The sequence below is a fragment of the Ambystoma mexicanum genome, chromosome 1p (genome assembly GCF_040938575.1).
Source record: "Ambystoma mexicanum isolate Mex_15411 chromosome 1p, UKY_AmexF1_1, whole genome shotgun sequence".
NCBI classification, from domain to species: Eukaryota; Metazoa; Chordata; class Amphibia; order Caudata; family Ambystomatidae; genus Ambystoma; species Ambystoma mexicanum.
Window position 1 is genome coordinate 1,399,269,064 of NC_090921.1, and position 72,089 is coordinate 1,399,341,152.

The window sequence follows — 72,089 nt, forward strand, 5'->3', positions numbered from 1 at the left end:
CACACCGAGGTAAGTGGGGCCCAGAGAGCCAGGAAAGACAGGAAGGGAAGGAAGGGGGAATAATAACTAAGGTGCCCGAAAAGCACAGAGAGAGCAAAGCAGAAACAGAAGAACAGTAGCTAGAGATGAGTGCTAGTGGGCACAAGCCAGAATAGGAGGGCTTACCTAAACCAGGCGAAAATCAAACAGAGCGCCACAACTAAAGTGGAAAAAAGCACAGTTGCAACGCAGCTGCCGCCGGGCTGAAAGGAACTAAGTGCATCCGGCGGCGGCCATGATGAAAATAGACTAGATCACAGGCAGACGTTTGTTGGAATAACGTGATGGAACATTAGCATGGCAGCCGCTTCTCCATTGATCCCATAAGCGAAAAAAGAAGGGATGCATGACAGTATGCACCCTCCAATGCGGAAGAACCTAGGCTTGCCTGGGTGAGCACGATAGAACTTTCTCACAAGTCTAGGGGTTCGGACATGAGTACTAGGCTCCCATGAATCTTCAGAAGACGGATATCCTTTCCAGGAAATCAAAAACTCAAGCCTACCTTTATGATAACGTGAATCCCTAGTTCCAGACATCTCATACTCCTCATCCTCTTGGATCCTTTTCCCTTTTTGTCGTTGTATGGGTGCTGTGGGCTTCTAAAGCTGGGCACAATAGGGACGAGTGAAATACTGGATGAACGCATCCCAAGCTTTTAGGTAACTGAAGGCGGAAGGCTACTGGATTAATCCGAGACACCACAAGACCCACAAACCGAGCAGACAATTTGGAAAGATGGAGCCATCTGGGCAGATATTTAGTGGACAACCAAACACGGGAACCCAACTTAATAGAAGGTAGGTCTGTGCGTTTTAAATCAGCCAGTCTTTTGTAACGGCGTCCGGCTTCCATAAGGGCCAGTTTGGCAGTTTTATGTGCCTCAGATATCTGTTGTAATCTGTCATCAATAGATGGGCACACTGTGTTGGAAGCCATTACGGGCACAATATCCCTCGGATGTTGACCAAAGGTACTAAAGAAGGGACTGAGCCCAGTAGCAGAATGCTTGGAGTTGTTATATGCAAATTCTGCAGTGGACAGCAACGCATACCAATTATCTTGTGCACTGTTAACATAGCATTGTAGGTATTGCTCTAAGTTGAGCCTCTGGGTCTGTCCATTGGTTTGTGGGTGGAATCCTGAGGATAGTGCCCTTTCGATCTCCAATTTTCGACATAATGCCTTCCAAACTTTTGAGGTGAATTGACTCCCTCTATCCGAAATGATTTTTGAAGGTAAACCATGAAGACGGAATATGTCCCGAATAAACACTTCCGCCATTTCTGAAGCCGATGGTAATCCTGGGAACGGGGAAAAATGGGCGAGTTTGGTAAGAGAGTCCACTGTAACCATGATACAAGTATGTCCTTGCGAAGCTGGGAGTTCCACTATGAAATCCATTGAGATTTGATCCCAAGGACCCTCAGGTAAGGGAATCTGTTCCAGAAGACCGATGGGTTTTTGGAAACAATGTTTGCTCCTGGCACATTGAGTACAGTTTTGGACATACTTTTTTATGTCTGTGGACATGTCCGGCCAAAAAAAAGACCTTCTGATGAGTTTTTCAGTGTTCTTCCTTCCTCGATGCCCTGCAGTGCAATGATCGTGGTGCCAAGACATTACCTTCAGGCATAAGTCTGGCTGAGGTAGGTACAGTCTTTTGTTAACAAAACAAAGACCTTCCTTTTCTTCTATTTTGGCACGTGGAGAAGAGAAATCTGGAAGTGGAGAATGAGTGGTGGCAGCCTTGACTTGACTAAGAAACAAAGCAATTGTAGCAATGAAAACTCTATCTGGGAAGAGCTTTTCCATGAGGCCCGCCGAAGGATGTTCTGATGCACATCAGCGAGAGAGCGCGTCAGCCACTACGATCTGGCTTCAAGGAAAGTAAGTAATCTCGAAATCATACTGGGCAAAGAAGTGTGCCCATCTTGCTTGCCGGGAATTGACACACTCCATATTCTTTAGTGTTTTGAGATTCTTGTGATCTGTCCTGATAGTAAAGGGAAGTAGACCACCTTGTAAGAGGTGCCTCCACTCTTCACAAGCTAGTTTAATAGCAAGCAGTTCTCTTTCGATAACAGAATAGTTCCTCTGACTGGTAGTGAGTGTTTTAGAGAGCTAGGCAACAGGATGTTCAATTCCCTCATGTTCTTGAAGAAGGACAGTTCCCACCGCATTAGCAGATGCATCTGCTTCCACAATAAACTTCTTAGATTGATCTGGCTGACGCAGAATGGGGGCTGAGCTGAATCTTTTCTTTAGGTCTTGAAACGCAGCTTCGGCCTCAAGTGACCAAATTAATGGTTTATTACCTTTCTTGAGTAGGGTCGTGATGGGAAATACTGTGGACGAAAAGTTATTGATGAACTTACGGTAAAAGTTAGCAAATCCTAAAAACCTTTGAACATCCTTTGCTGAGGAAGGGGATGGCCATTCCAATATTGCAGAGACTTTCTTCAAATCCATCTTAATACCTTTTTGGGAGAGAATAATCCCAGATAGGGGACTGTGGATACCTGAAATAAACATTTGATGGATTTTACCAATACGTGATTATCTTGAAGTCGGTTAAGAACCTCATGCAAGTGTGTTGAATGTTCTTGTATTGTCTTAGAATAGACCAAAGTGTCGTACAGGTAAATGATTACAATGCAGAACAAGAGATCTGAAAAGGTATGATCCATAAATCGGTGAAACACCGCAGGGGCATTAACCAAACCAAAGGGCATCACCCTGTATTCATAATGTCCATATGGTGTCCTAAAGGTGGTCTTGCACTCATCACCAGAACGAATACGCAGGAGGTGGTAAGCATCCTGAAGATCCAGCTTGGTAAATATCACAGCTCCTTGTACCGCTGAAAGTGGCCCCTAAGGGTCCCTAACGTCTACGGAAACAAGGCGAGTCACCACACACGATAGATACGCCAGACACGAGGTTGTATTCCCAAAGCTAGGGTTTATTGCAAAGCAAAAGTCTCAGTTGGCCAACTCGGTCTCATGCCCCGCGACCTGTATCTCTAGACCTCGAGGGACGCAAGAGAGTGAATTACGTACATCAGTTACATATATACAAAATGCATAACAAACAATCAGCTATGACATGTTTAACACCCCCCCCTTTATTGGGTTTCTTTGAACTTGGTGTGGTGATGGACATTTTTGACAACTATGACACCTTCAAACATCTATTCTAGTAACGATTTGCAATTTGTGAGTGCGGAGGCATCTTTCAGTTGTTGAATAGAACACAGCGCTTCTGATCTTGGAAGCGAGCTACATACGGGGGGGAGAGTTGCATTCCAGACTTTGCTATCTATTAGGTGCTATTCGTGTCCTGGGAGCCGACACACTCTAATTGGGCTCAGCAAAGGGGGGCCGTAAGAAAAGCATAATTCAAGCCTTTAACTCCATTATTCTAACATATTCTACCATATAACGAAACTGGCTGGCAGCTGCGAAATGATTAAATGCCTTGCAGCTCTGCTTCAAGGCTACATTCGGGAGGGAGCCGGGCATTCTTCCTGGCGCTGCCTACCTTATGTTTCAACGAACTCTTGTTATCCTCGCGGCCCTGCGGGCTTGTCCTTTTATGTGCAGACAACAATGTTTTACAGTCGAGCAGTGTAAGCAGAAAATGTACTGCGAAGCAATAAGAACAGAAAGCAATGTGCAATAGTTAGAAAACAAAATGGCGATTCTTGTTACATCAAAATGGCCGTTCATTGGCAAACTCGAATACCTATATTCTGTCATATCGTGCATGAGACGGTTGGCCCACGGCCACCAAAATAAGTTTGTGGTCACAAAGTAGAGGTATCCATTTTTCTAGACTGACAAACCCTCCTTTGGCCGTATTCCAAACATCTCATCTATTTATTGAAACCTCCTCTAGTGATGATGAGTCTGAAGTACTTATGTCTGAATTTTGCATGCTATCGTAAACATCATCGTCTTCATCAATATCTATTTCCATCAACTCTTTTACTGTTTTCATCTCATTTGTGTCTTGGTCAGCTTGAACATGAGGTTGTTTTTTCTTTGTCATCATATGCATACATCCCTCCGTACATCCCTCAGTTACCTAAGCGCAAACTATTGGTAGGCAATGTATGCAACAACAGCACGTTAGGAATATTCCAAACACCACTACTAATATTGAAATCAACTTCCATCCCCAAGAACGCAGTATTCCCCAAAACCAAGACCCTATTCCCCAGCCTCCCTCTTCAGTAGGGAGTTCAGAGCTTAGGACATGCAATTTTCTTTATCGCTTCAAAGATCGTAGGGGAATAGTCATCGACATAAACACAACACGCTGATCCCACTATTTTGCAAATTCCCACAAGATCAACCAGGATTACATCAAGAGCCATTCTATTTTGCAGCGTCATTAACCTGATTCCTCTTTCTTCCAATGTCATGTTAAATAGTATATCTGTCGTTGTATTTATGGTATTTTTTAGTATTCTGGACAGCTGCCTTATATTATAGGAGTTCACTATCTGCCCTAAGCCTGGAATCAATGATTTTGCTACATCAGTTGCTATCAAAACACCCTCGTCAGTCCTTTTGACTCTAGTTCTGGATAGTCTGGCCATGTCTGCTGTTTCTAAGAGGAATACTCCTGGGAACAGTAGACCTAGGTAACATGTACCTCCCCAGTTTCTGGGCAACCAAGGATATGCTTTCTCTCCACATATAAAATAAACTGGATCTCCCACATATACTGGTTCTATTTCCCATTTCAATACCACTGTATTCATGCACCCAGTATATTTTCCGACTGAAAAAGAGCCTTTCTTTTTTAGACAAAAAGGACAGTTCTTGGGCTATAATTCACTGTGTAAGATGGGGGAATTGCATCTTTGTCCCCTTCTGTTCTTACACAAAACGTCATTACAGATGTCTTTTCTGGTGGGGACAATCTATCTCGTCCTTTTTTTTCGTGTTATCTTTCGTGTACTTTTCCTTGTGGGCTCTGGGGCCATTACTTGTGCTTTATGGAAAATGGAACAACCCACAGGCTTCATTATTACTTCCTCAAACTCATTCATGTTGGTTCGGTCTAATTGACCCGTACTACTCTCATTCCATTTCCCACAGAACATTGCACCTAAAGATGCACTACATGCAGAACTTAATGGTAATAGCTGTACATACCACCCTATTCCTTTCCCAGCATGCTGTGGTAAATGGGCACATACCCAGAAATTTGTTTTCTTCAGGATTGCATGTGTCATGTTCATAATTAATAGCAACGTGTTATTCCCGAAACCTTCCCTGTGTCTTTCTTCCATTGGGGACAGGGTATAAGTAATCACCTGAACCGGGCTTTCAGTAGTGGATATATTAACTATTGGTAAAAACATTTCTAATGGGTGTATCGATTCCACATACCATAATATTAGGGCTGTCGTTATTGGTGCTACCACGCTCATAAAGCACATTATTATTGTCAGTGCCAGCATAAATTTGTTTTACCATGTGTTTTTCTTAAGCTTACAGTCTTTATAATTGACTCATTCTCAGCAGTGGTGGTGCAGGAAGAGGCTGGAGCCGGTCCCGACCTGTTTCTCATCGTCCTTCTTCTTCCTTATTACAGTTCGTCGTGGATATCTCTCTTCGTCGCGCTTGCTCTGATGTCAATAAGTTCAATGGAATTGTCACAGTTCAGTTCTGCCAGTCCTTTATAGCCTGGATTTGTTTATTCGTTTTTTGGCAAGATCACTTGTCCTTTCTCATACTGCTCAGAGGACCTTTGATCAGTTATCTTATTGCCTTAGTACCATGTGCGCCCAGCTTGTCCGCTCTGGTTCCTGACACATGTACTTTTTATGATCGCACTGAGGAGCCGCGAGTCTTGAATTGTCCGACTTGCACAATTCTCACGCCTCTCTCCTCTACACCTCTAGTTCCTTCTCCGTCCATGAGCAGAACCAGAGGTTGACATAAACACCAAAAAGAACTGCGGATCACTTTGTCTTTCGAGGCCGCAAGTTGTATCGCCTCACTCCTGGTATTGTGTGATCCGTGAACAGCGTCGGTGCACTTCCAGATTCAGGCTCAAAGTCAGCCTGTGGCGCTACTGCAGGTGCTGGTGTGCGCCGCGGCAATTATGCAGATTCGGTCTTTGCCGTGCTGGCAAGTGCTGGTGGGCACCAAAAGGGGTACACGGTTTGTTTCTGCTGGTATTTGCAAGGCAGATTTCGTGTCGGCCAACAGTGATGTCGATTCTGCTGGGCAACGTTGGGGCACTCTTTGCCCTTCCCCCTCTTTGGCAATCGTCCCAGGCTTTGTTTCGAGTTTCACGTCTCGTTTTGGCAGATTTGGTGGCTGCTTATTGGCAACAGTTTCTTCCGTTTCTGGGACCGCTGTCTCTTTACAGTCATCTGGGTCGGGCAAGTCCTTCAGTGAAGTTGGAATCTTTTTGGCATGGGTGGCATGGATCCACGACTTCCTCCCATCCACCCGTATTGCCGTCTGCGTTGCCAAGAGTACTTGATAGGGCCCGCGCCACCTGGGTGCTAACAATGACTTTCTTTCAAAATTCTTTAGCAGCACCCAGTCTCCTGGCTCCAGCGTGTGCCCCGGACCGGTGTATCTCACTGGTAATGCCTCCTGCACCTGCTGATGAATCAAACGCAATTTCTGCATTAAAAGGCCACAATAAGTACTAAGCACAGGATGTTCTACCTCACTAAGTCGTTTTGGCTGTGGTGCGCACCATACATTTGCCGGCCTCCCCATTACGATTTCGTATGGGGAGAGCCCAGTTTTAGCCTGTACAGATGTAAGCATGCATAATAGTGCTATTGGCAATGCATCCATCCAACTCAACTTGCTTCCCGCACATATTTTACTAATTTTTGATTTGAGAATCCCATTGTGCCTCTCCACAAGACCGGCTGAACTCAGATGCCTTGAACTATGGAATCTCTTATCAATCTGAAGACCCGCACATATCTGTAACACCACTGCACCCACAAAATATGGTTCATTATCGGACCATAGGGCACGGGGCAAGCCAAATCTGCAAAAGTATTCCTTAAGCATTACTTTTGCTGTGCTCATTGCTGTGCAGTCCTTCAAGGGATATGCCTCCACCCACTTACTGAATGCACAGATCACCACTAAGACGTATTTTAAGTTTTGGCATCTCTCCATCTCTATGAAATCAAAATGGATCACCTCAAATGGCATAGAGGGCGGGCCAAAACTGCCTATTGGAGTCACTGTTCCCTTTCCTACATTGTGTTGCAAACACGTGATACAGTTCTGTACCAACCTCTCTGCATTCTTTTTTATGTTTACATTCTGCCATACTGTAGATAGGTGCTGTATTATCTTTTTCGCACAGATGTGGGTAGGGCTGTGGGCCATTGTGACCATTGCAGTCACATAGGAATTTGGCAACATCTAGTTTCTAGTTCACTTGTCCACCCAACAACCCTCCAGATCTAACTCAGCAGAGCCCTCTGCCCACCCTTGTATTTCATCGGCCGTAGCTTCGGCCTGCATTTCTTTGACAGTGGCAACTCCATTTTCTATCATACAGGGTACTTCCTCAGTCTGAACCGTCATCATTTTGGTATTTAAATCAGTGGCAGTTTGTTTCGCAATTCTGTCTGAAAACGCGTTTCCCTCTCCTACTTTGCATGTTACCTTTTTGTGTGCCTCGCATTTCACTATTGCCAGGCGTTTTGGAAGTGTGAGTGCAGACAGCAATCGTACAATCAAAGGGCCATGTTGAATTCTGGCACCATGTCATGTGAAAAAACCTCTCTCAGCCCAGAGTCGACCAAAGTTAGGAACCACCCAATAGCATACTGGCTATCAGTATATATATTCACATTCAAATTTTCTGAAATCTTGCAGGTTCTGGTTAATCCTATTATCTCTGCGGCTTGTGCCGAATTGCAGGGGATTCTTTTGCTTTCTACAACGCCCTCTAGGGTAGTGATAGCCTAGGCAGCAGTTGTCATGCCATCTGGTAATTTAAAACATGAGCCGTCACAAAATAACTCTCCATCTGGCTCTTTCTGTGGGGTATCACTTAAATCAACTCTCCCCTTGGTTTCTTCCTCAGTGACCATTAAGTAATCATGGGGGGGTGATTCATCCTCCCCAATTTCTTTTATGGGTAGTGGCATTAATTCTGCAGGATTCAAAGAGCTACACAACGCCATTCCTATTTAACTCGCCTGCCAAACCAGCACGCATGAACACTCTACATACGCTTCAGATGAAATGCATTTCGTACAAAAGAATGCATATGTATCTGGCCAAAATACGCATATCTTAACCCCATGTGCCGCTTTTGTAACCTCACCAGAGAAACGTTGAAACATCTGATTATGTCATGCCCGAATCTTGAGCAGCAAAGAGGACTTATCTTTGCTCCAGTTATTAACGGTTATTGTCCAAGGAGCACTGAAGAGTGGTGGAAAGCTCTCTTTGAAGGATCAAGTAGAGCAGTCCTATTTGCTCTGATAAACTTCCTTCATGTTCTAAAAACTCGGCTGGAAGAACAGGAACCAATTTAAGTGATTAGAGACAAATAATAAAATCTCAAAGTACAAAGGGCTTGTTTAATTAATCTGGAGATGTCATAACGGCCTGGTTAAAGACATGAGGAGGGATGGAGGGAAGGAAATGACAAGGCTAACTTTGCTTATTGTTATCTTGTTGTTGTTTCTTTTATTTTCTTTTTTTTAAAGTTTGAACAAACCAATAAAAATATATATTTTTTAAAAAGGGCTACACCTCAAAATTTGGATATGGGGCGCAAACGAGATAATCTCATATCTTGTCAATCTAGCAGAGGTGGGGTGTTGCGTCTGTGTCCTATTTAATAGAACGTCTATGGCATGTGGCACCATCAGAATTAAAGTGTGCCCCAATACCATCCCTTCCGTTTGTTTCACTGACGCAGCAGCCGCCTCGACAGATCGCAAATATTGTGGTAGTGCGCGCGCTACAGGGTCCAGCGCAGAAGAAAAATAGCCGCATGGCCTATTTCTTCCATCTTGTTCCTATGTCAAAACCGCCAATGCACATCCTTCACTTTCACACACAGTCTAAAAACCTTCTCATAATTCGGCGTGCCCAAAACTGGAGCCCAGCACAATGCAGTTTTCAATTGATCAAATGCTTTCTGACATTCCTCATCCCACTGTAACGGCATAACCGCATCTTTTTTAGTCAAATTCACCATCGGTTTCACAATTAACACAAAATTACCAATCCATTGTCGGCAATATGAAGCCATGCCTATTATGGCTCTGACTCCTTTTTGTGTCTTTGGAATAGGCATACAAGACATACTTTCTAAGCGTTCTGGCGTTAGCCTTCTCCCTTCTTTCGAAAGTAGGTAGCCTAAATAGGCCACCTCCTTTCGATTATATTGAAATTTCTTCAAACTAGCTTTATGGCCATGTGCCGCTAGGTGTGACAGTAGTAATACAGTGCCTTCTTTACAAATCTCCTCTGTGTCTGCAGCTAACAATAAATCGTCTATGTATTGCAAGAGTACACAACCCACTGGTAATTCTAGCATATCTAGCTGCTCTTTTAATGCTCTACTGTAAATACTTGGACTTTCCGTGTAACCTTGCGGAATCCGCGTGAATGTAAATGATCGTCCTCCTAATGTGAACGCGAACAAATATCTGCTGTCCTTGTCCACTGGAATGCTGAAGAACGCTTTTTTCAAATCCACTACACTAAAATATTCTGCTGAAACAGGTATCATTGTCAATATTGTAGCGACATCTGGCTCTAAAGGAAATTGTGGATCTACTACCTTGTTTAATGCGCGCAAATCAATTATAAAACGGTATGGTACTTCATTGCCTCCTTTTTTATAAACTGGAAGAATCGGGCTGTTACATGTACTGCCTGTAATTTCCTCAATTACCCCTAATTTCACCAAATCTGTAACAATACTCTTCAATCCTTTCTCACCTTCAGCCGAAATTCTGTTTTGGGGAATTCGCAGTAGGGTAACACCTTCTTTCAAAATGATCTTTACTGGCTCTATTTTCAAGCATCCTACATCATTGTCATGCATTGCCCATGTACAGGTTGGCACTTTACTTAGTTCTCCTGGTAAAGTTTCGGACATGAATTCTGACACAGGGACATTTTTTCAACAAATTTAATCCCAACAGATTTTTCCCACAACTTTCTGTTAAAAGGAAAGGACAATGTTCAGTAAAAGGTCCTATAGTAACTGGGACTGATTTGGACACTGGGTTTATGACTGGTGTACCTGCGAACCCTACGGAAACATTCTTTTGCCCTGACAGTGGTATAGGTCTATTGAACACTTCTGCGCTCCTGTATCTACAAGAAAGCGGTGCTCCTCATTCCCGACTCTCATTTCAATGTAGGGTCCTCTCTGATTAACGGGAATAGACACTGGTTCCGACCTCTGTCCTGGGCTGTCCTATTGGAAAAATAACACATCATCCGATGTGTAATCATTGCTGTTACTGTAATACGTGTTTGGCTGTGTATCGAAAGCGTTCCCACTCTTTCCTCTATTTCCCCCACTCTGGTTTCCATACTGTTGGTTTTGCTGTCCCTGGCTCTGGTTAGGGGCATTTTGGTTTTGGCCTTGGTTTTGATTACCCCCGTTATTGTGGTGCTGCTGCATACTATTCATATTTGGTCCATTTGCTCCTTGATGTCCTCTGTGCTGTCTCCTCTGACCAGACCCATTTCTATCCTGCAGATGCGGACATTGCGCTCGCCAATGTCCTTCCTCCTTACAATACGCACACTGATTTGGTCCCACTGTTCCCACATGCATATTCAAATTACTCCTTCCTTGTGCATTCCCTCTCCCTCTATTGTGTCCTACTACTTGCTGCAGTAGTACCCGTGTTTTCAAATTTACCCTATCATTCTCCTCTTTCTCTTTCGCCGCAGTCACTCTGTGCTCATAATATTGGGCCATGTGCAATACTTCGCCCAGTGTTTTTGCTTGCCATGCACTCTCTGATGTCATTATTAGTTCCTGGATTGGAAGTTTTAACCCCCTCACATATTTGTCCACAAATAATCTTTTTCCCGCTTCCGAGCCCACATCTTGCCCACTGAAATCTGTGAATACTTCTTCAAATCTGTGAAAATAATCTGTAGCTAACTTATCCTTGCCTTGTACACATGCAGTCAATTTGTCCCATTGAATTTTTTTCTCGGGGACAATTTCTTTTAATTTCTGCATTTCTGCACTATACGTGCTGGTAATGCTACCATTTTAGGTCCTGGTGTTCCTCCAACCGCTTTATTCCTGTCTCCTATTATCAAGTCCGCCCATGTGGGCCAAAGGCCGTTGCGTCATCCACCTTTCTTATTTGTTTCCATATGTCTGCTGGTAGGATCACTGGGAATATTAGGTCTATGTCACCCATGGTAAGCACAGATGATTGCAGGCAGGACTCTACTTCCTTGTAAAACCCTGCAGGATTATTTCTTATATCAGGAATCGTCTGCTTTATGTTGTTCACCTCCTGTCTGGAAAAGGGGACATGCACACATTGGGCGGTATAATGGGCTGGTGTTACATGCGCCGCTATATTGCCAGCCACGGGAATCTCTACTTTGGGCACAAAGGTAGGTGGGACCTCTCTCATTGGAAATGCCCCACTTACTGTCCCTCCCCCTTCTCTCAGGTGTAACAATATTCCTAGATCTAGCGATAGGGCTGTTTCTCCTGTCCCTCGCTCTAGTGCTCTTCTATATACTGCCATTATTTCCGGTGGGCTGGCCTTATCGTTTTTTATATCTTTGTCTAATAAATGTTCAGCCATCGACTGCAGTGCTTTTCTTTTCATGGGCATGGAATATTCATCAAATATCTCATGTATCTCCATCGTGGGGATACTGGGATCCGACATCCATCTAAATGCTTCTCGTATACATACTTTTAACTTGTCGCCCCTCTGTACCGACGACATTGAATGTCGTCGTTGTATGTACGGCTCTACAGTTTCCTTCCTATGTCTCCCAATATCCCTACTCCTGTACCCAGGTGTAGTAAACATTTCGGCATAATCATTATCTAATTCATTTTTAAGTTCAAAAAGTACATATGCATGTTCTCTCACTTCTTCATCCCTCTCCCTACAGCGTGCTAATGCATTCAAATCTAACAATCGCTGCGGTGGTAATTTCCTAATTAAGTGTTTCCATTTCTCCACCAAATATTCACCCATGCATTCCAACACTACCTGTCTTTCGTTACTTCTTCGGAAGTCATACATCGAGGCCAATGCTGCCGTCCCATCATTCCCGTCTATATAGATCTCTGCCTGTTGCTGCAATTCCACCTTCCTTTCTTTGCTGATCGCGCTGCGAGTTACCCTAGTGCCTCCCCGTTGGTCAGTCCCGCCTCTTGCCCCCGTGGTTTCAAATTCAACCCAGGGAGGAACGGACGGTACCGAGTCTGTATCTGAGGCAGGAGGTGCGGATGGGACAATGGGAACAGGGAGTGTCTGTAATGGGCCTGGTTGGCTAATAGGAAGTGTTACGTGCGCGGTCTGTGGCTGTGGGAGGGCTTGAGCTACCGGAGGGAGAGCTTGGGCTGCGGGTGGGTTTTGGGCAATAGCTACTGACGTGTCTGGCCTCACTTCTGATCTTCGCCTTGTTTTGTATGGGTCAATATGTTTTCTATCAATTCATCTGTTATGTGTAATTCTCGTTGTGGATATATTTTTTCTATATTCAACTGGTCACGCCTACCTGCCCTTCTTAGACTCTCAGTCTACTCCTCCTCTTCTTTCTCTTCCGCTACTTCACCTTTCTATTTATGCCGGCGCGCATACTTCGCTCTACTTCTAAATCGGAGCATTGCTTCCCTTCTCCAGTCTTTAATAGTCTTAAATGCTGCAGGACGCGCTTTCTTTCTTATCATCACCCTTTCCAAGTTATCTATTCTCGCTATCTCAAAACTACCATTAATCGGCCACTGATGGTCTTGTTGCTTTCTGGTTTGCCTATGCCAAGTCTCACAGAATATTATCGCACCCACTCCATACTTCACATACATCTCATACGCCAGCGTTCCCCCAGGTGGTACAATTTGGCCATCTTCCAAAGATTGTCTACCACAGCGGAAAAACTCCGCTAGGGTGGACAATACCCCAGGCATGTTTCAAGCTTCCCCCTTGTTAATCAACCTTACCTAGGGTGTTTGATTTTGCAAAGTCAACTCTCAATCAATATCAGGATTACTTTGAATCAGGGAATGACTCACCTGATAGATCAAGTCGTCTGTATACTGACGCACCAAATGACGTTGTGTCTGCGTTTCTTGGTTTCCACCTCATTTCGGGACCCTCGCCTCCTTGTTCTCTAGCCAGGCACGTCGATCAGGGATCAGATGTGTGCAGATCTGCAAAGGAGTCTCTCATCACTTTTACAGGGCGCCCCGAACACCTCTTGATCCCGGCTCGATCGTCCCGTCCTCGCCGTTCTCCGCCTTACTCAATTACAATGTTATGCGATGCAACAAGTGGGGGAGGGTCCCTGTTCGGGCACCATCTTGAAAGGGGCCCCTATGGGTCCATAACGTCTATGGAAACAAGGCGAGTCACCACACCCGATAGATACGCCAGACACAAGGTTGTATTCCCAAAGCTAGGGTTTATTGCAAAGCAAAAGTCTCAGTTGGCCAACTCGGTCTCACGCCCCGTGACATGTATCTCTAGACCTCGAGGGACGCAAGAGAGTAAATTACGTACATCAGTTACATATATTCAAAATGCATATCAAACAATCAGCTATGACATGTTTAACACCCCCCTTTATTGGGTTTCTTTGAACTTGGTGTGGTGATGGACAACTATGACACCTTCAAACATCTATTCTAGTAACAATTTGCAATTTGTGAGTGCGGAGGCATCTTTCAGTTGTTGAACAGAACACAGCGCTTCTGTTCTTGGAAGCGAGCTACATATGGGGGGGGAGAGTTGCATTCCAGACCTTGCTATCTCTGAGGTGCTATTCGTGTCCTGGGAGCCAACACGCTCTAACGGGGCTCAGCAAAGGGGGGCTGTAAGAAAAGCATAATTCAAGCCTTTAGCTGCATTATTCTAACATATTCTACCATATAACGAGACTTGCTGGCAGCTGCGAAATGATTAAATGCCCTGCAGCTCTGCTTCAAGGCTACATTCGGGAGGGAGCCGGGCATTCTTCCTGGCGCTGCCTACGTTGTGTTTTAACAAACTCTTGTTATCCTCGCCGCCCTGCGGCCTTGTCCTTTTACGTGCACACAACAATGTTTTACAGTCAAGCAGTGTAAGCGGAAAGTGTACTGCGAAGCAATAAGAACAGAAAGCAATGAGCAATGGTTAGAAAACAAAATGGCGATTCTTGTTACATCAAAATGGCCGTTCATTGACAAACTCGAATAACTATATTCTGTCATATCGTGCATGAGACGGTTGGCCCATGGCCACCAAAATACGTTTGTGGTCACAAAGTAGAGGTATCCATTTTTCTAGACTGACACCGCCTCTACAATGTCCGAAATGAGAGGCATCCGATACCGGTCCCGAATGGTCACTTGGTTAAGCCCACGATAATCGATGCAGGGTCGGAGTTCTGTAGAATCCCTTTTTGTGATGAAGAACAGAGAAGCCCCCGCTGGTGATTTTGAGGGTCGAATCAAGCCGTTCTTGAGATTGGCATCCAGATACTCGCGGAGTGCCTCTTTCTCCCTAGAGACAATGAGAACATTCTGCCAAACGGCACCAGTGCTCCAGGAACTAGATTGATGGCGCAGTCCTCAGGTCGATGAGGAGGTAAGTCATGGACTTCTTTTTCCAAGAATACCCTTTCGTACTCCTGGAATTCGGGAGGTATAGAATGAATCGTGCAAGGCTGATTCTCCACTGCCTGCAAGGTAGCCGGCTGGTACTACTGAGAGGACAAACAGGACTGATTGCAGTAAGAAAAAAGAAAACTGAGTGTGTTTCTGGACCAGTCTATAGTTGGATTATGTCGGCGAAGCCAAGCGATTCCCAAAATGATTGGGAAATGGGCAGCCCGGATGATATCAAAGGAGAGCTCCTCCTCATGGTGTTGTATGTTAACTAGAATACTCTCTGTGGAATGAGTAATGGGCCGGGAGCATAAAGGAGTGCCATCAACTCCTTCTATGATAAGATCTTCTTTGTTATGTACCCAGCGAACTCCCATCTTGTTGGCCCAAAGGGTGTCCATAAAGTTACCTGCCACCCCACAGTCTATAAGGGCTAAAGTATCCACTGACTGGTCCCTCCAGGACAAATGCAAGGATACCACATGAGGCGTGAATCTTCAGTATGGCGGGCTGGGGCTATGGAAAGCGTGACATAGGAACTTCCATTAACCCCTCTTACCGTGGTCCCTCCTAGGTTCGAGGCAGTCCTTTTCCTGAACGCCTAGGTGGAACCTCTGGGCAATTGCGTAACAAATGAGAAGCGGATCCACAGTACATGCAGAGACCTGTATCTCTGCGTCGTTTTCTTTCCTCGGGAGTGAGTGGGGTTCTCATTGTTCCGATCTGCATGGGCTCTTCCTTATTAGAGACACCAGATGTAGGTGGGTGAGCCTGCGTGGGAATAGAAAACCTGAATGCTCCTCTTCCTTTCTTCTTCCATGTCTGCGTTCATTTATGCGATGCTCGATCTGCAGCGTCACAGACAGAAGCTCTGAAAATGAAGAAGGACGGGGGACTCTGGCTAATTCGTCTTTTAATTCCTCCTTCAGTCCATGGTGGAATATGGTGAATTGAGCTTGCTCTGGCCATCCCGACTCAGTGGTCAGCCGTTTGAACTTCGTGATATAGGACAAGAGGTCCATCTGACCTTGGTGGACCTCCAGTAGCTCTTCACAAGCCAAAAACGTGATTTCTGGTCTTTCAAAGGTCTGTTTTAACCTAGTGAAGAAGGCCCCCCAATCCCGTAAAACGGGGTCATCAGTCGTTAATAAGGGGTTGGCCCAGGCCAATGCATTGCCTGTTATATTGGAGATCACAAAGCCGACCATGCTTAAGTCAGAAGAAAAGGTTGTAGGACGAAAGGCAAAATGCACATTGCACGCCTCAATGAACTCTTTGAGAAGCTTTGAGGTGCCATCAAATTTTCCAGAGGACAGAGCCATGGGAGGGAGGTCGGTGCTCGTGGGCCCACTGTTAGCCAGCAACTGTTGCAGTACCGTATTTTCAACCTTGAGATTTTGTACTTCTTGGTTGAGATTCTGTACTTCTTGGTTGAGAGACTGGACTGCTGCAACTAGTTCTTGGACTTGCTCGGCGGTTGCCATCTCGGGAGGGGTTTGGCGTTGTAATCTGTCAATATCACCTCCCAAATCAGGCCCCTCACACCACTCCTCACCTGAGGAGAAGTCTTCAGTTGTCTTCTTCTTCCTTCCCTTGTATAAGGATTTCTTTTTATGTAGATAGAGTCTGTTCCGAAACGATGCCACAATGGTTGTCGGGAAAACCCAGAAACCAGTGGCCCCGGATCTTCAGCAGCCAGTGGGGAAAAAGCCTAATAGGCAAAAAAAAACAGGTGTTCCTTTGAGCAGAAATGCATGTTCATCAGTACTTCAACTCTGCGATGATAGATGTACACCAGCAGTCTCAATAGAAGCATCCGGAGTAGGTACATGCACAGAAGATGGAAGAGGAAATCGTAATGGAGAGAAGTACCCGAGGACAGGCCGAATGGAACGCCTGAGAAGCGCACCGAGGTAAGTGGGGCTCCGGAGAGCCAAGAAAGACAGGAAGGGAAGGAAGGGGGAAAAATAACTAAGGCGCTCGAAAAGCGCAGAGAGAGCAAAGCGGACACAGAAGAACAGTAGCTAGAGAGGGGTATTAGGGGGCCCAAGCCAGAATAGGAGGGCTTACCTAAACCAGGCGAAAAACACACAGAGCTCCACAACTAAAGCGGAAAAAGCACAGTTGCAACGCGGCTGCCACTGCGCTGAACAGAACTAAGAGTACCCGGGCTGAAAGGAACTAAGAGCAACCGGCGGCGGCCATGATGAAAATAGACTAGACCACAGGCAGACGTTTGTTGGAATAACGTGATGGAACATTACCATGGCGGCCGCTTCTAAATTGATCCCATAAGTGAAAAAAGAAGGGACGCATGACACACGTTGAGAGTCTTCTGGATCAGCAGAGGTGGTCACAGTTCCAACGACAGGAGCACTGGCAATGGCTGTACAGCAGGCACTGAAATTGCAGGGCACACGGGCAGCAGGCAAACACAGTGGGCAGGCAGCAGCAGATGGCTCATAGGAGGCAGCTCAGAGCAGTAGGAGGCAGGTAAATTGGCTGGTAGGCAGGAGCGTGGGTCTTCCGCGTTATTCGCATCGGCTAGCAGGAAACAGAATGACGGGTACGCCTCACGTGCGGAAACAGCATGTTAGCGCGAAATCAGAGGAAAGGGCCGTATTAGTTACGTGACACGCACTGAACATTGGGCGTCCGCATTCAGAATCGGGATAAAAAAGTGTGTAGGAGAACATCACATGCTTGTGTGAGTTAGAGCGGACGGATGTGTGGACTTCGTTGATATTTGCGGTTCCACGCAATCTTGTCACTACTGTGAAAGTGCAAGCTTTTTGTTTTGGTGGGCGCTTTGCCTCCGCGCACACGCGCTTGTACTTTTCCTATTTACTGAGGCTAAATGTGAGTCGCATACACATTTTGCATACTGTGGGTGCCCCTGTGTGTCGCATACCCCCATTCTTAACATCACAGTACCTTACGTGTCCTTCACGTACGCATGTTTTGTGTTGCTGGGTGCTACAGCGTACTGCGTAATGTTTATTCTTTTCACGTGAGCTACTGAGGGGTCGTGTACATGTATTTTTCTTTTTTGGGGTGCTTGTGCGTTACGCGTCCTTTCTTTTCCCCAAAGGGTAACATTGAGCCTTGCTGGAGCACACTGGTACCTGCCCCACCCCATTGCACTAATCCATCAGTACCATGAGTGGGAGGGCAACAAGTGGGAATGGAGGCAAAGGTGGCAGAGGTGTCCGAAGTGGCAGAGGTGTCCGAGGTGTCCGGGGCCGTGCAGGGAGAGCTATGCCCTCCACCTAACAGGGTCAGGGAGATGCAGCTGATGCTTTCGTTGCCAGCACCCGGGGTCCAGGAGCATCAGGGTCATCTGCTATCCACACCATCCAGGGTCAGGAAGCTGCAAGGGCAGCTGCAGCACCCACCACCTAGGGTCAGGGTTCCCCAGCCAGGCCTGTAGTGGTCACAGCTATGGTCCACAGAGACACAGGGGCAGATGTTGTTGTGTCCAAGGGGAAGGGACGTGGAGTCAAAGGACCTGGCACCAGCACCCGGGATTCAGGAGCAGCAGGGTCATCTGCTGTCCACACCATCCAGGGTCAAGAAGCTGCAGGGGCAGCTGCAGCACCCACCACCCAGGCTCAGGGACCCCAGCACCCAGGTACGGCTACCTGCAAGGCAACCTACTGTCCAGCATCGGTGGGTGATGCCATAGCCCAATCCACTGGTGCTCCAGCACCTACTGACCAAGTGGTCCCAGCCACACAGTGTCTGCACAACCTTGCAAGAAAGCAAAGTGTGCAGTAGCAGAACAGGCTCAAACCCAAGGCACGGCACACAAGACCCCCACATCAAGGAAGAGGAGCTTCAATGATGAGGAACTCCAGATCCTCGTGGAGTATGTGCGGGCACACTACTGTGACATGCTTGTGCAGGCAGGGAGAACATACACCTGTTAGGCAGAATTACATGCAGTACCCTTTGGGAATACTACACACAATTAAGACTACAGGTGTAAGCACAATCTTACCTTTGGTACAAGCCTGTACTACACAGTTATGTGGTATCAGTGGCTGAGCAGCCAGACTTATCTCATGAGTAATGTGAGCATTAAAAAGATGTTACACAAAGGACTTGCAATCACAGTATTTCAAATAAACACTATTCAAGGTTTCTTGGTAAAAGAATATACATTTATTTACACAGTCAGTTGGAAAACATTCCACTACTAAGAAGCAGCTCAATATCACAATCTTAATACGCTACAGTAAACAACCAATACGTTTCTGAGCAAGTTAGGCTCCCCTGAAGTGGGAGCAAAATGGCACTTCAGTAAACTTTAAAAGTGGTAGAAAGACAAAAGTTAGCAGAATTAAAGCACAGTTACTTTCATAGGCAGGGCAAATAGTTTCAGTTCACTACAACTGGCAATTCAATTCAATAGGCCTAGGCCTAAGTCAATGGTTCAGAGTCTTGGATAGGATAACACAATTCTGGTTGTAAACGGTTAAGTCTTTCCCAATGTTCGAGGAAGTAGTTTGCCAGAAAAAGAGTTATATGTCAGGTTAGAAGCAAACAAGACTCCCACGTTGGGAAAGTTTCACAAACTTTCACCGCGGCAGAAAGGATTTCCACAATGCGTTTGCACAGTACCTTAAGGATGAAGAAAAGCTGTAGCTGAGGCAGTTGTTCCTGGCAGTTCCTGCAGATCTCGCTGTCCCTGACCTTCAGTCGTGGGGACAAGAAGGAGGACGTTGGGAGTTTCCTACACTGCCCAGGGAAGAGGCCACAAGGTTGGCTAAATGTCAGTTTTAAGGTGGGAGTGCCTTAAAGTCCACAAACGGGTATCCTTCTCACTGGCTATTCGTTTTTCAACAGCACTCTGATGAAAATTCGACCAGTATGGAGACGGTGTCCAGGTGTCTTACGAGTTGGTTGTTCCCACCAGCTCAAAGGAAGAAATCATCCTTGAAGGAGCTTCTCTGTCGATGGAGTTTCAGGCAATTTGGACCTGCAGCTGTGCAAACCAATGGTCCAGGAGTTGCAGCAATCGTCTTTCTTCAGCTCGTCTTCGTTTCTTTCGTTCAAGTGGTCGACTCTGCCTTCCAGATCCAAGAGACCTACTTTTAAAGAGTTTTCTCACATTCATTCCAGCCTAGCTGTCACTCACCCAGCAGGGTGGCTGTCCTTGCCTGACAGTCAGCCAGCCAATCACGCCAGAGTGCATTCAGGTCTCCTAGGAGACTAAGCACAGGGAGTTTCGGGCACCTCCTTCACATCCTGTCCACCCCAGACACTCAGGCGCCAGAGGAGGGCTTCACCACTGAAGCCCGTCAAAGGACATCAAACAAAGGGACCAAACCTAGTTTGGCATGCAGAGTTAAACACAAGAAGGACCTTTCCTAAAATAAACGGCGAAAAAAGATGACCAGAGTTTTTATTTAGCTACCGGTATACGCGGTCGGGAAAAATCATGGTAGTCTGTTCTAAAACCACTACCACCAGCCATTTCAAGAGGAAAGGGTAACATTTGACTGTTACCTGAGTGTTTAGACACAGGGGATGCTAGGCAACCCCTGAAGCACTCTATAGGAAGATAGTGTGTGCTGGGTCTATGAATTTAAAAATACTAGCAAAGTCCATTTAACTTTACATGCTCTGTGAGACAGTAGTCAGTCCCAGAGAAGGTATTTAAACCTTGGGAAGTCTGAAAGATATCCCTGTGCCACTGCACTGAAGGTGCTGTGTGACACACAATAAAAAGATGATGCCTATGGAGTTGTTTAAAACCCCATATCCAAAGAACACAAAAGTAAAACACGCATCAAAATACATGAGAGTGGGGAAAAAAAGGCTCACACTCTTTCCAGGTAGAAATTAAAATCCTAGAAATCCAGCAAAGTTACTGGGGGTCTCAAAAGATAAGGGAAATTAGCACATTCTTGAGAATTCACCCTAACAACGTCTGCTCAGCGTATTGCCCACTGGCAGTGAGTTATGGATAGAATCAATGCCTTGGGCAATGAGAGGCATACCGCTCCTGAGGTAGTGAAGCGTTGGAATGACCTCTGGCTCAGAGCCAAAGAGAAGCGGGTGCCAATTTCGGCTCTATTCTGGTGACTGGAGGTGGGTCACCACGAGAGGCCGATGAACTCACTCCACATGAAGAGGTCATTAATGAGATGATTGATGTGGAGGAGATCCAAGGCGTGGGACACCTACCAATTTAAAAGAAAATGTCTGGTGAGTCACGAAGCCTGTACATCCAGGATACGTGTATGTCGCTTGAATGAAGTGTTATAATTGTCTGGCACTTATGCCTGCACTTGCATGACTGCCATGGGTGAACCGTGCCATGGTGGACTGACCTGTGCTTGTTGACTGCATAAAAACGATATGCTGCACACCGTGACAATCCTCATCACCACACCTGCTCCCTCCTTTCCTGTCACTCTCTGGCCAGCCTCTCTTGGCCCTCTTCCTGCTCCAACCTGTGATGTCGGATAGCCTGTGATAATCTTCCACTCCACACTCGCCTTCGCTCCTCACATCTGTGCCGTCTCAGAGAGGTCACCCTACTAGCTGCACCTTCTCAGAGGTATTCTTCCTTTCCTCTCCTTCCCCAGCAGCTCACTGTCTCCAGACAACTGGGCATTCCTATGCAGGACTACTGCAACAGACTCTTCCATGATTTGAGTGCTTCTACTCTTATCCCTCTGCATCACATCCAGAACAGGACTGTGAGAATTGTCCTTTTGTCTTGGGGCCAGGTATTGTATCTTTCCAGGACTGTGATCATGGCACTGCCTTCCATTGGCTATGACTATTCAGTTCAAAACCCTGTGCATTGTCCACAAGGCCTTATGGGTCCCATGGACGCCATTCCTTCAACTCTATCTTCCAAATTAGCTGCCTTCTCATGGTCTTAAATCATCCCGCTCCTACCCCCTCCAGGTCATTTGTTTCTCCTAGCAAAATGTTGGTGGTTGATGTCTATCTTTGGTTGGGGCCTCCCCCTGGTACAGCCTCTCTGCCTCAATGGAACTGGAGATTAACCATCTCCGTGTCTGAGGCATATCTGATGCTTCCTCATGTGTTATGCTTTCTCTCCTCCTATCCCCTGCTGAAATCCTGGATGACTTTGAGAATGCACTGGTCACCTGGCAACACTCTGAGCTCCGACCTCTGAGCCACCAGTTGAACCCATGCACTGGCTCCCTGGCATCCCCCGCACTTGCGGGCTGTTTACTGTATCCCTACAACCTACTACCAGCACTTGACACCTGATGTCTGCACTTACACTTCCACTGCCACCAGCCTGCTGCATTTCAATTACTGGTTATGTTGTTATATTTAAATTTGATGCTGGTTCCATGTACTGCACTGCCCCCTCCCTCTTCCACCCCCAGGTGCCCCCTTCACCCTGCCTCTTCACTTGCATGATCTCAAAGTTTCCTGCCATCATGAGATTTGTGTGTCTGGCTTCAATCTATTCCTCCACCCTTGCATTGTCGCACTTTGTGACACTTGTGTGTTTGCACTTTGTGAATTACATATCATGTCATGTCACATACATTGAACATGGCTCTGGGCCAGTAGTCAGCATGTACCATCTCATGCTATTTGACAGTTCAGGCATGGCTATGCTACGTGGCATCTGTGTATTTGCATCAGTGATGTTAGTGACTCAACTATGCCAGTCAGGTGCATGTGTGTGAAGCAGGTGCTATGCACCATGCACCCCATGTGGTGTTAAGCCCTTCCACACACATACAGAGCTGGTTTCATGCTACTCATGGCTTCCATTAACACTTTCAACGTACGGGACTTTGTGCCATGAGTGACATAGCATGTTTATGTGTTGCAGGACCACATTGTGATACCTATGTGTGTGGACTATGGTATTCTTCATGTTTTTTTATGTCCATGTGCAGGTGATGAGGCACCGGATGCAGAGGGGGGAGGTTGAGGAGGAAATGGATACTGAGCTGCCACGGAGCAGCAGTGGAGGATGTGGTATGGCAGCCCATGATAGTCCACTGGTGCAACGGTCCATCCCGGATCTGAGTCAGTATGAGTCCATCTCTGATGACACCTGTAGCTCTGGTGGTGAACCTGATTTGGATTCCTCTGTGCTGTCGCAGGTGAGTGCATCAACTGTTGGTACTTTTGTGGCCGAAACATCTGCAGGGGGTCACGTCCCCTCACAGGGCCAGTCAGTGTTGTCACGTTCATCTGTGGTGGTTACGGCTGCCGGGTCACGCTTCACTCTATTGGCTTTTGGTCCTGGGACAGCTGAGCAAGGGAGGGATGCAGTCCTGCGGCCACAGACAGCAGCATCACATCAAGGGCCATGTTCCCTTGGGTCAGGCAGGCGTGGGGTCCGCCAACACGGTGTGCGTGTAGCGGCTGACGATACTATGTGGGAGCAGTCTATGTATAGTTTGTTTGTTTGTTTGTTTTATTGTTTATAATGCGCGACATATCCTCAGGTAAGTAAATACAAGGTATATACAGATAAGACCTATTTACAGGTGACTGGTGCAAAAACAACAGTGCAAATGATACATACAACTTACTTGCAACAGCAGTATATACAGGTGTAGGTAATGAAAGGGTAAAGGTGAACAGGTATACAGCTAGGTGAGAGGTAGGAGTAGCTCCAGGCAATGAATCCTAGCTACTTACTATGTTAATGAGCATTTGCTTTCAGCCACAAGATAGAATTGGTCCTGAGGTTTTGTTAGGGTAGGTCAGTTCTCAATGTGGGAGGTAGGGAGTTCCACAGTTTAGCTGCTTTCACCGGTAAACTATTACCACCAATTGTAGAACAATTAAACTTAGGAATAGAGAGGCAATCTTTATAGGCAGTTCTAGAAGGTCTCAAAGATATCTGTCAGTGGAATCTGTCCACCAAGTAGATGGGTGCAGCATTATTAAGGGATTTGTGTGTAAGTGACAGAGTTTTTAGGAGGATTTTATCATTTGTTGGAAGCCAGTTATTCTGTCGGCTGCTCTTGTAAATGTGGTCTCTTCTGGAGATGCCTAATGCCGCTCTAAGAGCATTATTTTGAAGAGTTTGGATTTTTCTGATAGTAGCTTTAGTTGAACCCAAATAAAGAGCATTGCAATAGTCCAGGCGAGATAAGATGAGGGCTCCGGCTAGGGTAGTGCAGCTGGTGTCAGAGAGAAATGGCTTAGCTGTGCGGATACGTTTACATGTGTAGGCCATGGAGGACGCTAACGAATTAACTTGTTTGCTGAATGTGAGGTTTGAGTCAAGATAAAAAAACTAGTGTTTTTACCTCATGTCCTACTTTGATACTGTTGCCATCAATTATGAATGAGGAGTAATCGGGTCCTAGTTTTTTTAGGATGGAAGTAGTGCCCAGGATGATAAGTTCAGTTTTATCATCATTCAGGCATAGGCCATGCGTGGTCATCCATGCCTGGATTATGATGTACACTCTATTCACCAAGGCCAAATCCATTTCGCAATCCCCAGAAAGCGGGAGGAGGATCTAGGTATCATCTGCATAGTTAGTGTAGGTGATACCGAGATGATCCAGATCATCGAAAAGGGGCCTGGTAAAAACGTTGTACAATGTGGGCGAGACACAAGAGCCCTGAGGCACACCACAGGTGATTGGTATAGGGTCACCATTTAGGAAGGATCTAATCCATGTAATTGCATTGTCAGTAAAGTGTGCCACTGTGTTAAGGTGGTTGCTAAGTATAGTGTGATCAACCAAGTCAAATGCGGCCGAGAGGTCTAGGAGTAGGAGTAGGGCAGCTTTGCCATTGTCTCTAAGTTCATCATCTTGGGTCTTGAGGTCGATAAGAGGTGTCTCTGTTCCGTGCTGAGGACGGAAGCCTGATTGTCTGGCTCCCAGTAAGTGGTATACTTCCAGGTGTTTTTGAATTTGTACATAGGCAACCTTATCCAAGAAAAGGTACTGTTGTGATTGGCCTGTAATTGGTTGGTGTGGATTGCTCAAGAGTAGGTTTTTTTAGGAGTGGGATTACCCAGGATTGTTTAAGGTTGGTAGGGATAGTTCCAGTGGAGAAGGACACATTAATTAGCTTTGTAATGAAAGGAGAGCGGTCTTGGGCTGCATCCTTGATGAGCTGTGCAGGGCAGAGATCGCCCTGGCAATTAGACAGTTTCAGGGACAAGATAATTCTTTCCACTTCGAGAATAGAAACTTTGGTGAAGTTGAATCGGGTGGATTCGATAGCGGTGCTGCTCTCAGTTGTATCGGATTGGTTGGAGTTGTTTAAGGAAGCTCTTTTGCTAGAAATCTTATTTTGTAAGGTGGATATTTTGTTGGCTAGTGCATTTTGGATTTCTGAGCACCATTTTTTATCTTTAATGCATGTGTCAGGGGGTGCTATGGGGGTCTCTAATTCTTTGAGAATAGAGAGTAGTTCTTTTTTTATATTGGATTTGGCTTGGGATATGCGCGTATCAAAGGATATGCATTTTGCTAGACATATTTCTTTTTTATAGAGGGATGAAAGTTTAGTGAGTTTAAGTTTGTTAGCTGCTGAGGGTAGTTTTTTCCAGGCAGCCTCGCAGCTCCTTTTTTGTTGCCTTAAGTTTTTTAAGAAAGGCGTAAAGCATTTATTCAAGTGGGTTTTAAGCTTACTTGATCTGAGTTTGAGGGGAGCGATCGAGTCGAAGGAGGTGGTCATAATTGTATTATATTCTTCGACCAGGATCTGAGGATCTGTGTTGTCTAGGAGCGAGTTGATGGTAGGGAGTAAGGTTGGGATAAGCCTATCCACAGTAATACTCTTTTTATTTCTGGTTAGCGTAGGTGGAGCCCTGATGGCTGGTGGTGGTGGGGGTCTGTTGGTAGAAAGCATGAAAGACACAAGGTGGTGGTCGTTCCAAGCCAGGGGTGAGATAGCGAGGATATTGGCTTGGCAGTTGTAATCTGCCACCCAATCAAGTATTCTGCCTTTATTGTGGGTGGGTGCGTTACTTCTTTGGGTAAAGCCTATTTCTGAGAGGGTATTGAATGTCATAAGGGTGAGCTGGTCTGATCGGTCATTAAAGCCCATGTGAAGGTCTCCAAGTACAAGTACTTGAGTGGAACTTTTGAGGTTGCTAGACAAAATAGTGTTAATGTCATCCTCGAAGGTTCCAGGAGGGCCCGGAGGGTGGTAGATCAGGTAGATATTAAGGGTCTGGTTGAGAGGGACTTTAACAGATAGTATTTCACATGAAAGGACATCAGTAGGAGTGATTAATCTCACAGGGAGGCTACATTTGTGGATGATGGCGATACCACCTCCTCTAGATTTTAATTTGACTTGTCTCAATATGGAGTAGCCGTCCGGGACTGCAAGCATGAGCATGGGGCCTGCTGCAGGATGAAGCCAGGTCTCGGTGATAGCGAGGAAATCTACGTCTTCACTAATGATTAAGTCAGCAATTTCTGTAGTATGTGCTACTAGAGATCTTGAGTTAATTAGAGCTCCCTTGATCTGAGAATTCAAAGTGGTAGTCGTTGTTAAATGGCTAACTTGTGACGATTTAGGTTTGCTGTGCTTAGCTGATCTCTTTATTGCCATAGGGTTAGAGTTAGGAGCTAGGTTCAAGTTTATATTTGTTTGGTGAGGCCAGGTTGATGTAGTCCTTGATCCTGTTGTAGTAGGAATAGAATTGATGGGGGGCACATAGATTTTGGCTAGTCTAGCTCTAAGACGTAGGTTCCTATCTGTAGTTGGGCAGGGATTGCTTGGTAGTGGGGATTTAGGGTCATACATGTCTGGGAGCAGTCTAGTAGCTGTAGTATTAAGTAGGTTGGAAGTATGTGTCGGGGAAGGTAAGTGTTGTAACATAGTGTAGAGCATAATGTTTTGTAGGAAGACTATGATGAGGGCAATCTGGCTAGCGGCTATCGGGAGCATGCTAGCATGTGGTGACGAAGCACTTTCTAGGGGTTAATAATGTTTGATGTCTGTAGGTTGTGGCAGCGAAGGTAGGGGTCAGATAATCAAATGAGGCTGGGGCTGAGAGTCAGTCATAGGCTAGGTGAAACACATGATGGCAATGGTAGGCAGCAATCAATAGGAGGCACTAGCCATACTTGTTCAGAGTAACTTGGCAAAGTTGGCAGGCAGTCAGTATGAGCTGGAAGTAGGCAATCAATCAGTGCATATATAAGCAATCAGTGCGGATCAGTGAGAGGCGCTAGCCATACTTCTTCAAAGTACCTTGGCAGAGTTGGCAGACAATGAATATGGGCAACAGGTAGGCAATCAGACAATACATATATAAGCAATCGGTAAAGGGCACAGGCCACCAAGATCGGGTTAGGCAAGCGAGCACTGAGGCACTGGCATTGTTTAGGCAAGTTTCCAAGAGAGTTAGGCGATCAGTCAGTGGCGGACAGAACAAAATAGGACAGGCAAACATTGGGGGGCACTGGCCTCGTTCTAAATAGCTCACGAGCAGTCAATTGGACAAATCATTCTGGGCACAGGCCATTACAGAGCCAGAAGGGCAGGCAAGCATAGAGGCACTGGGCTCGATCAAACTAGTTTCCAGAATGGGTAAGGCAGGCAGTCACTATGGGCACAGGCAGTTACAACCTGGTATGGAAAGGAAACATAAGGAGGCGCAGGCCTCCTGCTAAAACAGAATGGTGGAGAAATAGGCAAGCAGTCAATATGGTACAATCCGCCACAGGTCAAGTTTATGTGGGGGAGATATAAGGGGCACTATCACAGGCATTGGGAGGATAAAGTAAAGGCAGATGGATTGCAATTGGAAAGCGCAAGACAGAAATAAATGGCAAGTGATTGCACAATACCAGGGTGCTTCATATGAAATGTTGGCTCAGGGCATGGATAGGGTGGCCAATTCCATGATACCCCCAGAGAGACAGCTGGAGCACCAGCTGCAGGCATTGCACTCCACATGCTGCTCAAGCAGGCTGAACATGCAGGCCAGCAACAGGAGCAGATGGGTGGACCTGAGGGCTCTGCAGGTATCCCTGGTTGCAGAGGACCAGGCCCACAGGGATGCCCTGAGGTGACAGTTTCTGTCCCTCAGAGCTACAAAGGAAGTGCTAGAGGCAGCCCGCAGTAGACAGTTTGAACAGCAGATGCAACTGTTGACTCGTACCATCTCGGAGGAATTCTGTGCATCCCGTGAGGTGTCCCATGCGGACCTCCGAGCCATCATGTTGCAGATGCATTTATCTCAGTCCCACAGGGCCGCTGCCATGGAGGACCAGGCCAGGGCAATGCGTGGTAAACCTCCCTTACCACTACCACCTTCTACTGCTATACCAGAAGCTGGTGACAGCAGCGACAGCTCTCCCGATCCATGATAGCCGTGCGGCCCATGAACTCATGGAGGGTTTTTCTTTTCTTCTTAACATCCACACATGTGGGTGTTGATGTGCACCCTGCCCCTCCACCCACATGGGTGCCCCCCCTTCCCGGTCCACCATGGGCAGTGTTGATTTGTTTACTTGCTTTTCCCCTTATGTACCTTGGTGACTTTACTGCCTATTTTATCCTGTTTATTTTAGTTGCCATTCTTGTGTCCTCACTTGTCCATATGTTGGTCCATACATGCAAGTAAGACTGCTGGGGTTCCCAGCAGGCAATCCCTGCACTTTCCCTTCCCTTGTCTTGCCTGAGGTGTGCTGTGAATTTATGTGGCAGTGTGTTGCTTTGTGTGGCATCCAAGGGCATCCACTGTAGTTTCCAGCAGGACCCATACTAGCTTGTCTTGTGTTGGTACACTCCTTGTTTGTGCCTTCTGGTCCAGACACATATGCCATTCCTGCTTCCCCTTTCCATGGGCTTGCAAGGAGTGCAGCATGTAAAAGTAACTTACACAGAGGCATTGGGCTTCCATTATATCTGTGGGCAGTCTCATGTCCAACCTGTGTATACACCCCTAGTGGGATTCATCATTGTTTGTCCAGTGAATAGTTACCATCCCTTTTTTGTGGGACATTGAGATCCATCCTTTGTTCCTTTTCCAGCATCATGTATTACCTTGCCTATCTCCAGTATTGTTTGACTTCCTGCTGTATGGGCTTACCTGCCCCCTTTAGTTAGCAGAGCCACACAAAAAAAATACAAGTGTTCCCTGTGCAAGTTACGACACATTGAGGCACTTGTGCTGATATGATGAGTCACTGTCAAACAGATTCAATCTTGGGTCCTATGTTTCGGGTATGTTGTACTGGGCAATTGATGTTCCTGTGTACATTATTATTTTGATATGTGAGAGTGTGTTATTTCTGAACTTGTTCCATTGATTGTTGAGCGCTTTACGACACTAGTGTTATGTGTTGGCCATTTCTTTATCTCTTTTGACATTGCATGCCATGGCATGGTGTGACAACCAGGTTACATGAAGTGTGGGAGGGTTTAGGTGACATACCGGCATTTAGAGGTGTACTTTGGCATGGTGTTAGTGGCATTCTTCATCTTCCATGTTTTCCTTTTTGCACAACTGATTGAATTAGTTTAAGTTCTAAGGGATGCACACAATGTAGCACTTCCAAGGAGACATTCTTAGGGTGGTAAGGTTGGGACATATGATTGTCCCTTTGTCATCATTGAATGTCACCTGGAATGTGCCAGGGCTGTGTGCACTCCACAGGGGTTGGAATTTAGGTGAGAAATTGTGCCACAAGCTGGGTATGGGCTGCCTCGCCACCTGCCCTTCCCCTCCCATGCACAGCCGATGTGCATGTAGCGGGGAATGTGGGGGCACCACCATGTCGACCGGTACACCATGCAATTTTGCAGCGTTTTGCATTACACATGTTGCCACAATGATCCTGCACACTACTGATGGTGCATATAGTAGCTCAGAACCAGAGTGGTCAAAGGAGTGGAAGCGTGACTTGAGCACTCCAAATGTGCGCTCCACTATGGCCCGAGTTGCAATGTGGGCTGCATTGTATCTTACCTGGGGTGGTGTGGTGGGGTTCCGTATTGGCATCATCATGTAGGTGCTCAGGGGGTAGGCACTGTCCCCTGTAGAGGTGGCATGGTTTGTCAGTGATGTGGTGTTGTCTCTGAGTAACATGCATGCATTTGCAGGGCCATTTGTACTCACCAATGAGCCATGTGTGGCAACCTGCCAGCTTCCTGGGCCCGGTGTAGGGGTGACATTCTGAATATGAAACTATCATGGGTGGACCCTGGATAGTTTGCATAGACAAAGGTAATGATTCCCTCAGCATCACATACAACCTGCACGTTGATGGAATGCCAGTGCTTGCGATTGCGATAGATGTGCTCTGTGGCCCTAGGTGGACGTAGGGCCACATGGTTGCAATCGATGGCACCAAGCACTTTAGGGAAGTGAGCCACCCGTAAAAGTCATTGACCACGGCCTGCCTTTCTGTGGGTGTTCTGGGCATGTATATGTGCCTGCAGACTAAGGGGCATGCAGTCATGATTGCTAACATCTGGTGTAGGCACTGTGACAGTGTGGGCTGTGAAATTCCCCCTACTATGGCAGTTGTCCACTGAAATGATCGAGTGGCCAAAAAATCCAGTACATTGAGCTCCTTTTCCAAGGGGCTCAGTGCTTGGGAGCACAGGGTGGGTGATGTGAGGTTATCTTCCCACTGACCAGGTCTAATATGATATGAGGTGGAAACCTATACCTGCCATAGACCTGGGTAGAAAAATGCAGGCACTGGCCATCCTCCTCCTCCTGCAGTGTCCCACGATCACTGCTGCGAGAAATGGTACATTCGTCATATCTGTATACGCGCGTTGGTTGTTCGCGTGGCCTTTTTATTCATGGTTTTCATGCACGGTGACGCTTACTCCTGCGATCGCTTGGCAGACGTGTTTCCAGATTTGCATGTCTCTTTCAGCGCGCCGGAGAGCCCTGTTCGATTCCATGAGTACATATTCTTAGCTCGCGTATGGGTGTTGCAAGGATTTTACTGCGGTGCTTCCCACGTTACGACCACATTTTCGCTTGTTGTTCCCCATTCCACATGTTCCACCCCTTTTTTAGGTGACTGCACGAGATGGTACGCCCCTTTGCTGGAATCTCGCACAAGGCATTTGTGGTGTCAGAGAGACATGCTGGACCCGCGGGGATTCAGCGCAAGTCTTGGGTAAGCCCTGCGCATTGTGTTCCATGAATTGACAAACAGGCACTTGCACGCGTTTTCGCAAAAAAGTCCAGATTTTTGGTACAAATAATTCAATGAATCAGGTCCAGATTGTCATACCACAATAAGAAATAGCTAGACTAAGTGCATAAAAGTGATGGTCTTGCTTCATAATAACACATATCATGCTTGCTTTACCAATGATTGTTAAACAGTAGGCGAGACAGGTGATAAGACTGAAAACAAAGTCCTTTATTCAGGTTCACAAACTCCAGCGTGACACACAAAGAAAACAAAATCAATAGACAGAGGGAAATGTGACGTTTCTCAGCGTGCCGGTAACTTTCCGTTTGTTATGAATCGCCTCTGCATTCCCCGTTTTCAAGCATCTCCAGTTTGGCAACGCTGGAGGTTACCATGGAGACATGGTTTTTCTGCTGCTGCTGACCGTGTTTCAGGTAGTCACATGACACGGCGATTGCGTGCAATACGCGTAAGGTAACTCCTCCTCCTTTAAATATGATTGCCAAAGGTTTAACGCTGCTTCTAATAAGCGTTCGTTTTACCATTACTTTGATCCAGAATTCTTCCACTTTTGAACTCGGGACGTTTCTCGACCTGTCTATCGGACTACCCTTGGATGCCAAGTTGGACCGTGGCTAGCTGTTCCTTCGGCTTGCCGCATTCGCAGCGTCTCCTCGGCAGTAGTTCCGGCTGCTTGCCGAGCCTCCACGCTGCCTCAGTTCTTTTCAGCCAGCCAACCTGCCAGCACGCTGCACCTTGCAGCGGCTTCCTTAGTAGCAATTCTGTCTACCTGCTGAGCCTCCACACTACCTTTGTTCCTTAAGGTAAGCCTGCCTGCCTACCTATCTCTCCGGCTGTTTAGTCTCTGTGCTGCTCAACAAACTCTTACCGAATCACTGTGTTTGGAAGTTATCAGAACTACCCGGGGAACCATCATGTGAGTTACTGTATTTGGGACACTTTTCTCCAGCAACCGTGCACTTTCCGAACGCTCTCCTGTAGTGCACCATCCCGGATCTAGTTTGCGACCCTTGTTCCATTCGGGCTAGACTTCCTATACTAACCTTCCTGTTTGTTATTTTTTCCTCCCGTTGATTGGTGCATTCCTCCCTATAAACACCTATTGGGTAAGCCTGGGGTTGTTGGTGTTTGTTTTCCTGGAAATCAATAAGTTATCATTCTTACCTATCTTTTCTTTGTTTCCAGTATTCTTGATCTCAGTGTACCACCTGTAGTTTCCTTAGAGCCCTATCAAAACCTTCCTTCAGGTACTATTGTTGGTCTGATCTTGAATTTATGCAGTGATGTCCAAATTCAGCAACGTATAATTGTGCTTTTGTTTATTTCCTACAACCTGGGTTTGGTGGTGTGGTTCTCCCCACTCTTTTGGGTAATTGATTCCTCTGACTGTTGTTGTTATACAGCAAAGGGGTATGTTGCCTTACAGAGGCCCTCGAGTTGAGGAGGTCTGGCTCTGGATCATACCATTGCACACTCCAGCTTAGACTGAAAACTTACCGGAGCTGCTCCCTCTTCAGTTATCCCAAGGTTGAGCAACGCCCCGACCAGTCCTCCAACTGGTGAGTAACACCGTTCTGGCTTATTCGAGCTTCGGGCATACGGCTTTCCTCTCACACGGGCTCTCTGCTTCTTTCAGTGAAAACCTGTGTCCTCTCACCACTCTCCGTTGTCGTTCGTGGCTGGTTCCTTCGGAAAACATAGAACAACCTTGCATCATTCTTTTCTGCTTTTAAAACGCCTGCCAATCCTCCTCTCTCATCCTCAGGTGTTCCTTGTACACACAAATGTTCCCGCCCAAGTCCCTCCTCCTTCAGTCTTCTGTACCGTAGCGGTTCTTCCGAGGTTTGAACTGGAGAGTGACCAAGTTTATCCTCTGTCCTTGTACGTCTATAACTCTGGGCATAAGGTAGGAACCTCCTCTGTATGTCCTCACTAGTTTTTGGGCTTTTTAAGTTACTAGGTGCATTCTCGTAACGGCTGCAAGGCACTATGGGACTCATAGTCAACAGTTCACATGTTCCTTTGCCTTCTGTTTCTGGCGGGAGGTAATGCTTATGAGAGGGTTCTTCTTTATATTCCGTGGACACGGGACAGGAAACTGCCAAACACTCTGCCGCGTCACACTTCTCTGATTTACAGTCCCGTTATTGGCCTGTTGATTGTCAGTGTCTTCCTGTTAATGACTCTTCAGAGGGATCATGCTTTATTAGAGCATCCACCATGGCAGCCATTGGTTTTGCTGGTTCCGGAGACCTTGGCTGACAAGTGTTTTGGGATGCCACAGCCTCACATACTCCCCCCTAGGGTCAAGGCGTTCGGGCTGGTCCAAGGCTCTAGAGAGATAGTCAGCTACCAACTGGTATTTTCCTGGTTTGTGCACTGTTACAAAGTCATAAGGCTGCAGGGTGAGGAACCACCGGAGGACCCGTTGATTTGAATCTTTTTGTGTAGCCAACCACCGTAGAGGGGCATGGTCTGTAAAGATTGTGAATCGTCTTCCCAGCAAGTAGTACCTTAGGGATTCCACTGCTAGGCACTCTTTTTCTAGGGTGAAGTATGGAAGTTCATGAGGCAGTAGTTTTCTACTAATAAAGGCGACCGGGCGTAAGTTTGTTTCCATACCTTGTGTCAGGGTTGCTATGGCATGGGCAAGTATATCATGGGTTGGTAGTGGTTTAAAACACAATTTTCTAGTAGAGTCTTATATTTTATGAGAGTTTGCCTTAACTCTGTGCTTAGGGCATAGACAGCTGCTGAATGGTCCTGTGATTTTAAGTTCTTGTGTGAGGGCCTTATTTTCAAAACCTATTTTGGGTAATTGGAGCTGGAGGAACTTATTCGTGGTACAGAGAAGCTGGAAGGACTAATAAACTGGATTTGAGTCAATCTGCAAGTTAAGTGCTATACCATTGTATTCATCTAAACCTTCCACTCTTTATAGTGCATTCTGGAAGAGTTAACTGAATTTAGTTCAAGTAAAGGAATTACTTTGACTGTAAATATAATGAAAAAACAAGTTAGTTTGATGGGCTTAAACTGAATTGAAAGTGACTGCTTTAAAATCCAGTGAGTAACATTATTGTGAAAGCTTGCGCACCTGAGTGAAGTGAAAGTGAGAATTCTAGGGCAGCGCGTGACATTTTTCAGCTAACCACGTTGGTTCGCTCTAACTTTTCTTTATAGACATCCGCTCCGTCCTAATTGAGCGTGTCTTTGTTTATTTAGCTCAGGCAAATGAACAGTAGTGAACCGTGAGCAACGATCAGCTGTTTTTAGTCAGCTCTGAAATCTTTGCGGAGGAAATTACTAATTTAATGTTTAGGTTGCCGCCGCCTGCACCAAAAATCTTAGTTTCTCTTCTCGTTAACTGCAGTGGGAGAAAGCATCCGTAGTTTATTAACACAGGATTTTTATTAATATTATATAACATTTTTCTGCTGGTTGTGACAACCTAGTTAATCAATATGAAAATATTACACTTCCCTCATTTTGTGTGTTAAAGGGGAAGTAGACAGGCTACCTGTTTAATTGTGTGGTTCTTGGTCAGGAAGGAGCTAGGAGGTCAGTTAAGTAATAAAAGTTTGCAAATATCAAGACTTTGATTGTGAAGAGTGCTTGACAGTTTTTGCGTGGCGACTAATATCCATCAGTGAAGACAGGAGCGCGGAATAGGTCAGATACTTTTGAACTCTATTTTGAGCAAGTTTTGCAAAAGCAGTTTTTAAAAGTGCAACAGAGATTCTGATTCAAGTCAAAACAAAAGAACTGGTGATCAAGATACAAGAATCTTATTTTGGGTAATTTGTCAAGTATCTGATTGTTGAAGAGATTCCGAATCCCTGCAGGTGATGTCTTAAGCTGTTGAAAAGACTATTTGGCACACAACCTGTGCAGGGATTAATTACTCCTCTTGGCTTGGTGCAGAGGATAAACAGGTATATATAGGTATCATATTCCATGCTTAGAAATGTTCCATGTCAGTTTGATGTATGTCTTAATCTTTGCTTTCCTCCTTCGCTGCAGATCATCCTAAGGGTCCAGAGGTCCGAAAGGAGTCTGTTCTGTTTTTTGTTTTCTCCACTTTCCCCTTTCCCCCAGGGGTGTGAAAGGCTTAGCTGTAATACTAGTAGTTGAGTGTGTCATGCTTTTGAGGGTCTGATGGGGTTCAGCAGCTTCTGAAGATCAATGGCCAAGGACCAGGCTGACACCTTGGGACAGTACAGCACCTAAACCGCTCCCAGAGGCATCAGCGTGCAAATATAATTCTTTAGAAAAGTCTGGGCAATGCAAAACAGGTTGTTTAGAAATCATATCGATCAGGGTATGGAATGCTTGCTTGGCCTCCGTTGTGATCACCAAGGGTCTGTTTGTTTTCAGAGCATCAGTCAGTGGTGCGCCCTTAGTAGAGAAGTGGGGCAGTAACCTTCGGTAGTATCCCACAAATCCTAGGAAGGCCTGAATCCCTTTTCGTGTGGTTGGCTTCTGTAGGTTTTTTAGGGCTTGTACTTTTTCCAGTAGGGGTGTTATCACTCCCCCGCCAACTGAATATCCCAGGTATTTTGTGGTTTTAGCAGCCAGTTTGGTTTTCTTAGGATTGATGTGTAGGCCCGCTTCCTGTATGGACGTAACCACTTGCTTTAGATGGATGAGGTGTTCACTCCAGTTATTACTGAAAATAACAATATCATCAAGATATGCAGCCACATAGTCTTCACGGGGTTTCAGAATTTGGTCCATTAAAGCCTGAAAAGTTGCTAGGGCTCCATGTAACCCAAATGGCAATACTGTAAATTGGACAGTCCTTGTGGGGTAGCAAATGCCATTTTCTCTTGGTCCTCTTTTTTAAGGGGTGTTTGCCAGTATCCTTTGGTCAGATCCAGCGTACTCAGGTAGGTGGCAGATCCTGGTTTTTCAATGAATTCATCAATTCTAGGCATGGGATATGCTTCATATCGTGAGATGGCATTTAGTTGCCTAAAGTCCATGCAAAATCTTGTGGTGCCATCTGGTTTAGATACTAACACCACTGGGAAGCACCAGACACTTTTAGATGGTACGATAGTGCCTAATTCCAGGATCTCCTTGATTTCTCTTGCTATGTCCTCTCTTTTTGCCTCTGGTATCCTGTATGGTCTGAGGTGTACTATTTTACCTGCTTCTGTAGGTATAGAGTGGGTCACCATTTTGGTCCTGCCTGGTATTCCTGAAAAAACTGCAGACAATGGATCTAGGTTAGAAAACAGCTGCGTGATTTGTTCTTTGCTTAGTTGTTCTCCTAACATTACATCTTGAAGAGTAATCTTTTGGTTTGGTAGCATATTTTCTGGTGTTGTCATCTCAGATAGTTCTGTACACAATACAGGATTAGTAACTTCTTTCCATTGTTTAAGCATATTGATATGGTAATTCTGTAGTTTTATCTTCCAATCCGTTTGCTCCACCTCATAGTTGAACGTGCCCAGTATTTTGTTTATCCTATATGGCTCCTTCCATTGTGCCAACATCTTGTTAGTGCTGGTGGGCATCAGTACCAGCACTTTGTCACCCACTTTGAGGTATCTATGTCTGGTTCCCTGATCATAGTACTTTTCTCGTTGGGCCTGGCCTAGCTTAGGTTCTCTTGAGCATATTCTCTTAAGTGTCCGAGGTGTTCTTGCATGTCCTGCACATACTCGGTTAGGGTGGTTTCCTCCTGGCTCTCCCATGTGTACTTTAGCAAACCAAGAATAGTTCTGGGTTGCCTTCTGAACAATAATTCAAATGGTGAGTATCTCGTAGATGATTGAGGGGTGATCCCATAACACCATCAGCACATAAGGCAGGACTATGTCCCATTTCAACCCAGTGGGACTAGTTGCCTGCCATATCATTTGTTTTAGTGTCTTATTATATCTTTCAACCAGTCCATCAGTTTGAGGATGGTATACTGAGATTTTTAAATGGATTATTATTAAGGTTTTAAATACATCCTTCATTACGATGGACATGAAATTACTTCCTTGGTCTGTAACAATTTCCTGGGGCAACCCCACTCTGGCAAAGTATGGGAGCAATACATCACAGACTTGCTTTGCTGAGGTTCCCCTTAAGGGAAATGCTTCTGGATACCTCCTGGCATAATCTACTACCACCAGTAAGAACGGATAACCTCTGCTGTTCGATTCTAGAGACCCCACAAAGTCCATCCCTATTCTTTGGAAAGGTTCTTTAATTAGTGGCATCTTCTGCAAAGGAGCCCTGGGCGGGATATAGGCGCTAGTAATTTGACATGTGGCACATTTCTGGCAGTATTTAGCCACCTCTGCATACATTCCTGGCCAGTAGAAGTTCTGTAAGAGTCTTTTCATGGTCATATTTTCAGCTAAATGCCCTCCTGTGTTGTGGTCGTGTGCCAACTGAACTAAGTATTTTCTGTATGACTGTGGGACCAACAACTGTTCCAACTCCTTGTTGTCCACCCCCCCTTGTTACTCGATACAATAACCCTTGATATTCCTCAAAATAAGGGGTGGTGGTCGAGGTATTGCTTTTATCCATTGCCTGTTCTCTTGCCCTTTTCAGAGTGTCATCAGTACCTGTCTCAGTGCGGAAGGATGGTAGATGGTCCTTCCCCTCCAGTCCACAAGGTCTATGTCTCGGTAATTCTCCCTCCAAGCTGCATTTCTTCTTTTCTGCGCCTGAGTTGGGGATACCCTCGGGTGTTCCCTTCCAGTTCAGTACATGCATAGGGAGCTTACTTTAACCATCCCTCAAACCCTGGGAGATCCGTACCGATAAGTACCGGGGCAGGATTTGTAGGAATAATGTCGGCCCTTATGGGTTTCTCCTCCCCCTTCATGCCCAAGGTGATGTCCCTAAATGGATACTCCTTGATATCCTCATGCACACATTTCACTACAATTTTCCTCACCTGGTCTTCTCCCTGCTTTCCCATATGAGACTGTATGACTGTTTGTCTGCTTCTACTGTCCATCATAGCCTGCGGCAGTTGTCCGTCCACTGTTACCTCTATCACTTATGGAAGGCACCTTCATTGGAATTCTTGGGTTTGAATAGTTCCTATTTCCATCGGTTCTGTTTTTGTCTTCCGGGAACAGAACCGGGCAATACGTCCCCATTCCCCACACTCAAAACACTGTGGGGGTTGTACTTTTGGTAAACTTCCTCCGTTGGCCGGCCTGGTCTCGGTCCGCATTCGGGAATCGGTGTTGGACATCCTGTAGGGACCGTGTCGCATGGTTGTGGGCTTGTTATTCTGTCTTACTGGAGGCACTGTGAAGGTTCTAGGGGCCCGGCTTTTTGGTACGCCATTGCTACCTTTATGGCCTCAGGCAATGAAAGGTGATGGTGTTGCCCGACCCATCTTTGAATGGGACTAGGGAATGCCTCTATAAATTATTCCAGCATAATCTGGTCCTTTATATGGCCAACCGTTGTACTGGGTTGCAACCATTTTTCTGGCAAGTTCTGTATTCGTTAAAACAATTGTCTCGGACACTCCCCCGGTTTTAGGCGAGTTTCTCTGAACTTAATCTGGTAGGATTCCTCGTCCATACCCAATCTTTCCAATATGGTTTTCTTTAATTCTGTATGTGGTGTATCCCCTGTGGGATTTGCTGCTTGATAGGCTGCTTGTATCACTCCGGTGAGTAAAGGGGCTAGAAAGAAGGCCCATCTTTCCTGAGGCCATTGAGCAGTTCTGGCTATTCTTTCAAAATGTACATAGAAGAAGCTTGGGTCATCTCCTGCCTGGTACTTCTGTAATACCATGGGCGGTATAGCTGCCTGAGCTCTATTTGCTGCTATGGCCTCACCCAAGATCCTTAGGGCCTCTCGTCCTTGATCCTGTGCCATGCTCTGGATTTGGTCTGCTTGCTGTAGGGCTTGACAATCCACTTCTGCCTAATGTCCCTGAACTTGCAGCAATTGTTGAAGTTGTTGCTGTCCCTCAGCCAGTGTTTTTATCATAGCTTCCATGATGAAGGTTGTGGGCACAGGCGTTGTCTTAACCCACCACTGCCACTACTGTTAAACAGTAGGCGAGACAGGTGATAAGAGTGAAAACAAAGTCATTTATTCAGGTTCACAAACTCCTCCCTGACACACAAAGAAAATGAAATCAATAGGCAGAGGGAAAAGTGGCGTTGCTCAGCTTGCCGATAACTTTCCGTTCTGGCTTATTCGAGCTTCGGGCATAGAGCTTTCCTCTCACACGGGCTCTCCGCTTCTTAGTAAGCCCAGTGAAAACCTGCATCCTCTCTCCACTCTCCGTCATCATTCTTGGCTGGTTCCTTCGAAAAACACAGAACAACCTCGCATCATTATTTGCTGGTTTTAAAACGCCCGCAACTCCTCTCCCTCCCATCCTCAGGTGTTCCTTGTTCACACAGCTGTACCTGTCCAAGTCCCTCCCCCTTCAGTCCTCTGTACCATAGCGGTTCTTCCGAGGTTTGAACTGGAGACTGACCGGGTTTACCCTCTGTCCTTGTACCTCTATAACCCTGGGCATAAGGTAGGAACCTCCTCAGTATGGCCTCCCTAGATTTTGGGCTTTTTAAGTTACTAGGTGCATTCTCACAATGGCCGCGAGGCACTATGGGACTCGTAGTCCACAGTTCATGTGTTCCTTTGCCTTCTGTTTCTGGTGGGAGGTAATGCTTATGGGAGGGTACTTCTTTATATTCCGCGGACACAGAACAGAAACTGCCAGAAACTCTGCCGCACCACACTTCTCTGATTTATAGTCCCGTTGTTGGCCTGTTGATTGTCAGTGTCTTCCTGTTAATGACTCTTCAGAGGGATCCTGCTTTATTAGAGCATCCACATTGGCAGCCGTTGGTTTTGCTGGTTTCCGGAGACGTTGGCTGACAAGTGTTTTGGGACACCACAGCCTCACAATGATGCCCAATACAAAATAACATACCACAATACAAAATGACTAGAATAGCTGCATCGGAATGCCAGTCTAGCTACATAATAATACTTTGCTTGTTTTACCAAAGATGTCTAGTACTAAATGGCATGCTAGAGTAAGCATAATACCACTGAACCTCAGTAAGAAATTCATATTAACACTTATCCTGCTTGCTTTACCAAAGAAGCCCAATACAAAATTTCATATCCCAATAAGAAATTGCTAGACAGACTGCATTAAAATGCAAGTCTACCTATATAATAACACTAATCATACCTGCTTTGTCAACCATGCATGGTAAAAAATGCCATGCCTGCTCCATGGTGTGCCAGCGCCTCGCAGTCAGACATAATCACAATAATGATGAAGGTGATTATGTATGATTGTGAGGCACTGGGGGGCACTGGGGTAAGGCATGTTGCTTTTACTGGCCATCTATCATAGATTCCCAGTAAGAAAAAATGGCACACCTGTCTCCTTGGTCCTGAGCTCCTCACACATGCCCCCAATCAATGTGCTTATATGTGAATGCTAGGCACTGGGGGACCAGGAGGCGGGGATGTTTTTTTTTACTGGACATTTGTCATAGATGTCCAGTAAATAAAATACCATGCATGTCCCCTGGGCCTCACAGCGGCAAACGTACACGCACACAGTGATTATATGTGTATGCAAGGCACAGGTGAGCCAGGGGGGCAGGTATGGTATTTTTACTAGACATCTATCATAGGTGTCCATTAAAACATATCATGCCTGTCCTCTGGGCCTCACAACGCCAAACAAACACACACAATCAACATGATTATGTGTGTGTGACACACACACACACACACACACACACTTGTTGTTACCTCATACAGGAGAGGCCATTGTGAGGGAGCAGTGTTGTTGGTGGTACACAAGGTGGTGATATGGCCAAGCTGGAAGATGACAAGGAAGCCCATTGTGGTAGGCTCTTCTGGAAAGGATAGGTAACTCTCCCCTACTTCCCTATGTTTGCACTCTCTCTCTCATCTCACAGAAACACACACATACACAGACACCGCAACACACAGATCAACTAACCACTCTGTATTTGGGGCCCCTAAAAAAGATGACGAGTAGGCTCTGGATCACTGGCACTTCTGAAAAGGATAGGTACCCCTCTCCTATTTTTCCCTTTTTCTCTCTTTCTCTCCTCTCACAGAAACTCTAACCTACACACCAGGGGTCAAGTCCTAAAAATAAAAGTGGGGGGACTCATCAACAAATGCAATGGGATCTGACTTTACCAGAAATTAGCATATCAAGGTGAAATATGCGCATTTCATTAAATAATAACCACCCAAATTGCACAGGACAAATGGCATTTGCCTTTCATAAAATAAACACACACACAAAATCAAGAGAGAATATTTTCTTAAAATAGTGTTTTTAAAAACCTGAAAAGGTGTTCATGTTTTAAACTCCAAGAACCAATGCAAATGTTTTCCCTGGAACTTGTTATTTTGCATCAGGTTATATAGTGCAGTGGTGAAGTGTATTACCTGCAAACCTGACAACAGTGGCCTGCAAACCTGACAACTGTCGTTCGATCCCGAGGTCTGCTTTAATTCATAAATTCAAATGTTTCTCATTTTAGATGGGGGGCGGACTGAGTCCACCCTCTGAAAAAAGTGAGTGGACTCCGTCCACCCGCATGTACCCTCGACTTGAGCCCTGCTACACACAGAGAAACACATCTTGACACAAAATGTTGTCTTGTTTTTTACGTAGGATTGTCCATTGTTAGGGAATGGTGGCATTGGTATGGTGATGGGGCTTCTACTGAAGTTGACAAGACAGCACTGTCAGATTACACTTCTTGAAATAATGTTACTTTTCCTATATTGTTTTCATCTGCTGTCTCACACTCTCAAACACACAGACACAGACATTTCAACTAACCACTGTTTTTTTTCCTCAGGAGAATCCATTGTGAGGGAGCAGTGGCATTGGCATATAAGGGGTGGTGAGGGGGCCCTGCCAGAAGATGATGAGAAAGCCATGGCAGATGATACTTCTTGAAAGTAAAGGTACCTCTCCTCTATGATTTCCCTTTCTTTTTTCTCTCTTGTCTCTCACATACACACATTCACACATGCCACCTAACAACTCCCTCCCCACCCCTGTCAGGGCGGAGAGTAAACGGCCTGGCGGCCCCTCCACATCATTATGTGGGACAGCTTCTGTTGTGGCCAGTTCCCATGTGAAGTGACATTGGGGTTAGGGAGGAGGGTGCGGGGCGAAAGGGTTAGTTCCTGTTGTGCCGTCAATAAAGTAAGATGTGCCTTGCAGCTGCTGGTGTCCCATTGCCTTATTTCATGCCTGCATAGCTGATGCCTGGCTGGTGCATGACAAGCCTCCAGCAGCTGCACTCCTATATCACAATGGCGACGAGTTGAACTACAGACCCGCACCGATACAGTGGAGGACCGCAGGGTGATAGCACGGAGGTGAGGCCTGGAGGATGCCGTCGGGCATTTTTGTCGTGCATCGGCGCACCTCCAAAGCTTAGCCCCACCACCCCGCCCCAGCAAAGGCTCGCAGTGACCCTGCCCACGGCACGAAGCTCAAGGAACCTGTTCGCACCATGGGGTGCGTCATTGACCGCGGAAGATGCCCGCAAGGCCCACGGAGCTCAAGGAACCCGAAGCCTGCGAGGCCCCGCTGATTCACCGGAGGCCCCAGGCCACGCCCTGGTGTGTTCTTTTGTTTCAACAAGGCTGACAGAAAGGGATGGAGCACTCAGAACCCTCTTACAAAAGAGTCTTCAAACAGGAACCCTTGGTACAACACATACCCGTGGCCCAGAGGTCCCAGGCCAGAAGGCCTTAGAGGGGCCAGGATTGGAGCGGCACACCACTACAAAAAGGTCCAAGCTAAGGACCAGAAGAAAGTTTACACCACAACTTGAAGGAAACAAACCCTGCCCCACGCCTTAAGTCCCCACCCCACCGGTGCCATGTCCAGTCCAGTGGCATCCTCTTCAGGGACTGGTGGTGTGTCAGTAGGCCCTGGCAACACAGCACAAGCAGCGGAGGGCGCATCTCAAGTTCTCCACCTGCCCCACCCTTTTGACCTAAGGGACACCACCAACCTAGGGCCCCGCTGGAGCAAATGGTTAAGCGACTTCAAGTTCTATGTGGGTGCCATTGGACTCACCGATGACGCCCGACTGAAGAACACGTAGTCCATGGCAGTGGGGCCTGCTTTCAGAGATATTGCGGCGAAGCTACTCGACCTGGATGCAGTCTCATACAGAGATCTCCATGGCAAGCTGTCAGAATAGTTTGCTCCTCACACCAACATTGATTATGAAAGACATATTTTCCATACCACACAACAAGAAAAGGGTGAGTCCCTGGACAATTTTGTCATGTGTCTCCGCATAAACCTCAAATACTGTGAAAATCACTGCTACTCCAATGAGGAGGGCCTAAGATCCCAAGTGAGGGCCGGGTGTGTGTCACAACCTTTCAGAAAACAACTATTACAGAAACAGAGATCGCTGGAGGAGATACTCGTACTAGCCCGGATAGAGGCGGGTGTGGAGTCCCAACTCGACAGTTTGGGCAAAGTCACAATTCAGCAGCCAGCTACAGACCCCGACATTATCAACAAACTGTACACAATGCCTTATCAAGGAGGGAAACGCTCCAGCGCCAAAAGCTTCAGGGGCGGCTGCGAGTACCCGCACACCAGCGAATGCCCTGCAGTCGGGCAGAAGTGCGTCGCCTGAGGGGGAATGGACGACTTTCGAGCGGTCTGCAAAAACACGCCTACATCCATGCCTGGCAGACCGAGATTCCAGGAACATCAGAGGAGCTATCGTACAAGCCTGCCGGGAAATAGGTCAGAAGGCGACCCCAAGAACCAAATGCGGGAAGACAAAGAACGCAGAAACACTTGCGCACGAGAGGAGAGACGGCTCTCAGGGGTTCCAGACGCAGTGGGCGAAGATGGTTCATCCGTTATATTGAAATGAGATCACCCTTGAGTAGCGAATCCCCATCGTCAGGTGAGGATCAACGCAAAAAAGGATACGTGTGGGTACTCAACAATGACACTGCAACCCAACACAGCCCCATTTTCACGCTACAAGTTAATGACACGCCACTAGAATTCCTAATCGACATGGGAGCCACTGTCAATATCATCAGCGAGGAGGCATACAATGCACTCGCCAAGCCCCCAAAGCTGAGAAAGGCTACAGTAGATATATACCCAAACAGGGCGACCACACCTTTGCCCTGCAAGGATACCATCACGGCCTGGTGCACGCACAAGAAGCACACAGCAAAAGTCCTATTGCACGGACTGAAAACTGAAGCCAACAGTGGTTGCATACTAAGCTTTAGGACATCCGTCGACATGGGCTTGGTCCACATCCTATATCAGCTGATGGCACACAAGTATTTTGCCAGACCGGAAGCGGTAGAAACAGCTTTTCCAAAGTTATTCAAAGGACTTGGTAAATTAAAGCCTTATTTATCTGACTCCCTCTGGGATCGTCTGGTGTCCCCCAAGGCCTACAATGGCAAGCTGTCTAGGAATTGGCGCCTTCAAACCGTCCAGGTCTCACTTGTTTTTATCTCTCTCACACGCTCATATTTCTCACCCTAAGGATCTTTCCTTTCTCTCCCTTCTACTCTCTGCCTTCTCTTCCTCCAACTCTCAATTGTTTCTCCTTCTCCCTCTCTCTTGTCTGCCCCTCCAATGTTATTCTATGTCACGTCTACTACTTACTCCTACCCTCCACTCTACTCTCCACGCCCACTACTATCCTCTAATCTCCACTCCCACTACTCTCCACTCACAATGCTCACCACTACTCTCCACTCCCAATATTCTCCATTCAACACTCCACTCCAGCACACATGCTGCCCCTGCTGACACCCTGCTGCCCCTCCTAACAAAGAGTTAAAGGGAGCCCTCATCAATGCCAGATCCCTCCCGGCCCACGCTCTTGATATCGCAGACCTCATCACTTCCCAAAACCTTGACTTCCTAGCCATCACGGAAACCTGGTTACATGCTGCTTCAGGTCCGCTTTTGGCCCTAGCTATCCCAGATGGATATTGCATCATCAGAAATGACCGTCACTCCACCCTTTCCAAAGGTGGTGGCGTTGCCTATATTCACAGAGATAACATCAACATGAGACCTATTCCCAACACTCAACTCAACTCTGCCGAATCTTTATCAGTTAAACTCTCCCTATCATCTACTAACACTACATCACTGCACCTCATCTACAGACCTCTAGGCCCTCTCACCTGCTTCTCAGATTACATTATATCCATCCTTACTGACAACACCAAACCTAACTCCCAAGTTTTACTACTGGGCGACCTCAATCTTGGATTATCAGATCCCAAGGATCTCCAGGCCGACGAGGTTGCTAGTAACATCTCTAACCTAGAATTTTCGCATCCTATTCTCGAACCCACTCACAACAAGGGCAGAACGCTCGATTGGATTGCTGACCTAAACAGCAACACGTCGATAAGTTCCAACTCCGCCTGTGCTTCGTCCGATCACCATATTATCATCTTCAAGCACCCCTTATTCCCACAAGAAACAAAAAGGACATCACCAGGGCAAATACAAATTACTCCCTCTCATCCTGCCGATATTCAACAAATGTTCCTCACAATACAATGACCCTACGCAAAGAAAATCGTGATGCCGAAGCTCTCTGGAAAAGTCTCCCATGCGAGACCAATAAAGACAACCCCTTCATAGCTTCCCTTAATTACAAGGAAGCGATTGTACAAGCAAAAAAAGAGGTGTTCAACCTACGCATCTCGCAAGCGGAATCGAACACAAAGGAGCTATTCAAAATTCTTAAAGAACTAGAATCCCTTTTTGCCCATCCCTGATACCTGCAGCAAAGACAGCACGTGGTGCAACAATATTCAAAAAGCCCTCCTCACTAAAATAACCACCCTACAGTCTAAAATCAATGCTAAACAAAATTGCCTACTAACCACCTCCCAAACCACACACCCGGCATTCAAGATGGCCACCCCTTCTTTTACTCATACTCCGTCCAGCTTCGCGCCTCTCACCATCCTAGAGGCAGAAAATATAATTAGCAAGTTAAAATCTTCCAACTGCCATGGTGATTCCTGCCCAGCTCCCATCATTAAGGAATCTGCACATGATATTGCCCCTTTCATCACCACCTTTATTAATTAATCATTTAAATCAGGCATTGTCCCTGATAATCTCAAAGACTCCTGGTCATCCCTTTGTTGGGAAAACCCACCCTTAACCCCTGTATACCTTCTAATTACAGACCCATCACTACGGTCCCGTTTCTACTAAAAATATTAGATAGAGCAGCCTACTTACAGATCAAGAAATACTTAGAAACCAACAATCTACTTGGTACTAGACAATCTGGATTTAGACCTAAACATGGGACAGAAACAGCCCTATAAGATCTCAAAAGTCAAATTGATGATCTAAAAGACAATGGCAAACTGGCCCTCCTACTACTTCTTGACCTTTCGGCAGCTTTCGATTTGGTCAATCATCAAATCCTCTGCCGCCATTTGAAATCAGCTGCCCACTTCTCGGAAGAAGCCACCAACTGGATAAGTTCCTTCCTGGACAACAGACACATGAGAGTATTTTCACCTACCTCATCTGCAGATCCATCCTTGGTGCCATGTGGAGTGCCACAAGGTTGTTGTGTTTCACCCACACTCTACAATGTATTTACCAAACCTTTGTTTGATGTACTTGATTATCTGGGTGTCACCTACACCAACTACGCTGATGACACCCAGATACTCATTCCCATCACTGGTGACTACACAGCTGACTCCAAAGCTTTGAATGACATCTACCAAGTCATGCAAGCGTGGATGGCCCAACATGAGCTCTGTCTCAACGATGACAAGACAGAGCTTCTCATCTTGGGCACCCAACAGAGACTGAACAAGCTTGACCCATCGTTCAAAACCTTCGATATTGATGGCAACTCCATCAAAGTGTCTAATGACACCAAAACTCTTGGAATCTATTTCGATTCTAGGCGCTCCCTCAATAGACAAACCAATGCGGTTGTCGCTGCCTCTGCTTACACATGCAAGATCATTACAGCCTGCCGCCCCTTCCTCTCTACACAGAACTGCATTACTCTGGCCAGGACATTGGTTATGTCTAAACTTGATTACTGTAATGCACTTTATCAAGGGACTAACCACTGCAACCTCAACAAACTCCAGGTCACCCAAAATAATGCTATTAGAGGAGTGGCCCTCAACATCCCTAGATCTGCACAAATATCTGAGTCTCGGAAGAGTCTACACTGGCTTTCAGTTACCCAAAGGATATCACTGAAATCCCTTGCACTCAGACACAAATGTGTAAACAATCAGGCCCCCACCTACCTAGATTCTCGATTCTCTCAGTATGCACCCACCCCGTCACTCAGATCAGACCAAGCACACCGACTAACCATTCCCAGAGACAAACTTCAGAAAGCCGGGGGTGTAAGCTTCCCAGTTCTAGCTTCTAAACTGTGGAACTCACTTCCACTTACCATCAGATCCCTATCTTCTCCAACTGCATTCAAACAAAGAGCCAAGCTTTGTATAGCTACTACACTTGACTAACTGCCTTTCACCCCGCTACTTTACATTCTTCTCCTTACTCCTTGACAACTACCACTTGTTTACTGCATTTCCATGTACGTTATTTGCCTCACTCTGTACTTGTATAATGCCTGTATTACAATGTAACTATAACCACTGCCTTAACTGTAACTACAATCACTGCCTTAACTGTACCTTGTTGTTCTAAGATATGCGCCCGGATGCCTTTGGGCCTGGAGCGCTAAACAAATAAATAAATACAAATACAAATACACCTTCTCTCACACTGACCCTCCATTCTCTCTCACCTTTTCACTCATTCCCACTTCCCGAATCTTACTCACCTTACTCATCATACACACACACTCACACCCAAGTACCACTTTCGGCAACCAATACTCCATCTTCAACACTCTCTCTGCTAGTTTTCTTTATCACCTGCTGTACTGTCCTTGCACTGCTTGGTCTCTTGGTCTACCTGCTCGCTGCTCGACCTCACCTGAAAAACCTACACTCTCCCATTCTGCCTGTTCTTTTTTTATTTGCCTCCTCCCCATTTCATTGGCTCTCCTGCTCGCCTAGTTATACAGGATAGTCTCTTCCTCGCTCCCCCCCTCGGGCAGGTTACACAGGTCAGAAGCCATACAGTGCCCTTTAAGTTCAGCTGCCTTTTCAAACCCCGGTCTGCCAGTATTTTGCGAAGGTGGCTCTGTACAGCAAATGTCAATTTCAGAGTTTGTGGTTCAGTGTAATTGAGCATCCTGCATCCTGATGGCCGGTGGATAGCAAGCAATGTTTTGCTGGTTCTATGTGTGCTGCTGCATCTCTCACCAGTGGGTTAAATGTTCTATCCTTCGCCACAAGGATTTCTGGCCTTAGTAGTTCCAATATGGAAGAGAGGAAACACTGGCCAGCATGTTGTATGGCAGACATGGGATGATTAAAAGTGGTACATGCAACCAGGAACATGAGAGGGGCACAGAGACTGGGGCCCTCAAATCCCTCACCCCACCTCTAGGGCAGGACTTCCTCTGGCACACACCCTGGTAGGCCTCCTGGCCAGGAAGAGAGGGGTCCTTATCCCTCCTTTACAGGGTCAGCACTCTGGAGGCAGGGAAAACAATCGGGAGAGGGAGAAGTGCAGGCACAGTGCAGGATCACACTGGGGCGGGGACCTATAAGACACTCGGGGTCATCACGAGATGGCCAGTAACCCTTAAATGCGGTGGCAATGATATTACTGTTGCATTTAAGGGTCTGCCAAGTCACAGGTTTGGCAGGATTTTCCCCCTGCTCTGAGCTAGCGGTAAATCCACCACAAATTTGTCGATTTTCTGTGCAATTACTGCACTGTAATTCCACTGATGGTAGTCATGCCGAAAATTCCCCATTGGGCCCAATGGGGAAAGGGGAATTCCTTTTGCGCCAAACCTGTGATCCGACACTTATAGCACCAGGGGCTTTGGCAGTAACGCTATTAGCCCTGGCGGTATCCCGCAGTAATACCTCCAGGATACCACCCAACTCGTGATGAGGCCCACTGTGTTTGTTGTCATTTGTCACCACAGTATGTACTCATACATAAGTACAGTTTTATTGGAGCAATTCCCTGCATTGCTCTCTGCTTTGAATACCATAATACCTGTCCTTTCCGATGGATGCACATTCTAGAAAGACACTGGCATTGCATTCTAGGGTGGGTTTTTATGATACACACATTTTAAAGTTAACCTTGCTTTGATGATAAAAGTTTTTAAAAACTCACAAATTGTCAGGATTGTCCCTAAAAGTAGAAATTGTTAGAGATCCCACAACAGCAGGGTGAGAGTCAGATGAAATGACTGGTAGCACTCAACATATTTGACGCATGACGTGGTTTCAATCATTAACAAGATATTAATTGTGTAAATGTTGGAAGGCGTGAAAACAGGTTTTTTTTTGTATCTTTTTTAAAACTTATTGTGTGAACATTTTATCAACAAAACTGAATTTGTTAACCAGACATTTGCGATCAGCATTTGACATTCATAATGTGCTAACAAGGCCACCCACAATGCACCCTGTTGCGTCTCTCGCATCTGAAACGCATGTGTTCAAAGACATGGGAGGGCAAATCTAAAAAGGACCACCCTCAGAAATCTATGGCAGGTCTCACACATTTGGTCACATTCTGTGTGTGAGCATCTCCATATATTTGCTTGAGAGGCTTAAGTGTTGATTGCCAAACTGGAAACACTGTAACCACTCTCATTTCCTGTGTCAAAACTTCCAAAGTGAACAAATGTACAGAGAGCAAGGCGTATGTTTCACTACATTTTTTTAGATGTTTACATGTCTATTTTAGTATTTTATTGAAGCATGAATTCATAAACAGTACTAGTGATGTTTTTATGGGAATAAGCACTTTAACATTTGAAGAGGAATGAAAGAGGAAGTGTTACCTAATTCTAAGTCATGAGCTTTAACTGTGGTCCTGGGCAAATCAATATGCAAACACAAAAATAATCAGTATTTTGCGTGAAAATAAAAAGATGTCTGGACATCATTACATGGGGAAGTTTTCAAAACATGTAGTCCAATTCCCACTTGGGACAGACCATTTCATTGTTCCTGTTATTTTTTGAAAACTAATTGAAGTCAGCGCTAACATCTTGATATTCTGTGAAGGATTAGGTCTTCATGTATGAAATTAAAATGTATTAACTTTGTAAACACAAAAAGCTATACCAAAAGGTACAGCTCACGAGACGCAAAATGTTGATGCAAATAAATACAATGATCATAATAATCACATAGACACTGAACTAGCTTTAACATTAGTACAAATAGGAGCTCCCGTGGGGCGTAACGTAAACAAAAGATGTGAAAAACTTGCGTTAGGCTTTTACGTATTCCCTTCACGTCAGACCCCATTTTCATTGATATGTATGGCGAAGAAGAGTGGTCGAAGGTAACTTATTTCCACTGCTCTTTTCCTCTCAACCATACAAGTACTCCAGCATTTGCTCCGACATGAATTTTCATGTTGGTGCAAATGCTAGGGTTTCCTATATAGTCTGCCTGCTTATTTCTGGCACCAGCAAAAAGCAGTCAGAATCCATAGGAATCTCTTGTAAGCGGTGCCTGTTATGTGTATATGGGAGGCAGCGTTTTCTCAATTTGCACAGCGGATTACAAAAGGGCGACATACAAGTGTGTACACTGCCTTTTTGCCCTCCAATGAAGAACATTTGGCGGTGGAGACCCGTGTATGTGAAAGTGTACAGTTAACGGTCCCTGCCGTCAAATTACAGGAGACTTGTATATGAGCTCCATACAAGTAAAGCCTTATTTTGATGAGGCTTTCAATAGCCCGGGTGTAGTGAAATGCATGGTGACAAATTCTCAATGTGTGCACTGGTGTGGTCATTTTCATCTACATCCCCTAGGAGGAGGGTGTCACGGAGCAGGAAACTTCATACATTTCCCCACTTCATGCGGGTAATCTGCCAGTATCATGGCCCATATCGCATTATGGTGTGGGTGTAGAGGCTCTGATTTCCGTGGATTCTATCTGCCTGTTTTCATATGCTAAGAGCAGGTGGATTTATAGGGAACTCCTGTAATGATGACCAAAATGTTTATCAATGGTGGCGTCCATTACTGATCACTATCGTGTTCGTGGGTATGCATTTAATGCGTTTTCTGCCAAGGGGCATAATGCCCTGGGAAATGAGGACAGACTTATTTTTCAAGCCATTATCTGCCCGCTGCAGAGAAGGTCTCAAATCCATAAGAACTGACCTGACTGCTTAAGTTGATATAGTCTGGGTTCACTCCTCTGTAACCTCCTTCCTCATCAAAATATCGGGAATAGTGTTTTGAGCTTTCCAAATGTCCTGTTTCTTTCATTTCTCCACTTGCCCTAAACAAGGAGCCAGAGTTTAGGCCTGATTTTCCCCACCCTAATAGCCAAAATACAGCATAGACTTTGTATCTGATTCCAAGTATATTACATCTTGTTTTTTCTGAAACATTTGCTCATGGTACATCACATCAATTTTGGACATTAATAAAGCACATGATCCATTGTTTCGATGGTAATATTTCTATAGCTACATTTGATCTTCAATTCATGATAGCCCATTTTATGCACCAACCACCACCGTTGTATGTAACGACCTAATCTCGACATGCAACATGGTCCCCATAGACTATGAGATGGGTGAAAACGAAAAAAAACGACTGGCAGCCTTAATTGAGTTGAAGCATGCATTGAGCATTTGTATTTTATACTAACCCTGTTTCTTATTAAAGAAATAAATCAACTGTGACATCAATTGGTGTCTGTGCAAATTTACTTTTGCAAAAACATCTTCCATAACCCCCACCTCTTCTCCTGCAGTTAATTTTTAGTACCAGCCATTGGCTAATTTACGCATGCTAACAAACAACATTTCACTAAAGAGTCTGAAGGGGAATTTGTTAACCTACCATTAGGAAAGATTTCCATTGATGGGTAATTTTCCCTACAGTTGTGTACCCCTCAACTTTTTGCTTTTGTCTGACCATCCTAGCCTGGCTTTTTTCCAGTGGAGCCTAGCCTTCTGCTGTAGTCCGCTGCGCTTTTGCTCATCTTGTTAAGGGGACACGGAAATGCCCTTCAGACTGTCAGTACTGGGAGACTTTGTTTCCCTTAGTCTTTCACTTTGTTGCCATTTATTGGCAACATTTTAACAGTGCACAATGTACCTTCCAGTACAGTGTGCTAGGGTCTCTTTTTCATTTTTAAGGCCCTAGACACCCTCAAAAGATTTTTAGTGAATGCGCGTCCAGGACAGAGCTGGCGGCAGCAGTTACTTGTAAAGCATTTTTGACTCTTTTCAATGGTCCATACCGTGTTTACTGCAATTGGCCCCTGACAATGGCCAGTTCCAAAAATGCCCATGCCACAAAGTCACTCTAGACCTATTCCAGGTCGATCTTCTGAGTTCACACCAAACTTGGTAAAGGAGCCGAGTATCTTGAACAGAAGAAGCAGATCTGTGGAATCGCTGGTGACCCGCTGGAAGGTTTGGCTACCTGACACCGCTGTTGCCTTGTCGGAGCCACTGTCTGCTGTGGGATATTTTAACCCACTCTGCTCTGCCCTGCACAATCACTGTGTGCTGGTGGCACCAGAATCAGCGAAATGGCCGCAAAAACCCCATGCGCGCCAAAACCCAAGGAAATTGCGCTCTAACAAGCACAAAAAGATGGCTGCCAAATCTACCTTGCCTGTGTCAGTGGTGGAACGGAGACCTCACTGCTGAAACATGCCACTGGGCTGCCCACCAAGTAAAAATGGAAACTGCATGAAAGGCAGTGCTTTACTGAAGAAAACCCAGAAATTGTTCTTAAATCCCCTTTTCTTGGTTGCTGAAAATACAAAATACTGGTCCAAAACACCAAAAAACCTCCAATATCCTTGCTGGGTGTCAACGGTCACCTCCTGTAAAAAATCATTATGAACCTACAATGTCATGGAAAGCGGAATCTTCCATCAAAATATCCACAGTAAAAAGTATGCCTGCCTGTCAAAATCTGTGAAAATATGGGCGCAGTACCAGCGGCCACCTGTATGAAAGCTGTCATTAGTTTGCATCAGAAGTTTAAACTTGTGCAATTGAAATCAAATGTCTGGAAATTAAGTGATCTGTTATTAAAAGGAATCTAGGTTGTAACTATTTAATTTCCATGGTTTAGAAGTTTAGAGTTCTAGGTGCTCATGTGAAAATTGCAAGTTTTGTTTTAAACCAAGAAAAATGTAAGAAAATGACTTTGAATTTAAGCTGACTCAAAGCCACCCAACAAGTTCCACAGCCTCCCCCAACAAAAGGCATCTCTCTCCAGCTTCCCACCAAGGCCAAGAAGTCATACCTTTGTGAGAATTACATCAGGGGAGGAGATCTTGGGCTGCACCAGAAAGAGACAATGGACCTTCCTTGGCTGAAAGAATATGCAGATTGTGAAGTGTCAAAAGTGGCCTCCCCAGAAGGAAGGGGGCGGATTGCTTCAGACCTGCCAGGAGGAAAGGAGCTGGGGACAGACAACCACTTCTGGATTCACAAAGCACAGAAAGCATATTTTTGAAAAAGACTGATGAAGGACTGTGCAAATTTGTAAAAATTATATAATTAATAGCATTGTTAATGTGATTTTTGGCGGCCCATTTTAAAAGATGGCAGAACTCTGTGCGATGTTCTGGGAAGGCACAGTGAAAATTCAGGTTTTGCAGCAAATGTATTTATGTCAGAAACATGAAACTTCACACACGTATGCCCCTAGACAACGCGCACATATGTACCAATTTTTGGACAAATTAGATATTATGTCCCGGAAAAAAAGTGCGAAAATCTGTCAAATCCAGACCCAAGATCCCACGGCAATGTGGCTTGGAAGAGGGTTTGCTCCACAAAATATGTGATCTATGTATGTTATTGGTATAAAGATTGCACATCAGGGGAGACTACGCACTAACAATTTCCCCTTCTGCATACACCTCTCAAACTCCAAACCAAACACAACCAAAACCTACAGCACATCAAACCGCACAAACTTCACTACATTGCATCAACAAAACAAAAAACACACATAGGCTCACACAACAGTACACAACAACTACCGACCTCCAAGACCCCAGGCGCAGCCAACGGACCCAACGGGCAGAGGCCGCCAACAGCACATCACTGCTCTCTTCCACTTTTCCTGCTTCCTCCCACTAACTCAACCTCCCCTCCTCTTTCAAAGCCGCCAGAGCACCACGGGACCACTCTGGTGGTGATAGTTCATGGTACAAATGTCCTTTAACATTAACATTAACATGTAAATAGGTATTATACCAAAAGTGGATTTCATGTTCAAAAGGCAAAGGGGAGGATGTTTTGACTCATAAAACCACATCATCATGGTGACACACTGTTTTCTCCTCCAATCAAGGGAGAGAGCGGATTCCAGCCAATAGCCTACCTAGGGGGTGCGCTTAGGATAATTCAGCATACACGACCCTTTATCAAATGCATAAATAGAGACAGCTGAGGGCTTAGAGGAGACACACACAGATTCACCCACCAACCGATTGCTGGCGGAGCACTTTGCAAGAGAAATATCCATACTCCAGACTCCAGAAACTTGGCAAGCAGAAATGCCCATTTACAGAGCTGAACCATTCTCAGCTTGGCCTATAAAATTCCAGAAACCAGAATTTACCCCAGACATCTAAGTGGAACCAAACAACAGCCTGCTGTGCTGTAATTGCTTTCCTGCTAAGGATTATTGCCAGAATCCAAAGACCCAACCCAGTAGAGCGTTGCTGTGCCCAGATAGCTGTGACCAGATAGCTGTGAACCAGAGCCTTTGCAGATCCAGTCCAGTCCTACCGTGAAGTGACCAGACCGCCTTGCTGATTGCAGACCAGAGCGCCTTGCTGTCCAGTCCGGTGTGCCCAGCAGAATTCCTGTCCAGTAATCTTGACTGACCTGAATCCCTGACGGTTCTGTTCAAACCTATGTAGTGAGTATCCTTAGTATAGGACTGTCACTAGCATATGTACTGTCCATAGTCATCCCCATCCAAACCTATCCTCTATTATATCCAGAACTGCATTGTAGAATATTTTCGAACTGCCTGAACTCTCCATCTCATCCCTATTATCTTTTGTACTAGTAGTGTTAACCGATCTTTGCGCTGATATATATTTTTCTGAAGAAGGCGAGCGTCTCGGCAGGCAAAAACCATCCAGAGACATCCTGGGCTGGTGGCTGTGCTGTCGTGTAGTTTGTTTCTTCATAGTCTATCCCTAGTTTCAAGAAATCCTGTTTGTCTTTTTAAAAGCACAATCTTGTTTTACAATTTGCCTCCATCTGAAAAAAACGACTGCCACAAAAACGTTCATCACTTCTTCAATGTTCATGCTAGAAACAAAAGTGTCTGCTGGCAGCTAACATCCTAAGCTTTCCTGAGAACCCAAAACCGCATCCCAAATCCTTATAGTTTCCCGTAATCGCGATTACCGCGTGTGGAAAGGTTTGCCGCAAATTTTCGTTTGGGCAAAATATATAACGTGTAAAATAGCTTTTCATTGCACCCGAATTCAAAATTAGGTTTTCCCATTGCTTATTACTCTCAAATCATTGTTAGTGTTTGTCTACAACAAGATAAAGTGGCTCCCATTAGAATTTCAACATTTCCAGTGATCTAGCCCATTTTTAGTGTTTTACCCCTTCCATTCAAAGACATCTGTAAAACCAATTTTGACAGTTTGCCATTTAGTTTGGTTTCTCTCTTGTGTTTGCCGGGGGAAATTGGGATTGATACATTTGTTGAATTCTGCATTCCTGAAACCTGTTTTCTCTCCTTCCATCTCTTTATATTGCATATTAGGGGGGATTGAGTGGTGTGCAGGGGGAAGTAGTAACCACACTGCTATTTGATTTGAATAAACACCCAAAAGTATTATTGCTGTGCTGCATTATTTTTTCTCCTTATTACTCTGTGTGATTAAAGAGATTGTTTAGTATGACATCACCCCATTGGTGATTACTGTATAGCCATTAAGAATAGTGTGATGATATTGTGAATATATATAAATAAATATTTTAACTTTGCAAACCAGCCTGATTCCTGGTTCAGTGTGACCGGGGGGTTAAAAGAGAGGGGCGTGATATAAGTGGTACATCGTTCAGAATAAAATAACTTATAGACACAAATAAATAATTAAGGGTTTCAGTTGTGCAACCCACGCTAGGCATTGACTTAGGTGAAGTGCCAGATTGAAATCACTTACAAGTTTAGGGGCTCGTGCCGGGATTTCTGAAATAGACATTCCACTTGTGACAGACTAATACAGCGTGCTAACTGACAGGGTACATAAACCCAGTTGGGCTACCACACTGTGCTACACTGTGAAACGCACCCTTCAATAGGAACACTGTAAGGAATTGGTCTGTTTGCAAAAATAAAATAACTTCTGTAAGTCAGAAAGGAAATTAATATTTCCGGAATGGCGACCCTAGTAGAAATTAATATGGCAAGGGAACACCTACTGCACAACTTATTTGTCAGGGGTGAATGGACAGAGCAGGATCAGAATGTTTGGTTGCAGGAAATTAAAGAACAGGCCACTGCCACAGGATTAGACATATGGAAGGATCAGGGTCCATTACACATGGCACTTAGTGAACTGTACATGGCACCTAAGGTAAAAGAAGAGCAAAGTTAAATTGCCAAAATAGCGGCACATCTGTACCTCCATATTGGAGCAATACGGGAGAGATATGCCGAAAACCTAGATCTGGTAAATAGACGAGTACAATCACTAGAAAAAGCCCAAACTGCTCTGGACTCTGCAGAGCAAAGGCTACAAAAGAGTCTAGAATCATAACATGAAACCAGGCAGTACCTGATACAAATAAAAGGAGATATGGATATTCTGCAGCAGGAGAAGGTAGAGCAGGATACCAAAGTACTGGTGCTGCAAAAAGAGTGCCAAGAAAGTTTGGACTCTCTACTACAGAGCCAACAAAAGCTGGAACAGCAAATACATTTTAATAGAGCATGCACAGAGCAGGTAGTCACCCTGCAAAACCGCCTAGACCAAGAAAAAGAGGAAAATTATAAATTAATTCGCAAAGACGTTGACACCCAGACAGAATTCAATGAAGAGCGCCAGAAAGCTGGTGCACTCCAAAAACAAAGAGATGACCTGGCTGCACAGAGGGGTACTCTCATTCAGAAAAGGGACACCTTAGGCCAGGAGGTCAGTCATTTAAAAGCTAAGATGGAAGTAAATCACCTGGCCCTTCAGGGACTGGGTGAACTCCAAAAAGACTACGGAAAACTGTTAGAGCACACCGGAGGGTGGAAAATGCTCTAGCAAGGAAGGACCAGGCCAGTAAGGACAGGACTCAGGAGGTAACCCTCCTGCAGCAACAATTGGCCCAGTATTCCAAAGTTACACAGGAAGCACAGAGAGACAATGAGGCTCTCTGTGAGAAAAATGACAGGCTCCAAAGACAGGTAGCTATGCAGGAACAACTAATAGAGACTAGCAAGGCCTTGATAGAAGAACACAAAGGTCAGGTTTTTGCATGGCAACAGGGAGCAGGGGCTGAGAGAGATGAGGTCCGCTGGGAAAGGGAAACACCTGAGCATTACCTCAGGAACTCTATTACCAGAGGATTTCATCTCTTCAACTCTCTGGACTCTGCCACCCCCATGTCCACTGGCGCACATGAGCCAAGGGCCACAGGGATGGCAGACTGCAATCCAATGAGGAATATGGGGCTCATAGAGCAGCACCTACCAGGAATCGATGGGCGGGCATCTCTGTATGGGTCCCCAAGTGCTAGGGCCATCTTCTCTGATCAGGGAGACTCCAAAAAGGGTCAGAGAAATGGATCCTCAAAAATACAATTTACCCAGAGAGCAGATAGTAAAATTTAGTGGAGAACTCCATGAGGGTAGGCCCACTAAGGGCATCCTGAAAACCTCTTCCCAGCTAGGACAGTGGGGGGGTACTCAGCCAATCCTGGGAGCAAGGAAGAATCCGAAAACTCTTCTGAGCACCACAGGACTCAAGAAACTAGGCCCCCATATTCTGCCAGCCATTCCCTGGCCCGCAGAATCCGGGAAAGCCTAGAAGACCAGACAGGCACCTGAGTCAGATGATGAGTGGACCAGGGTCACCTGAACCAAAAAAGCCAACAAGGTCAAGAGGGCCTTGCTCAAGGATCCCCTAAAACAAATCAAAGCCATTAGGTGCGTCATCACGCCCTATCATAAGAATGCAAAGTATTCGGTTTGGGAGCACCTTGAGCTATTTGAACAAATGATGGAAACTTTCCATTTGAAGGACAGCCAAAGCTGTATTCAATACGTAAAGTGGATCTTTTCTCCCGAGTACTCCAGCTTCTTTGCGGGGCTGGAGGATCAGAATCATTCCAGATGTTCCACCTACAGGGCAGCCATCTTGAAACACTTTTCTATTCACAGGAATCCTCAGGAGGCTCGCAAAGCAGCATATAACTTGCAATGTGGGGAAGACCAGGCTCCCCAAGAGTTTGTTCAAGAGTTAAAACGTGCCTTTGCGTAGACCACTAGAAGGGTGCGCACTGACAGCAAAGAGTTTGTAAATACTTTCTTCCATGCTCTCTCTAAGTACATCATGACCCAGCTAGTGAGAGACTTTCACGAGAAAAGATCACTAGACTGGGTCATTGAACAAGCCACATGCATTTATGAGGTGCAAAAGCCAGTGGAAAATAAAAATAATCAAAAAGCCCCAAAACAACCAACCACCCTGCTGCTGCTAAAGTGGCAGAGGTGAAGGTTGCCCCCATTTTAGATTTAGAGATGGGGGGGCCTAAAAACCTGCCCACACAGAATAAAAACAACCCCAAACCCAGAAGGCCCTCGGGCCAATCACAAACAGGGAGCCAGGGAGGAAACCCCACAAATGGGACCCCTAACTCTCCTGACTACATCAGCCCGCGCTACAAGGGCAAAAGTCCCATCCTGAGTTATGTGTGGACTCCCCCAGCCCAAGGGGGTGGGGGTTTATCAGACAGCAGCTAACCCGGGGAACTTCCCTCCTCACTTCCCGCAGGAGGGCAGTAATCTTCCAAATACCAGACAGAATTTCCTCCCCAGTTACCCGCCAAACTGTAACCCTCAAAACAATCCATCCTTCTTTCTCCACTTTCCTGAGCCCAGACAGCCAAATCCGGGAGAGGGGAGGCCAAGGGTGGAGGGGTACCAAAACTTCCCTAACCCAGGGTATTTTGGGAGAAGGAATAGCTACCCTTCCCGAGAATCAGCCCAGGGGAGACATGAGGACCCCGTACCAGCCAGAGCGGGTATCCCAACTAGAGCGCCAGGTCCAAAACATGGCACAGGATCTGGGTCGCATGCTGAGGGCTCAACAGAACCCTCAGATGAGCATGGTGGTGCAGAATGCCTCAAATCCAGGACCTGGTGCTCCAGAGCAATGACAGGGAAACAACCCTGACAACCCACCAGTTCCCAGGGAGGAGACACAAGGGGAAGGGGGGTGTAAAGCCTTGGAGGAAGCTTCCTTGCCCACTTGTAAAAAGCCCCTGGAAACCCAGGAACCGGGACCAAAATCTCCTGCCCCTGAAAGTCTGCAACCCAAGGAGCAGAGGGGGGGGGGGTAGGAGAAACAAAGAGCCCAAAAAGACCCATTTTGAGGAGGAGGTACGAATCTAATCTTCCAGTTTGAAGGAGAGGGGTCCTCAGAGGATCCTGGGAAAAGGATCTTCTCCTTCAGAGATGGGAGAACTCCTCCCAAAGAAAAATGTGTCCCAAAGGATCCAAATCCAGACGGGGTAGATGTGGGGACTGAGCTAGCGCCGCCCATCATCCAACCCCAGAATCATCAGCATGAAAATCCCCTGGTTCAAATCCATCCTGGTGACTGCCTCCGAAAATGGGGGGCAGCCCAGAACCAGAACTATGGGAACCCAAAACTTCCCCCATATCTAGCTGTCACCTTTTTTTTTCAGATTCCCAAGACTCCAAACAGAATCCTGCCCAAATTACCTTCCTGTCAGTGTCCAAAACCAAGAAACTAACCCACCAGTTGTCCAAAAATGTACATTATCTTTGCCCCTTCAGGAAAAGGAGGGAATATTTTATGCCCCGGTCCAAATACAGGGGCAGTGTACAATTTTGGCACTGATGGACACTGGATCTCAAGCTACCGTTCTGTCAAAAAGGGCCTTTGACCAACTGAATTTCGGAAAGGGGGGAGAAATACAAAATTCCTTCCACCCCTTTTCCTGGACAACTTCAGAACTTCAGCGGGAAGGAGATTCCCTTCGAGGGAACTGCGGATTTGGACATTAAAATTGGGCAACACAAGGTGAAGCACCCAGTCATAGTTGTGACTCCGGAGGGCACCCCTTGTTTACTAAGGAATTACATCCTGCGAAGATTGTCACCCCTCATAGATTGTGTAAACAAGGTCCTCTGGACCCAGACTAACCGACCAATAAAATTGAAACAGAGTGTCAACAATGTTAGTTTAAACGGCACATGCCACATGGTTGAACAAAAACCTGACCAAATAGAATTTCACTTCCAGAACAACCAAATCCCAGACGTGACAGTAATTGCAGTAGGACAACAAACTGGTGATGTGGGGTCCACTCTGTTTCTGAAAATCAACCTTCCTTCCAGTTTAAGGTGGCATTCTACACTGGAAGGAAACACTCTGAAATTCTTTACAAATTCACAATCAGAAAATCCCACTCCTATAGTCCAGAAAGATGACAAATCAGCTCAAAGCCTGGCTGATATTCAGAACATTGGAGAGCAGTTGTTCATCCCTATTCAGTTAAATGAAGGGAAGGACTCTGTTCTCGCCCGAGTGTGTGTGAACAACGGTAAGAGCTTCATCAGCGAGGCCATGTTCCGTAAACTCCCAAAAGATCCAGCCATTCCCACATTTAAACTGATAGACAAATGGGAAATGGACCTGGAAACACCCAATTACAAACATCTCCTGCCTAGCAGGTGTATGCTCAAAATTTCCATAGGCAACAAGAGCATAGTCCATAATTGTTGGGTCGTGTGAGATGTCCCTGCCGCCTTTTACTTAGGCAGTGACATTCTCAATCGCATTGCCATTAGTTTGGACCTAATAAACTTCAAAGCTTGGTCCCGACTAGCGGGTAATCCAATGGGCTTTGATGACCCAGAGAAAGCATTTAGGTCAGCTCAATTGCTGCCTTATGCAGTTGAAATTCTGATTGGAGAGGAAGTCACCATCCCAGAACGGACCCGACAATTCTCACTGGAAGTGAAAGTTAAAAGAGGTTAGAAACGGAAAACCCGGATGCCTATGTCCATCTTAATGCTCACTTCCAACAGCAGGGGTTGGGGGTAAACCCATCACCACCAGTCAACATAGAACATGACACCATTCCAATAGAGGCGGTTAACAGCGACTTAAAGAGTATCACTCTAGCCGCAGGCACCATTATTGAAATGACAGTTCATGACCGACATTTTTCCATAGATTTAGGTAATGAAGTGTTAGGACTCATCCCCAAGGACTCTTTTGACAGTGATAGTGACGATGACGCAACACCAGACAGGATCTTCACCCGGCATGGGGGGTATTTCCTGGTGTACACTTCGTGCCCTTATGGCAAGGAAGATGCGACGTGTGACTTCAGGAGGAATTAGGTGATTTTTCAGGTCCATGAGGGCTGCTTTTCCCACCTGAAGCCACCAGTCCAAATCAGCACTTTGACCCGGGACTTCTCCACCCAGCTGGAGGAGGCCGCTGAGATAGCAAAACCGGAAGTCTTTCCAGGCTTCAGGCAGATGGTTGAAGAGAGAGTCAACCTAGCTGATGCCTGTGAGACTCTGGAGCAAAATCAACAATTGAAACAAGTTTTCTTAGATTTTCAAGATTTCTTTGCGGTGGACTCATATTACTGTGGTCGCACTGACATGCACACAACAACAATTCCCATGGACCCTGGCATGACTCGAGTGTTTGTGAAGCAATATTGCTTGCCTCTCGCATCAATGGAGTCCCTTACTGAAATAATTAAGAACCTTGAGTCCCGTGGGAAAATTCGTCCAGTCCACAGCACCTTCAATAATCCGGCGCTGGGGATTTAGAAACCAAACAGCCAGTGGAGATTCTGCACCGACCTAAGGGAGATCAACAAATGGGTCCATACTTCCCGATGGCCTCTTCCCTACATTGACCCAGGGCTGGCCCAGATCCAGGGGTCACAGGTATTCACTGCCATAGACCTGACCATTGGGTACTGGACTGTACCTGTCAGTAGGGAGGACCAATACAAGCTGGCCTTCACCTTCGGGGGCAGCAGTACACATGGACCCGGACTCCCTTCGGATACATCAACTCCGGCAATGAATTCAATATTTTTCTACACAAGGCCATTCCTGACCTGGGTGAAAGGGGTACCCTGGCCTATGTAGATGATGTTTTAGTCAAAAGCTCAACTGTGGAGGAACACATAGCGGAGATCTGTTATGTTCTGACACAGTTGAGGGCTGCCGGAGCAAAACTCTCCTTTCAAAAGGCACAGTGGTGCAGAATCCGTGTCAATTTCTTGGGGCATGAGATTACTCCTCAGGGTCTCTGTCCCCGGAAAAGAAAGTGGAAGCACTCCAGAAATTATAAGACCCCACAACTCTGCGGGAACTAAGGAGCCTCCTTGGACTAACCAATTACAGTAGAAAGTTAATTGAGATCACAAGACCCCTGATCCATCTTTTGAAGTGGGGGTCAAGTGGGAGTGGGGTCCAGAACAAACTGAGGCAGTAAGACAACTCAAAAGAAGCCTCTCACAAGCGCCTTGCCTAGCTTACCCTGTCAAAAACAAGGAGTTCTTGGAGACAGGGTTCTCAAATACATGCTTGACTGCAGTATTATATCAAAAGCATGACAAGGTCAATAAAGTAATCTCAACGATTGTGAGAAGTAGGGGTTTACCGAATAGTGAATTTACTATTCGGCCGGATACCGAATAGTGGAAATAAATATTCATCCGGAATCGAATAGTTACCGAATAGTAGGTTACTACTGGAAATGTGTCAAGATATGCATAACAAGCCAAAACTGTTGGCTTTGCCAATGCTTGTTTTAACAGTACTTCAGTGAAGGACATGCTTATAAATAGATCATGGCATAGCATAGATTACAAATGCACAATAAATAAACAAAATAAAGATTCCTTAGTTACTTATGGCACATCACTAAATTCTTAGGACCCAATAAATATATTTTCCTTTGTTACTCATTAGAGGCCCCTTTAATTTCCAATATCACTTAAAGCACTGGAGAGTAAGGTATAATTGAAAGGTAGGAAGATACTGTTTTTTCCACTAAATGTGGGCTGTCCACCTGTATATTTTGCAAACGCAAGTGTACCAACAGGCAACAGATCTATGACAATAGCCAACATTCGCCAAATTGCACAAAGTTTGCACTGGTGCAAGTGTCGTTTTGTACAATACTAGCACAAGGCAATACATTGTCGTAGTGCAAATAGCATTATTTGTAGGCGTTTGTGCACCAGGGCTCCTAAAGGAAGGTATATCTTACAGTATCTCCCCCACAACAGCAGGGAACACATGACTCCTGACACCTTCCTAAGTGCTGACAGAGGCCTGTGGGCTTGTCTGCAGGCATCTTTTCAGAGTCACTTGGCAGCAATTAGCAGCCAGTCCCCTTGGACTGTAACAAAGGAGGTTGCCGCCCCACTCTTATTCAGATGGACTAATCTCCATTAGAAACTTTTTGTCCAGATGCACATTTAAGAGGTAGCTGACCAGGCCCCAGGCTATTTCCAGTAAGCAGACTATTCCTCCCTAAGAGGACATGTCACTGCTTCCCAAACGAAAACCCGACCATCTTACTGAAGGTGAAACTTTTAAATAGACACTTTCAGACTTCCCCGAACATATTCTTCTCCGGGCAAACCTTGATTTACATTAACCTGAAGCTGCTTGATTATTTTCTTTCCAGGGTGCGCTCCCACCAGAGTCAAGAAGATAACATGTGCTTTCTTAATGCTTAGGCGGGCCGTGCTAATGGCCTCTCTGATTCCTTTTGGCAGCCACTGCTGGGAAGCTCGGGTGTGGCTTAACAGGGCAAGCGGCCTCATTAGCAGAAAACAGGATCTGCCAGCTGTGACCTTTCAATAGGGCTCAAGTGCCAAGCAGCTACTCTGGCACTGCTTTCATCACCCATGGATGCGCCCAGTAGCCTCTCTCCTCCTGTTCACAAACAAGCCCCCTGACCCTTGATCCGAGTCAGATGTAAATGCTGGGGCTATTAACACTCATGATTCATGTGTTTATGCACTTCTCCAGACTCCCTGGGGCTTCCTGCATCACCCGCCCTACGCTCTCAGCTCTCTGCGGCTAAAAGTAAATTAGTGGCTGCACGCACAACCCCCACCTCCCTGTTTGGTCCTCCCCCCTTCTCACATTCCAGTGAAGTGCCCTTGACGGTTTCACTGATCCCATTATGCGGCCGCCACCTCCGCTGACCACAGCAAAGGCTGACAAGATAAAGGCTTTGAACAATGTTACGTGTGATCCCAGCCTTACAGGTGCTCTGCTTTAGTTACGTTCAGCTTTGAGTAATAATTAATTAATTGTTCGGCCGAATGCCGAATAGCTAATTTCAGCCGGAATTCAGCCGGACAATTACTCGAAGCCAAAGTTCGGTACACCCCTAGTGAGAAGGCACTCCTGGCAACAGAGTGGGCATTGAAGAATTACCGCCCGTTTATCTAGGGGGAACACATCATAGTGGAGACTCCACACCAGCCTATGCAATATCTCCAAAGTGACAGAATCCGGGCCGGAAATGTGAGTAATTCCCAAATTACTTCGTGGATTCTGTCAATGCAAGGCTTTCCTGTGAAGGTCCGATATGGCCAAAACAAGAAGAGTCCCCTCGTGCAAGGTCTGGCTGACTTGCATGATTGTGCCAGAGAAAACTGTCTCGAGGACGGAAGTCTTCAAATCCAGGACAACATGGCGGCATACCTTAATTCCCCACACAAAGTCTTTGAAGAAGACCAGTGTGAGGGAATGCCCACTGTCTATGTGGATGGATGCTCCTACCATGTTGACAACAACGGGGAAAATGAGCTTGTGGCCGGCGTAGGGAATGCATGGGTGAATGATGCCCCAGAACCCTCCGCTGGGTACAAAATCGATCTGCGAAGTAGTCAAGTGGCAGAGTTGATGGCTGCGCATCAAGCCATCCTCACTGTTGTCCAACACCAACAAACTGGTCATAATCACTGATTCGGATAATGTACAGAACGGATTTGTGGAGCACCTGGTTAACTGGAAAAACAGAGGCGTTTTGGACTACCCCAAAGGATTGAGTCAGACCGGGGTAGCCACTTCACTAGCGAAGTGATGACAAAGATGTGGGAGATACTTGGGGTCAAAAGGAAACTACACATTGCCTACCGTCTAGCCTCTAGTGGTGGAGTTGAGAGATACAACAAGACAATTGTGAGCATATTAAAAAAGTTTGTGGCAGATTCTGGGCCAGGTTGGGACATTCGATTCCCTCTTGTCCTGATGGCCATTAGATCTACCCCTTCTTCTGCAACTAAAATGTCACCGTTTGAGCTGATGACTGGACGAAGGATGGTGCTTCCCCAGCATCTGCTCTACATAACCCAAGAGCAGACTTTGATAAATGCCTCCACAACTCATGAGTATGTTGAAAATCTGAGAAAACACCTTCAACATGCTTTTGCCTATGCTCAGCGGAATCTCGAAAAATCGGCAGACAGTATGAAGACCCACTATGACCTCAAGACAACTAGAAAAGAATACAAAGTAGGAGACCGGGTCTACTTGTACAGTTTCCAAAGGAACCAGGCCAAACAGCGCAAATTTCTTCCTAGCTGGCGGGGACCTTTTGAAATTGTAGACAGAATCTCACCAGTCGCCTACAAAATCCGTATCCCCAAAGGCAGTTTGGCAGAGGGGCAAGATAAGTGGGTCCACATCAACCAGCTGAAGTGTTGCCATTTTCGGCACACTCTGCAGCAACTAGAGGATTCATCTGGAAACCCAGAGGGGGACATCCTGGCTCCCTAGGAAATTCTGATTATAAAAACCATTCCATCTGCTATAATAAGTAATAAGTATAAGCGGTTAGGTTTGTCACGTATCTATCAAATGTATGCGTCTGCCCCACTACATGAATAGTGGTGGGGAAATGTCTACAAATATGCTCTGTTTTGTCATCCTAAGACTGAAACCACAGATCCTAAGCCCAAGGAGGACCACTCGGGGACCAGGAGGAAAGAACCAAGGGGCCTGGGGTATCGCTCCATATACTTGCATCTGGAACCGGCGAGGAGAACCTGTCGATCCACCACTGATGGGAGAAGCAGACACATTTTTTCCACTTGGACCGAAAAGGAAACTGAACAGCCCATTCTCCCGGCTTCCCATTGACGGGCGGTCAAAAGTCAAGTCATGAGGGGGGGCTTTGTGGGATGTTTTAACCCACTCTGCTCTGCCCTGCAGCATCACTGTGTGCTGGTGGCACCAGAATCAGCAAAACGGCTGCAAAAACCCCATGTGCCCCGAAACCTAAGGAAATTGCACTCTACCAAGCACAAAAGGATGGCTACCAAATCTACCTTGCCTGTGTCAGTGGTGGAATGGAGACCTCACTGCTGAAACATGCCACTGGGCTGCCCACCAAGTAAAAATGGAAACTGCATGAAAGGCAGTGCTTTACTGAAGAAACCCCAGAAATTGTTCTTAAATCCCTTTTTCTTGGTTGCTGAAAATACAAAATACCGGTCCAAAACACCACAAAACATCCAATATCCTTGCTGGGTGTTACCCGTCACCTCCTGTAAGAAATCATTATGAACCTACAATGTCATGGAAAGCGGAATCTGTCATCAAAATATCCACAGTAAAAAGTGTGCCTGCCTGTGAAAATCTGTCAAAATATGGGCGCAGTACCAGCGGCCGCCTGTAGGACAGCTGTCATTAGTTTGCATCAGAAGTTGTGCAATAGAAATCAAATTTCTGGAAATTAAGTGACCTGTTATTAAGAGGAACCTAGGTTGTAACTATTTAATTTCCATGGTTTAAAAGCTGGAATAAGAGTTCTAGCTGCTAGTGTTTTAAACCAAGAAAAATGGAAGAAAATGACATTGAATTTAAGCTGACTCAAAGCCACCCAACAAGTTCCACAGCCTCCCCCAACAAAAGGTATCTCTCTCCTGCTTCCCACCAAGGCCAGGAAGCCATACCTTTGTGAGAATTAAATCAGGGGAGGAGATCTTGGGCTGCACCAGAAAGAGACAATGGACCTTCCTTGGCTGAGAGAATATGCAGATTGTGAAGTGTCAAAAGTGGCCTCTCCCAGAAGGAAGGGGGCGGATTACTTCAGACCTGCCAGGAGGAAAGGAGGCGGGGACAGGCGACCACTTGTGGATTCACAAAGCACAGAAAGCATATTTTTGAAAAAGACTGATAAAGCACTGTCCGAATTTGTAAAAATTAGAATATATAGAATTAATAGCATTGTTAATGTGATTTTTGGGTGCACATTTTAAAAGATGCCAGAACTCTGTGCGATGTTCTGGGAAGGCACAGTGAAAATTCTGGTTTTGAAGCAAATGTATTTATGTCAGAAGCATGAAACTTCACACACTTATGCCCCTAGGCAAGGTGCACATATGTACCAATTTTTGGACAAATTAGATATTGTGTCCCAGACAAAAAGTGTGAATATCTGTCAAATCCAGACCCAGGATCCCACGGCAACGGGGCTTGGAAGAGGGTTTGCTCCACAAAATATGTGATCTATGTACGTTATTGGTATAAAGTTTGCACACATGTAAATAGGTATTGTACCAAAAGTAGATTTAATGTTCAAAAGGTAAAGGGGAGGATGTTTGGACTCATAAAACCAACTCATCATGGTGACACACTGTTTTCTCCTCCAATCAAGGGAGAGAGCGGATTCCAGCCAATAGCCTACCTAGGGGGTGCGCTTAGATTAATTCAGTATACACGCCCCTTTATTAAATGCATAAACAGAGACAGCTGAGGGCTTAGAGGAGACATACGCAGATTCACCCACCAACCGATTTCTGGTGGAGCACTTTGCAAGAGGATTATCCATACTCCAGACTCCAGAAACTTGGCAAGCAGAAAGGCCCATTTCCAGAGCTGAACCATTCTCAGCTTGGCCTTTAAAATTCCAGAAACCAGAATTTACCCCAGACATCTAAGGGGAACCAAAGAACAGCCTGGCTGTGCTGTAATTGCTTTCTTGCTAAGAATTATTGCCAGAATCCAAAGACCCAACGCAGTAGAGACGTGCTGTGACCAGATAGCTGTGACCAGATAGCTGTGAACCAGAGCCTTTGCAGATCCAGTCCAGTCCTACCGTGAAGTGACCAGACCGCCTTGCTGATTGCAGACCAGAGTGCCTTGCTGTCCAGTCCGGTGTGCCCAGCAGAATTCCTGTCCAGAAATCTTGATTGACCTGAATCCCTGACGGTTCTGTTCAAACCTATGTAGTGAGTATCCTTAGTATAGGACTGTCACTAGCATATGTACTGTCCATACCCATCCCTATCCAAACCCATCCTCTATTATATCCAGAACTGCATTGTTAGAATATTTTTGAACTGCCTGAATGCTCCATCTCATCCTTATTATCTTCTGTACTACTAGTGTTAACCGATCTTTGCGCTGATATATATTTTTCTGAAGAAGGCGAGCGTCTGGGCAGGCAAAAACCATCCAGAGACGTCCTGGGCTGGTGGCTGTGCTGTCGTGTAGTTTGTTTCTTCATAGTCTATCCCTAGTGTCAAGAAATCCTGTTTGTCTTTTTAAAAGCGCATCCTTGTTTTACAATTTGCCTCTATCTGAAAAAAACGACCGCCACAGAAACGATTATCACTTCTTCAGTTTTCATGCTAGAAACGAAAATTAAGTGCCTGCTGGTAGCTAACATCCTAAGCATCCCAAATCCTTATAGTTCTCCCGCGATTTGCGTTTGGGCAAAATCTATAAGGTGTAAAATAGCTTTTCATTGCACCCGACCTCAAAATTAAGTTTTCCCATTGCTTATTACTCTCAAATCATTGTTAGTGTTTGTCTACAACCAGATAAAATGGCTCCCATTAGTATTTCAACAATTCCAGTGATTTTGCCCAATTTTAGTGTTTTACCCCTTCCTTTCAAAGCCAACTGTAAAACCAATTTTGACAGTTTGTCAATTAGTTCTGTTTCTCTCTTGTGTTTGCCGGGGGAAATTGGGATTGATACATTTGTTGAATATTGCATTCCTGAAACCTGTTTTCTCTCCTTCCATCTCTTTATATTGCATATTGGGGAGGATTGAGGGGCGTGCAGGGGCAAGTAGTAACCACGCTGCTATTTGATTTGAATATACACCTAAAAGTATTATTGCTGTGCTGCATTATTTTTGCTCTTTATTACTCCTTGTGATTAAAGAGATTGTTTAGTGTGATGTCACCCCTTGTTGATTACTGTATACCCATTAAGAATAGTGTGATGATATTGTGAATATATATAAATAAACATTTTAACTTTGCAAACCATCCTGATTCCTGGTTCAGTGTGACCAGGGTTGTTAAAAAAGAGGGGCGTGATAAAAGTGGTACATCGTTCAGAATAAAAGAACTTATAGACACAAATAAATAAGGGTTTCAGTTGTGCATCCCACGCTAGAAATTGACTTAGATGAAGTGCCGAATTGAAATCACTTACATCTTATCGATCACAGAAGGCCTGCAAGGGTGCTTTGATCCATTTGAATAGGTGGACTAACTGCTCGGCACCTCCCGTTAACCTGCAAACGAGCCTCTTCTGAAGTGTTTCTGGACCGCTGAGTGAACTGACCAGCTCGTACGGGACCCTTGCCTTGGAACCGCTGCCATCTGAAGTTTCAGCCTGATATGTTGGAAACCATAAGCTCTTGGTAGAAGGCACTCTCCCGACGTGTTTTATACGCCTAGCATTTCTAGGTCTGGAATTAGGAGAGTCCCCCTGAAACCAAACCTATGTGGTATCCGTGTCGCCCTGCTGTGGTGACAAGCTTAGTGGGTGCCTTTCTGCTGTGCCCCCCTCTGCGCTAAGGAGAGCTGCAGTGGAACTGGCCTGATCCCTTCCCCAGAAGCAGATAAAACACCACTGTCCCGCCATGGACAGAGGTGCCAGAACGCAGCCCCTGAAAGCCGGAGAGATGTGCAACTGCTGGACTTGAACCTGCAAGCAAACTGGACTTGACTGGTTAAGTTTGGTCCGCACTGCGTCAAGGGTTGGTGGGTACTTTCAACACGTACTGGTGGCCCCTGGCACATCCATAAACTTTTACGAATGATTGTCCCCCACGGGCCACTCACCTTTGTAGAGATAGTCTAAACTACCATCCTATTCTCGATTCCTGGAAATAGCGCTGCGTCCTTGTGGAGACCCTCCTCAAACAGTGTAACTATTCTTCATTGCCTTACCCCCCTTCCTGAGACACGACAGCCCCTTGAAGAGACCCGTTTTTGTACTTAATGCACAACTAAGTGCGGCAGCACTGAATGTACTTTTGAGCACAGGGCTCCACACTTCTTAGGGATTGGACTGCCTATTAGTGAGGGTTGAGACTCTCGAAGAAGTGCCTAAATTTGCACTGTCTGACCCTCTTCTGTTACAGGTTGTGGATCCTACTTGTTAAATATTCCTTTAGGCCAATAGTTACTGTATATATGTTCCCTAGTATAATGTTGTGTTAGTATTGTTAATATTGCTATGGTTTCATCTTGTGTTTGAGTTAAAAGGCCTTTAATAAACGTATATACATTTTTGATATATACACCGCACTGAGAGTAATTTTGAGTGTTGTTTATTGTGTGTGCACATTGTGGGCTTTTGATCACCCTCACCCCTCCTGAGACCTAGTCTAAACCGCCGCCAATGCTACCTTGTTTGGTCTGGCTTGTCCTGAAGGTTACCCTGTTCCAAGAAATTAGGCTGGCCTTTTGAACCTCTGCCCACCAGATCAGAGTTCAGAAATCCATCTTAACACCTACTTCAAATGTTGCTCTTTCTTATTTAAGACAATACAAGTGTGTGTAGGCCCACATAATTTACCAAATAGCCCCTCATTGCATTCATATTGGTAAGAAAATAACTGTTTTATAGGAGGCACCCTCAAACCTGTCCAAATATTTTGCTGTCATGGTCATGAAGTCAGGGGCACAGGCATGCAGGGGTCGCATGCAAAGAAGACCTGGGTGGTCACTGTCCTGACGCCTTTGGCACCAGGCACATGAACAAAAGTAAACAAGAACATGCATTTAACACAAACAAGCTTTTCTTGTGGACATAGCACTTCAGATGCATTACCCTTGAACATTCCATCCATTAAGCAGGATGCATTAACCTTGAACATTCCATCCATTAAGCAGCCCCAAGTGTATTCTTGGGTGTGGCTGCTAATGGATTGCCTTTGCACTTGCTCACTCTCTAGGAGTGACAGGGTGTGGCTGGTAAGCCGGCCCTTATGGGCGTGCCCACGATCTCCGCTATATAAACTGCCCCAATCCTCAAGACAGACGCTTTGCGTTATTCTGCACTTCCAAGCAGCGTAACGCTCACTGTTTTTGCCTGAGGTCAGACTTACCTTTGAAGATCCTGCTTCCTGGACATCCTGCTTCCTGCCAGCGTACTTACCAACTGGGGGAAGCTGTTCTTACCTGTACATCTCTTCGGCGAACCAAGTATTCATCTTTACAATTTCCGGAAAGCTGAAATCTTCATCTTGGCACCGCAGCACAACACACTACATCATCGAAAGCAGCGCCTGCAAGGAAAAATAGAAGACAAGGTTAGACATCGAAAAAACAGTCAGTTTAAGGTTGCGCTTCACCATACTTCGCGCTTTCCTTAAACCATCACTTACCTGCTGGTGAACATTGT